General features: G+C 46.8%; 3 protein-coding genes and 1 long non-coding RNA gene across 4 annotated transcripts in view; 2 read left to right on the plus strand and 2 right to left on the minus strand.

Annotated features, from left to right (window-relative positions):
- Positions 1 to 6125: 6125 nt before the first annotated feature.
- On the minus strand, positions 6126 to 13774 carry LOC139287800 (BLOC-2 complex member HPS3-like). The gene is made up of 11 exons (XM_070908975.1): positions 13767 to 13774; positions 13257 to 13365; positions 12402 to 12679; positions 11420 to 11597; positions 10792 to 11025; positions 9334 to 9531; positions 8871 to 9074; positions 8611 to 8715; positions 7392 to 7598; positions 7161 to 7248; positions 6126 to 6267 (listed from the first exon to the last, which is right to left on the minus strand). The coding sequence occupies exons 1-11, from the start codon at positions 13772 to 13774 to the stop codon at positions 6140 to 6142; spliced, it is 1737 nt and encodes a 578-aa protein (XP_070765076.1). The 3' UTR covers positions 6126 to 6139.
- A 1006-nt stretch (positions 13775 to 14780) lies between these two features.
- Positions 14781 to 48120, plus strand: LOC139287801 (putative uncharacterized protein DDB_G0282133). Its single transcript, XM_070908976.1, has 37 exons — positions 14781 to 14812; positions 16703 to 16834; positions 17057 to 17379; positions 17511 to 17514; positions 17810 to 18151; positions 18947 to 19431; positions 20001 to 20064; positions 21044 to 21708; positions 22310 to 22365; positions 22454 to 22485; positions 22577 to 22923; positions 26655 to 26679; positions 26822 to 26965; positions 28154 to 28357; positions 28769 to 29007; positions 29286 to 29349; positions 29399 to 29796; positions 29898 to 29907; positions 29996 to 30220; positions 30491 to 30724; positions 30962 to 31254; positions 31305 to 31308; positions 31493 to 31723; positions 31994 to 32227; positions 32378 to 32796; positions 34267 to 34563; positions 35615 to 35721; positions 36248 to 36264; positions 36515 to 36814; positions 37253 to 37561; positions 37619 to 38196; positions 38879 to 38997; positions 44941 to 45281; positions 45432 to 46544; positions 46791 to 47383; positions 47637 to 47667; positions 48051 to 48120. Exons 1-37 carry the CDS (start codon positions 14781 to 14783, stop codon positions 48118 to 48120), a joined length of 9081 nt encoding a protein of 3026 aa, XP_070765077.1.
- A 2077-nt stretch (positions 48121 to 50197) lies between these two features.
- Positions 50198 to 53240, plus strand: LOC139288077 (uncharacterized). Its single transcript, XR_011597432.1, has 3 exons — positions 50198 to 50462; positions 51684 to 51769; positions 51917 to 53240. It is a non-coding gene; the product is annotated as an uncharacterized lncRNA (long non-coding RNA).
- A 10825-nt stretch (positions 53241 to 64065) lies between these two features.
- Positions 64066 to 72089, minus strand: part of hps3 (HPS3 biogenesis of lysosomal organelles complex 2 subunit 1) — a 15403-nt gene continuing 7379 nt past the window's right edge. The window contains exons 13-23 of the mRNA XM_070908527.1: positions 71338 to 71446; positions 70594 to 70723; positions 70452 to 70551; positions 69702 to 69879; positions 69082 to 69315; positions 68260 to 68457; positions 67734 to 67937; positions 67474 to 67578; positions 66218 to 66424; positions 65987 to 66074; positions 64066 to 65093 (exon numbers count right to left, since the gene is read on the minus strand). Of these exons, the coding sequence (XP_070764628.1) occupies positions 64966 to 65093; positions 65987 to 66074; positions 66218 to 66424; positions 67474 to 67578; positions 67734 to 67937; positions 68260 to 68457; positions 69082 to 69315; positions 69702 to 69879; positions 70452 to 70551; positions 70594 to 70723; positions 71338 to 71446 (1681 nt within the window). The 3' untranslated portion in view covers positions 64066 to 64965. The remainder of the gene's footprint in view (positions 65094 to 65986; positions 66075 to 66217; positions 66425 to 67473; positions 67579 to 67733; positions 67938 to 68259; positions 68458 to 69081; positions 69316 to 69701; positions 69880 to 70451; positions 70552 to 70593; positions 70724 to 71337; positions 71447 to 72089) is intronic.

Below are 72089 nucleotides of genomic sequence, written 5' to 3' on the forward strand. Positions count from 1 at the left end.
GAAGCGCGGAGCACCTGTGGTTTACCTGTGGGTAGTCCTGGTGGCTGAGGATGTACAAAGCACCAAGTCCAGAGATCCTGAACACCTGCTCACCAGTCCAGCCCTGTGCAGGGGTGTCTGGGACAAACAGCACCCTGGACCCCTGTACACACTGGAAACCACACTTGCTGTCAGATATAAATATACCAAAATGTGGAAGACTTGGAAGGACACTTTTCCACCAGATTCACTTTCAGCTTTGATTTACTTTGTGGCAAACTAAACTTAATCCTGAATTTAATCTTAATTTGTAGCCCAAGTCTTAATTCTTAGACCTCCAAAGAACCAGTAAAATATTCACATCCTAAAGTCAAACTAGCTCTCACAGGGGTAGAAATAACACGCACCTGCAGATATGTGAAGGAGAACCTTTGTCCCCCCCGCTTTACAAACCGAGCCCGGAAGAGCGCCGCCAGCCGACTCTCCATGTGATTGGCCGACCAGCCACAATCAAAGGTGATGCGAGCAGTCATTCCCATGGCTGCTAGAGCTGCTCGTTCTTTGCCTCGTGGAACAATGTGTCTGGACAGGACAGGGAGGAACATTTACTTCACTGACATCTTTTTATATGATAATCGAATTCCTAAACATATCAGCAATTTAGAATCGTGTGTGTCACTAGAGACCATTAAATTGCGTGAATATATTGCTGTAATCAGTACTTTTGAAAGAAGGCATAAGCTGCTTAAGTGAGCGTGAATGTGTTTAGCAAATTTGAATTTTGCTATTTGACATCTCTGTGGGCTAAATTGAAATTTCGGCCGAATAGCTCTAGAAAAATGGAGAGGGTTGATCCTCTGAGGAGCATGAACATGCTCAGTAAATTTCATGGCATTCTGACCATTAGATGTTGATTTTTGATGTGGCAAGAGTGGAACATTTGTACTAATTGTGGCACTATAGAGGAAAGGTCCAGGAGTCGTTAAGATCTATCCTCTCACGACTATGAATTTCCAAATTTCAAGAAAACCTGGCTTTTAGTTTCGCCTACAGAGAGACTACAGAGAGTTCTGACTCATGGTGGTGCTGGAGAAAGGGTTAAAGGGGTCACAAAATATTACAAATCATCAAATAGAGACCATGAATATCCACACCAAAATTCATACCAATATAGTTAAAATAGTTTTCTGTGGAAACGTTTTCACAGACTAGTCCCAACAAGCAATAACAACCCACTTATTCCTCACTAAGTTTATAAAAGCTTATAAAAGACAGATGGACGGGACAGATGATCTTACCTCTCCAGCTGTGCCAGGTATTGTCCTCTGGGTAGACAGACCACATCTTTGACCACCAGCCCTGTCTTCTGTGGAGTCAGTCTCTTCCATTTGAGACGACTAACTTTGTTTGGGGACAGCTGAAGCACCCAGTACAACACACACACACACACACACACACACACACACACACACACACAGACGATGAAGTAAATAAAGACAAGTAGATTAGACATATTGATAAATCACATTAACTACGCCCTCACACAGTTTCTCATATTGCACAAGAATCCTAACTTAGCTGCAAACATAGCAGGAAATACCTGGTTCTAGCATGGATCAAAAGATAACATTACCACTGAAATGATTAGATGATTAATTAGTAGATCAACAGACACATTTAAATATTTAATTACTTCGATTGCTGTAAATAATTCAATTTAAAAGAAAATCCCAAAAATGTGAATAGTAGGTCCCAGCTTCTTTGAAAGCTATGAGCTTGTCTCTCTCCCAAATTATTAGAAAATGAATCACTTTGGGTTCAAACTGAGGCTCAGATAAAATAATGACATTTTGTACACTAAAAATGGCAAATGATCTCACTTATATAGCGCTTTTCACGGTTCCCAACGTAGGGTTCAGTGTCTTGCTCAAGGACACTTCGACATGACGGGGGCAGCCAGGGATCGAACCCCCAACCGGCTCTAACCAGCTTTACCTTTCATTCTGACCACTGCGCCACCATGCCCCCCACTAAACGAGTAATCGATTAAAAGATAAATCAATAAAACAGACAACGTAACTTTAAGAAAAAAGGAACAAACAAAAAACACTGTTTTTGGATTCAGTCTCACTTTATGTGCTCAGTATTAGTGCACGACAAAGACTCTGGTTTGACCAATACACTAAACCTGTTAAAATTACATTTCCAATTATATTATATTATCGAGATGCAAAGAGGCTCATTGGTTCCGGCGACCATCTTTCAACCAGATAAAATGGTTTCAGGCTGGAAACTTGCTGATCAGGAAAGAACCAAATAAAGGCGGAGGCGGCGTACCGGGGTCATGATGGAAGGATGGTCTGACTTTATCTCCACCAGCTCACTCTCAGACCGTCTGAGAGGAGGAAACACCTGCATGGAGGGAAGGAGAGCGTGAAATGGGTTATCTTGAAAAATGTCTGCATGCTGAACTGTTTTTTATTCCTAAGCTTTCCACTTCACAGTATTACAATAAGTGTGGGGGGGGTGCATTACTTACATCTTCATATTCACTCACCTCCATTTCTATCTCAATTTCCTCCATGAATCCTGGGACAGGGGCGCAGTGCTTGGCCCCTTCCTTGGCGGGAGGCTCTGTTTTGGGCTTGGCCGGTTGCCTGGGTTGAGTCTGGACTTGCGGCTCTGGTTCCTCCTCACAGTCAGGGACCAGAGGATGCTCCAGGTGTCTCTGGGTTCAAGGAAGAGGAAGATGTTTACTGTGCACGAACACAGTGAAGCTCCATATGGAGGGAGGGCGCTGCAAGAACGGCATGGTCTCTTTACATGGATGTAAACTATTTTGCATGGGACAGTCTCAGTCTTTGTCAAGTGTAATTCTGTACTAAAACATGCTATATAAGTTCTTTATGATTTAAAAAGGGCCAGTTCAACCGCATTTATGGCTAGTGACCCCATGAATAAAAAGGAATGTCTTCATGCGACACCTCGTCACGGGTTGTATGTCTACCAGGAGTGACCCCCCCCATCCGGTGTTTTTGCTGAATATGTTAGGTAACTGTTTTCTTATCGTCAATCATTCACCAAGACTTCCGCTCAAATAACAACATTCTTTCTAGATACAACAGCCGTTCACAGACCTCATTGTAGACAGTTTTCAAGTGCACAACAAACTAAATAGTACAAACACTAGCCTTGTGTTCGAGTGGCAGCATACGTTTCTCAAAAACCTGGGCAAATACAACCAAAAGTATCTCCACGGCTAGATAAGTGAGGAAATGTGTTAATGAGACTTTCAATAGTAGCTTTAAAAGATATCGTTGCTACAGTAACACCAGCTATCTGAGTTTTCCAGTTCCTGCTGTATAGGGGGGGGGGGGGGTTACCTGCAGAACATAGCCGTTTGGATGTTACCAAGCACAAAGGCAGGAAATAGCAGTCTGAGGATCACCACAGATTTCTTTTGTCACATTCAAGCTGCCTGCCCAGCTGCCATGTTACAGAAGACAAACCTTTTCAATGCTGCGTTCTTCCTCCTCCTCCTCCTCCTCCTCCTCCCATGTTGATGTCACCACGCAGGGCTCCTCTGAAAAGAACAGCTCCATCTCAATGTTTTCTTTGATGGCCAGCAACGCCGCCTTCCTCTCGCCCAACTTCATCCTCGCTGATAAAACTTAAACCGTTCAACCTCCTGTAATTCTTTGGTTTTTTTTTACTCTGCTTTGTTGTCCCACAATCTCCTTTTCACTTTTCCTTTACTCAAATCCTCTCTGTCCTTTTAGTGTTTTGTATCAGAATCCTGTCCCTGCTTGAGCCTTAGCTCTCCTCTGCCCTTTCCCTTTACTTTGCCTTAATTTGTTGTTAATCGCCTTGACCTCAGGCTTCTTGTCCCTCATGTTTTCATGCCTGATACTGCTTGCTATTTCCTCTCTAGTCACCCCCTCAAACAGTTGAACCTCCAGATATTCCTTAGGTGATGGTGGCCTCCCAAATGTCTCAGCTGAGCTCTCATTACCTCAAGCTGACATCTATCAGAGTCTAAAGCTCTGATTGGCTCAGAGTCGTGCTCTCGGGGTGTGATTGGCTCTGTGGACTGCTCTGAAGCATGTAGGCCAGGCTATAGACTTTGCTAATGTCATTAATCAGCCCCTCTTCACGCGTCCTTTGTGGATGGTTTCATCATTAACCTGATGATTGAGTCACTTTTAATTGATCACTTAACACTATCCTGAGACAAATTAACTCCAGTTGCAAAATACTAGATTATAAAATGAAAACATGCAGATTATATGAATAACCCCGAACACGATCTGCTTCGGTGTCTTTTCTAGTCAAGTAAAGGAGGACATTTCTTGAACTTTGTATTCAAACAGCTCAAAACAACATACAACATTTACTAATTGCCAAATGACTTGCAGAGTTCAGCAGAGACTACGCCAGTGGCCTGCTATCTAATCACGTTTTTGCTGGGTCAAACGGAAAAGTGTTTGTTTAGAGTTGCACCTCCTTTCTCCGGTGAAAATGGTGAATTGACAAAAGCAGTACACAGTACACAATCCATAATCAATGTCTGTCAACTGAGGCAGCGACACAAGAACCCTTTGCCTATCAGCAACTCAAACACTACCTATCCTTTAAGAACTCACAGTTCCATCCATGTGAAGGCATGGATGAGCGGAAGAACACTTGAATTAAAAAAGTAGTCGTAGGAAGATGCGAGTACGAAAAGCCACAAAACATAGTTCGTTTTTTGGTGGACTGATCGCAGTCTGGATAAAATATATTTTTGATAGAATCAAAAATACTTGCTGCTTGAATGAATTTCCGCCCTCCTGAGAAAAAGTCTCACACTACAAAGGTTTTCACTCAACTTTGAATCCCTCGACAGATCAAAGTCAGCCTTTCTGTTTCTGTTTCATTCATACTGTCAAAGTTGAGTGAAAACCTTTGTGTATATATACATACATATATACATATATACACATACATATGTACACATACATACACAAATATATACATACATACACATATATACATATATATAAACATATATATATACGCTATTTTTTTTAATGAGGTCACTTTACCTTTATTAGTTCAGCTTTGTTCTCTTTGTTCTTAGCTGTTATGCCAATTCCTTGTCTGTGTTCACATAATAATGCCATTCTGATGTGACAGCTGTGAGATTATCACACACTACAGTGAGCTACTAGTATTCATTTAGTGTGAAGTGGAGAACAAAACAACTCTAAAGCTTTCTGTTTATTGTTTTTTCATTTTTTAACAGACCTCTGCATACATTGAATCAAAAAACGTTGAGGACAGAAATCTGGTGATGGACCCCACAGCTCTAAAGTGCTTTACACTGCCTTCCTGCACACTGTAATAAATAAAAACTAAATGAATGCAGTAGCGAAACATTAAAGTTTTTATTCCCCCACATACACTGTGGACCACATATAGAAATGTGTCTCTGCAGCTCTGACAGTGGGAGATAGAAACATATTTTAAAATGTTTCATTGTAAAATTTCATCACATTACGAATGACAAACACAACTCAGAAATGCAAAGCAACCACAAACTTCAAATCCAGTAAAAAAAAAAAACAATTTAAAGTTAAAGTTATAGGCTGGACTGATTAGTTCCCATGGAATCTAAAACCATTTTTGATTCATGACCTGCTTGATATACTGTAGTCTGTTCTAGTGTGTCCTGCATATTTTATTCATTACTAAGTCAGCTGAGAAAAACAGAGGACACATCAACAGAGTGACATGCAGAACCTGCATGATGGTTTCAACTCTCTACTCATTTTCATTTCAAAGAACCAAACCAGCTGGATGAGAATAAACAGGATTGTTTCAGCCTGATAACAGAATGTTAGCCTGAATTAGTTAAGCCACATTTGAAGAACGGGGGCCTGTACCAAACAAAGTCCGGGTCATAGCATGGAGATTATGTTTTGAGTGTTCCCAGGTTGAATCATCCCCAAACACCATTGTTGAGTAAAACCACAGAGACGCCCAACTGCTCCGGTGCTGAAGTTCAAGTGGAAACAGTAGACTGCAGTTGTTCTAAGACAGATTGCCACATTTGTCTTCATCTATTCAAGTATATATATATATATGTATATTTATATGTTTGTGTGTGTGCGTGTGTGTGTCAGGCCAGCAGGTGTCTCTGGGTACATGTCAACAGGTGAGGCAGGAAGTACGAGGCGGTGCCGTCGTCGGGTATCAGCTCCAGGAACTCTGCGGGGCTCGTCTCCATGGCAACCACAACGAGCGTCTCTGTTGGCATAGAAACCAGCAACATTAAACCCAGACATCCAAACAATCAACCTCAGTGATTGACATTTCTACTTTTATTCTATTCTTAATAGAAAATGACAGGGGGTCAGAAAAGCTACACCGACTTCAGGATTTAAAAAATACTCACTATCACTACTATCTTAACAATTTTAACAATTAACATTGTACTTTATCTATGTCTTATTGCTAATGCTGCTCTGCATGGCTAATTTGTGCAAAATATGGTTATTAAAAAGGGCACAATTGAGCATTGCTCTCCCGTAACATTGTTGGACTCACAATGGAAAAAAGTAAATATCATTTCCTAATAAATAATTGATGCCGCAGTCTTTTTTATTCCATGCATTTGTCTTCCTTGTCAAAACCTGGCGCCTATATTACCCACAATGCAACTTGACTGGATTCACTCGACTGTGCAAGCCTGTAAACAGAGTTGCAGTATTGCTCATTTGTGCTCTGTTGCTTTGCATTTCTACATATAATGAATATATTATTATATATCATATTACGATATCGTTTGAATTGATCATATTCAACTAATCAGTTTTATTTTTTTGTAAATACAATACAAATACAATGAATACCATCACGAAGGTCTAAATGTTGTTTCAAACCCTCTCTGTACTACTGTGAGCAGTTCACTTATTCCCACCATGTGTACATTTGTTACACCCCGAGGTTGTTAAAATACAGAGGATACAGTGTCCTCAGTGCTAACAATGTCCAGATTGTTGTCAAACCTGCTCGAGATTTTCGTCTGCAGTCAAAGGAGCCAAATCGTCACTCTGGCCAACGCCAGACAGAACTACGTCAAGTGGTCATCTGGCCTCAAAAGAAAGTACTGGGATACTTTTGACAGACAAAGCTTCTACCTTTGAGGGCAGCCAATAGGATGCTGTTATCCGCGGCAGCTCTCGTCCTGTTACAAAGCTCTGGGAGCAGCTTCTGCCACCACAACGCCTACAGAGATTAGACAAGACAGACGGGGTGATAATCACTGGGTGTAAACAAAATATTCTAAAAATACAGACATGCTACAGAGAGAGAGAGAGAGCCGAGTGAAAAGGTTCACTCCACAGTTCAGGCTACTGCTCAGCACACACCATATTTCTGTCTTGTAACTGGTGGTTGGCGTAGGCTATGATGGCCTGAGGACATCGGTCCAACAGCTTTTCAATGCTGCTTTCATACTGCCCCCTTCTGGTAGCACAGAGGAGGTGCAGGCTGAAGCCCCATAAGGTTTCCTCTGACAGGCGCTCCATCAGAGGCACGACGGAGCACACAGACAGGGACGGACCACACAGGAGGGACTGGAGACAGAGAGTCATGAAAAAGTCACGAAAGAGAGACAATGTAACTTTGAGGAGATGAAATAACACAATCTTTGTCTTACAATTAGAAAAGATGAATATAAGCAAAAAAACAACAACAAAAAAAAACGCTGTCACAGCCTCACCTGGTCTGGTATGACCAGTAGTTTATGGTGGCTAATGTTAGCTAATGTTATCCAACTCTGGATAGATTTTGCTGTGTAACTGTAATTACTGAGTCAGTTCGCTAACCTTTTAACTCTATTTGTGCTACAGTTCAGGTCTAAAGCCACGGTTTTAGAAAAACTGAGGTGCTGTGTCCAAGTAGCCCCACGATCTCAGATTTCCAATTAATTTGTTTGGGTTTTTTTTATGTGTGATTCTTTTAACTATTCTATCATTTATTTTGTAGGATTTTTCATTCATTTAAAAACAGCTGTACGTCCCTGCATTCCTCCACCGATGGTCTAAAAGTTGTGTTCTAAGAGTTTCGTCTACTCTCGTACTACTCTACTTCTATTTATGCAAACAATTTAAAATGTACTTCATGCCCTACATAAAGTTTTAGGAATTACCATTATGCTGTAATTGCCACTTGTGTCCACAGAGGTCGCTGTTCTGCGAGAAAGTTACAGAGATTTGCTCGAAAGCTACATTTGGGTTAGGGTCTTTCCTCACAGGCCTCACAGTCATACCAACAGCTCTCAGTGCCACTCATCCTAGGTTCAAATCTCCATAAATGTATTATTTTATATACATACACATTGAAGTTGTGCTTCTTTTGTACATATTTATAGCTGTATTCTTCCCTACAGCTAAATGTGGCTCTATTGTTGTGATGTAAGTGTTGTATATATGTGTGTGCAAGTGCTCAAAGGAGTGCATTTAATCATTCAATCAGTTCCTTTTTAAGTTTATAACAGCTGATAACACCTGGAAGGCAGATGGTCTTTTAATTAAGGTCACTTGATTCTAGATACTTACTGACTTATTTTGTTCATAGACAAATTACCTGCAGTTTGTGTAGCGCCTCCTGGTGTTGGAAGCTGGTAGTGTGAGCTGGATTGAGAACAGTGAGCCACGGGTGCAGACCACCGTAATGGGAGCACGAATTGATCTGAAACACACCCAAACAAACACGAGACACCATGATTGAGCCGGTCAAATATCACAAAGTCCAACAGAGTCCGACAGAAAATAAAAGATGGCATTTGAATTGAACATCTCTCTACCAAACAAAGAGAGCAGCGGTGTCAGTTTCAGCCACTGTACCAGATCGTCGGCGCTCTTCAGCGACCTGCGTCTTGAAGGTGTGTGTGGAGGGTTGGGGTGTGTATCCCAGTTTGCGTTTGTCAGTCGGTCAATGTAAACTGAAGCCAGTCGGAACAGAAGTTCCTGGATGACAGCTTCCTGTGAGGAGGCCATGAGCATCGCCTCCCAGAAATCCACCTGTAAGCAATTCTCACAGCCCAGCTCCTAGACACACACACACACACACACACACACACACACACACGCTTTTATTGCTATTGTTTACGAGATCTTGAGGATTGATCAAAAGGGACAAAAATTAACACCTTGTATTAAATAAATAATCTTTTAAGATTTTATTTTGCAGCTCAATTTCATTTCTAGCCTCCTAATCTGTGAATTACCAGGTGCCAGTGACACACACACACACACACACACGCACACAGACACAGACACACACACACACAGACACACACACACTCACCTTGAATATGTGATCAGCCTGTTCCAGCTGAACTTTGTTGTTTTCATGTAAAGCCACCATGGCAGCCACCAGCAGCCCTGGTTGGGACTTTGCCATCTGACGAGTCAACGCTGTGGGACGGATGTGTGCGTGCTGGCCTCCGCCTCCGCCATGTAGCAACAGCTTCGGCTCCTCGATGAACCCGTACACCAGCAGCATCTGAACACACGCAGACAGACAGTCGTCTGGATTCACATTCCCAGTTACTGATTCATTTGCCCTTGACTACACCAAGCAAACAAAGAAGCATCAAGTCTAAAAATGTGACAAATGTCTTAAAGCTTTGTAACTTGGCACAATAGTGGAACCCAAGAAATAATGTCAGAATCCCTGAATGAATGTTTGATGATATCAGAAAAAACAGTGGATGTAGAAACACATGTGGGACATGTATTGCGTATTTCTCATTTCCGTTCATTGCGTCCTTTAGGAGTCCACTACCACAACACTGGTAAAAAGCTGTTATTTTACTGGGAAGTGTTTATCACTGTGAGGTTTAAAACAAGGATTTTTCCATAACCAATATCAAAACGTTTCACTAATTTTCCTCTGAGATATTATATTCAATAATTATTTAAAGCAAAACATTAAAGAAAAGTTTAGGCATTTTCACCCCCCAGAAAAAGAAACTGCACAAATAGCACCACACTGGTGTGACATGACGAGAATACTCACCTGTCAATCGCCTTCCATATGCATGTAAAAAAGAACTTTTTGAAAACAATCGACTTAAACTGTAATTATCTGTAAACATGATTTATTGATATAAGCCTATGGTATGTTTCTAGGGAAGCTTATAGTGTGTAAAGATAAAATATCAAGTAGTACAGTACTTGGTCATCTACCTCAGTGGTTCCTAACATGGGGGTCGGGACCCCCACATGTGCTACACCAGATTATATTTAATTTTTCAGACTTTCCTGTCATGTTTGCTTTGTGAATTACAGGATCATTTTACTTTGAATAATTATTCAGTCAAACCAGGGGGAAAAAGTCCCTCTTTGGTTCAACTAGTGACAACCAGTACACACATGCAATCTGTGAAGAGGGGTCTCCAGCAGACATTGCATCGTTTTAGGGGGGTCACAAGTTAAAAAGGTTGGGAACCAGTGCAATCGTGCCTGTTACAGTCGCTCCTGTTTGTTTTCTTATTTTTTCTTACTTTCTTCCCTTATTCCTTTATCATAACTTTCCACCCGGGGACCAATAAAGTATTTCTGAACCATTGAACTCGCTAGAAGGAACTAAATGTTAACGTGATAGCGAGTATGTATTATCAAATTAATGAGATAGATAAGATACATAAGTACAGATATCAATTTCTTCTTCACTTGGTTGCATCCTTCAATACACACACACACACACACACACACACACACACACACACACACACACACACACACACCTGTCCCCTCTAACCTCAGCGTGTCTTTCCATCAGCTGTGTGTGCTGTGGCAGGTCGTCCAAAAGCAACATCATGGTTGCCATGGCGATTGTCAGTGGAACCGACACACCGACTGTGTCCTCCAGATGCTGTAAGATTTGCAGCGTACGGGCGGGACTGTGGTTGATCATGGGCGGGCTGGCACACACGCTGACGAGCTGTGAGGGCTCCGATTGGCTGAAAATGTCTATGACCTCATCAGCTGCTTCCTGTGGAAGGAGAATTCTTTCATTCTACTTTTCATTTTGTTTCCTTGTATATTAATAGTCTTATTTTGGAGAACCGGTGGTACAAGTGATACACTGATAATGATACAGTAGCTATGATATAACCTGTAAATTGTATACAAAACTACAATAGCTACGACATTGACACTGGGCTGTGTTCAGGGAGAACTTAGCCGTTAAGTTAGGATGCAGATAAAGACAGTTTGTGGCGGTTGACTTGCTCCATGTTGTAATGCTGCAGAGTAAATATAATAATGACTTATTCAACATGGTGGGCACCTTCAAAACAGCTCTCGAAATACCCGGTTTCACAACAAGACTAAGCGTGACACAAGCAGCATGCACAGCTTCCTGTCGTTTTTATGTTTGTGTGTACCCGACTGAGGCTCTGCTCCGTCTCTTCTAACAGGTAGTGCGTCAGGTAAAACAGGAAGCCGGGGCCGTAGGAGTGAGGGCTGCTGGGAAGCGGGCGGTTCCGGGCTATGACCTCCGTGACTGATAGACCAGACATCCTGTAGTACGGCAAAGCCAGGTGGCAGTCCTTCTGACGGCCCCTTCCAGAAGAGAAAACACTAGAATTAGTGCTAAAGTTTTTTTTAGTTTATTAGCCACTCAGCTGTAAGGTAAAAAGTTAAGCCACCAAGATTTTTCAAGGGGTGTTAAGCTTCTCTTTAAAAAAGGTATTTAAGAGGTCCATAAATTTGCACATTTGAATTCCAGCAATATAAGGAAACCCAAATTTATATGAAGGGGTGTGTTCATAGATTAAAAAATTATTAAGGGAAGAGAACCGGGGGGGTTACAAATCAACTGACGCTCTTTTACCTGAAGTCTGATCTATATAGGTTGACAAACTCACTCCATCCTTTCCAACATTCATCACATATATCTGTCTTGACTCTCAAAGCAAATGCAAATCTTTCCATTACAAAAATGTCTGCTAGTGTGGGCGGCCCTTCACCTAGCCAATTTTTCATAGTGGCTTTTTTTTTTTTTTACTAGCGACCAGCATTATTTGAAACACATATGCTTTAGAAAAGCAGAGAAGCTGTGGTGGCATCTTACCCAAACACAAGACCTGGAAACAAAAGTCATTCTTCATTTTTAAAACTTTTTCCATGCTATCTCCGATTGTCTTCCAGTAACTGAAGATCCCAGAGCATTCCCAAAACACATGATAATGATTTGCTCTCTCAGTCCCACAGCCTCTCCAGCATGCTGTCTGCCTTCCTGTTGACTGTTTAAGTGCTGGTGTTATAAAGTATCTAACCCTACTTTTCGATTAAGGGATTTCTGAAGCCGTTTTAAGGTATGTTGGTCCTTTAGCGCAAGTGTGTGTGTGTGTGTGTGTGTGTCACCTGCTGAAACAGTCTCCCAGCTGTGCACAGTTCTGCCTGAGTGCCTCCTCCAGTTCTTGACTGTCTGTCTGCGCAGCTGTCTGTTTCTCGGCCGGTCCGTCTGCGTCCGTCTGCGGGGACGCCGCGGGGTCGCCCTCGCTGCTCTGCTGCTGCTGCTGCTGCTGCTGCCCTGATGTTTGGAGTAAGGAGGCGCGGAGGAGGAGGTGAGCTTCACTGAGGAGGTGACGAAGGCTTTCGGCCTGCGGGCTGGTCTCTGCGTAGCGCTGGCTGTATTCAACCTGACGCAGAGAGACGCGCGAGTATACAGACTCATAAACATATAGTGGACATATTCAGTGAGCTTCACATTCAAAAAGGTGATAAATCTGTATCGTGTCGACACTTTTCTGTCTGTAATCCAATCTGAAAACCTCACTTTAAGTTAAAAAAAAAAAAAAACCTTCTGCCGAAACAGTAAGAATTTCATAGTCTGTAAAAAAATAAATAAAGAAAGAATAAAAAGAATACAGCACGTTGTCGCACCAGATTTAGGAAAAATGAAACCGGATTCTAGAAAAGTTAAATCATTTGGAATGGAATGATGTTGAAATAATCTCACTACGTGTACTTTTTTAGAAAATAAAACTTACAAAAAATGTCTTAATACGGCCCTTAATCCTTCTCAAAACAGATGCATGTCACAATGGAGTGTATTTATATATTTAATATAATATTAATGTTTTTCTTGTTCTTCTTTTCTTTCTCTTCTCTTCATGTTCAATGCATGTTTTGGTTCTGGTCTGGTGATGTACAGGCGTTGAGTTTAAGTTTATTCTTTTTGTACAACAGTTAAAAGAGTGAGTACGTCCGCGTTACCATCTCCTGGTAAAGAGTGAGGGGGGAGACGGTGTCGACCACGTAGAGGTTCCATCCGTGTCCTGCTGTGCTGGTTTCTCTGGGAGAAGAGATTGTCCACTTTCTGCTCCTGAGGTCAGAGGTTAAACAGAGAGGGGTAACAAAAAGTATAATCAAACAGAGAGAGAGAGATGAGCTAAATCCCAATGTCTTATCTCACTAGAGTAGTTGTTTAGCTCATCTCAAATGTAAACATGCATTAGGTGCCGTGCATCATTGATTTGGCCCCCAGTCTGGAGTCCAGAAACTGAGATTCAGCCGGAGTATCTCCTATTTAAAGTTATTTCAAAGCTATAGGAAAATAATGGCATGCCATTAACTCCTAGAAATGTTCTTCCCAGCAGTTTCTTCGCCCTCGTTTTTTTTCATTTTGGCTCACCTTGTGGATGCGTCTTCACAGGACACTGATAATACACTGAAGACACACACAACCAGTACACTGAACCTGAACAAAGTTGATTCCACGTGTACCACAACATCGCACATGCATTAGAAACTACCAAACCAGACATGAGGTCGTATACTGTGATCATGGGTACTGCAGTATCTGCATCACACATATGCATCGTGTTCCCAGTAAAAAAAAACAAACAAACAACCTGTCGGATATCGTCACATTAATACATCAACTGCATAATACTACAATGTAGTACTACATGTTATGATCATGATCAGACAAACAGTTAGTGAACTGTTAGTGAACAGGTTAATATGGTCCCTGGACAGAGGATAATGTATTTGTGTGTACGTGTGTGTTTATATTTGGCCGTAGATGACAGGGTTTTTTAATGTTCTTTAAAAAAAGGTGTTGAATCCTTAGATACGACGACAAGCACAGGTTGCCAGGCGTATGAGCACGTAAAAAGAAATACTGAAATGCGTGTGTATGCATGCGTTACGAGAAACCAGGAAAGGGTCTAATAAATTGTTAAGTTGAGTTGTCACTTTTAGACCAAGCTGTGAGAAGGCGCACAGAAATGTATGGAATCACTGGCTGTTTTAGAGCCTCAGAGCTTCATCATTAGCTTCTGTGCTGCTGAGGGTTTGGTGAAGAAATGGGAGGACCTTTTTGCACTTATTTAGAAGGCTGACACAACAAAAATACAAATAAAGTCTCAGGAAATATGAGTGCTTTTCATTTGTCTTAATTATAAAAAAAAGAAAAGATTAGCTGGCGGGAAAACAGTTTCAGTCCAATCTGTCGAATGTAATCTCCGAATGAAAGAGCTTTCGTAAACTGTAGTTTTTCAATATCCGCGTGAAATGTTTATATAGTTTGTTCCTTATATGCAAACTATTCAAATTGCTGGATTAATGTCATCAATGCTAATCCACAATTAGCTTCATAATTACAGAATTGAGGTCTGAAATGATCCAAATTGTTATACAATTAAATGGATATCTAATGGTTTATTTTGATACAGGGAAAGCTCACAGGGGAAATTCTTTTTCTATTTTTGCTGAACCTTCACTTCCCTTACGAACATGGTTAGACTGAGGCAGAGAAACCTTGAGAGGTTGAACTTGTGTCCACTATTTTTTCCACAAGGCATTTGTCATGAAGTAAGAAAAACCTTCAGTACTCAGCTAAGGCTTGCCTTAGTCAGCCATATTTGTTTCAAATGAAAAAAAAAAACTAAACATGGACGATGAGAGACAAAGCCTTTCTTTAAATACCATGTGTTATTAGTACCACATTCTGTGTTAGTAATCTTTTATTTGTGTTGAAATCAAACACATCCTGACTCACTAATTAACTGTAAATAATGTACTCTGACTAAGCATTTCCCATCTTGGCTCTAGCTTAGAATGTGAGAAAAGAGTAATTTATCACTTATGAAAAACATTCAAACACAAATGTGTTAGGACTATCCAACCTGACTCACTAGAAGCTGATCAATAGTAAATATTAATATAATATGTAAATAATAAACTAATTGCTTATCATTCTTAAAGAACTGGATTGTCAACCTAGTGCTGCACGGTATAGGGTTACTGCAGATTTTCTCAATTGTATGATGTGTTTTATGATTTAATTAAGTTTGTAGTGTCTTATATTTTGTAAACATGTGTCAGTCACTTACCTGGTTTCTCAGGTTATAGGAAAGTAGCCTCTGACACCAAAGCCTTGTCACTCCCTCTACATCTCAGGGAGGAGTAATTTAATGCAATGTGCAATCACAGACAAAGTACTTGTCTGTACCTGGAGTGGTGAGAAGTAACACCAGTCATCATGGAGAGAGAAATCTTTTGTTGGATATTTTTGCTTGGATTGTTACATACATCCTCTGAACAAGGTTGGTCACACATTTTTATGACTTTGAGTGTTGTTATGTTACTTTCTAATATGCCCTTTTGTATCAGAGAAGACTGGGAACCATAGTGGTGTTAAGTATTCTAAAAGTTAAGTATTCCATTTGACATTCTACAATATACTGCTGTTAATGCCTGCTATTGATCTCTTCTCAAAAACAACCATTAATTATAGTCTAATCAAATCAACTTGAGTAATTTCAACAGCATAAATTACCACAAGCACAATGAGACAAAAAATGGGCTGAAAATTAGTATAAATGTTACATTGAAATTTCAATACAATGACTAATTATAAACGTGCACACATATATGACTGAATCATCTTAAGATACAATTATCAAAATGAATTTATATACTTTAAATAGGGCTAAATAGGGATTAAATAGGGCTAGTTCATTTGCTTGGGTTAATTTCCAAGGTGGCATTTACTGCCTGAATGGTCTTCTGTCACGGACAACAGACAAAAGCAGAAACGTGAATCCTGGAATCAGGTGCCACTGTCTCACCTTTGAAATATTACAGAAAAAAACAAATAATGAAATAGTTGAAAAGTTTATTATTTGTCCTCTGTAGCAGTATTGGTTTTAAAGCATTGTTAGATATTGAGTTTAAATTTAATATTGCAAAACATTGTCTGATTGTGATTAATACTAAAACCCTAAAAAACATTAATTCCAAATTGAAGGTACATATAAAACAGTGACTCACATATAGAACAGTGAAGCACTCATCAACTTCGGTCATCTAACCATCTCTGAGTTAGACGTTGCTTTTACAGTCAGTATTGAACTAAACAAATAACAATATAGATGACAAAAAAGACTGGTTTGGCTTGATGGTCAGTGCAAGAGAAAAGGTGGGTCACCTGAATCACTAAGGTCTTCCATTTGAAAGCATGGATGTCCACCGCAAAATTCGTGGAAGTCTGGAAAAAACTTGAGATTTAGAGACTGGTATAGAAACTGACAGCCAACAGACAATAGATCCTGCTATTTCCACTCCTTAATGACACACGATTATATACGATGAACATGGCAAGATATATAAAATTAAGTATTTGATTTAACCGTTTTCCTGGAAAACAACTACAGCAACTACAACTCCAGCTCCACCTGCAACAGCTGCAGCCACCACAGCTCCAACTGCAACAGCTGCAACCCCCACAACTTCACCTGTAACCACCACAACTCGGGCTGTAACCACCACACCTGCAGCCACCACAAGTCCGATTATAACTACCACAACTGCAGCCACCACCGCTCCGGCTGCAGCCACCACCGCTCCGGCTGCAGCCACCACAACTCCGGCTCCAACACCTGCAGCCCCCATAACTTCACCTGTAACCACCAGAAGTGCAACCACCACAACTCCGGCTGTAACCACCACAACTGCAGCCACCACCGCTCCGGCTGTAACCACCACAACTACAGTCACCACTACTCCAGCTCCAACTACAACACCTGCAGCCACCACAGCTCCAACTACAACATCTGCAGCCCCCACAACTTCACCTGTAACCGCCCCAACTGCGGCTCCAACTACAACACCTGCAGTCACCACAGCTCCGGCTCCAACTACAACACCTGCAACCACCACAACTCCGGCTGTAGCCACCACACCTGCAGCCACCACAACTCCGATCATAACTACCACACCTTCAGCCACAACAACTCCGATTATAACTACCACAACTGCAACCACCACTGCTCCGGCTGCAGCCACCACCGCTCCGGCTGCAGCCACCACAACTCCGACTCCAACACCTGCAGCCCCCATAACTTCACCTGTAACCACCAGAAGTGCAACCACCACAACTCCGGCTGTAACCACCACACCTGCAGCCACCACAACTCCGGCTCCAACACCTGCAGCCCCCATAACTTCACCTGTAACCACCAGAAGTGCAACCACCACAACTCCGGCTTTAACCACCACACCTGCAGCCACCACAACTGCAGCCACCACCGCTCCGGCTGTAACCACCACAACTACAGTCACCACTACTCCAGCTCCAACTACAACACCTGCAACTACTCCAACTCCGGCTCCAACTACAACACCTGCAGCCCCAACAGCTCCAACTACAACACCAGCAGACCCCACAACATCACCTGTAACCACCACAACTGCAACCACCCCAACTCCAGCTCCAACTACAACACCTGCAGTCACCACAGCTACAACTACAACACCTGCAGCCACCACAACTCCGGCTCCAACTACAACACCTGCAGCCACCACAGCTCCAACTACAACATCTGCAGCCCCCACAACTTCACCTGCAGCCACCACAACTCCGGCTCCAACTACAACACCTGCAGCCACCACAGCTCCAACTACAACACCTGCAGCCACCACAACTCCAGCTCCAACTGCAACATCTGCACCAACCACAGCTCCAACTACAACACCTGCAGCCACCACAGCTCCAACTACAACATCTGCAGCCCCCACAACTTCACCTGTGACCACCACAACTGCAACCGCCCCAACTGCGGCTCCAACTACAACACCTGCAGTCACCACAGCTCCGGCTCCAAGTACAACACCTTTAGCCACCACAACTTCACCTTTAACCACCACAACTTCACCTGTAAACACCCCAACTCCGTTTCCAACTACAACACCTGCAGCCACCACAGCTCCAACTACAACACCTGCAGCCACCACAACTTCACCTTTAACCACCACAACTTCACCTGTAACCACCCCAACTCCGTTTCCAACTACAACACCTGCAGCCACCACAGCTCCAACTACAACACCTGCAGCCACCACAACTCCAGCTCCAACTACAACACCTGCAACCACCCCAACTCCGGCTCCCACTACAACACCTGCAGCCACCACAGCTCCAACTACAACACCTGCAGCCCCCACAACTTCACCTGTAACCACCACAACTGCAACCACCCCAACTCCAGCTCCAACTACAACACCTGCAGTCACCACAGCTCCGGCTCCAACTACAACACCTGCAGCCACCACCGCTCCGGCTGTAATGACCAAAACTACAGTCACCACTACTCCAGCTCCAACTACAACACCTGCAACCACCCCAACTCCAGCTCCAACTACAACACCTGCAGCCACCACAGCTCCAACTACAACACCTGCAGCCACCACAACTCCAGCTCCAAGTACAACACCTTTAGCCACCACTACTTCACCTGTAACCACCCAAACTCCGTTTCCAACTACAACACCTGCAACCACCCCAACTCCGGCTCCAACTACAACACCTGCAGCCACCACAACTCCAGCTCAAAGTACAACACCTGCAGCCACCACAACTTCACCTGTAACCACCACAACTCCGTTTCCAACTACAACAGCTGCAGCCACCACAGCTACAACCACAAAACCTGCAGCCACCACAGCTCCAACTACAACACCTGCAGCCACAACAGCTCCATCTACAACACCTGCAGCCACCACAACTACAACTGTAACAACCACACCTGCGGCCACCACAACTCCAAATACAACACCTGTAGCCACCACAACTCCACCTTTAACCACCACACTCGCAGCCACCACCACTCCGGCTACAACCACAGCAATTACAGCTACCACTACTCCAGGTCTAACTACATCAACTGCAGCCACCACAACTCCAACTATAACCACCACAACTCCAGCTCGAACTACAACACCTGCAGCCACCACAGCTCCAACTGTAACTACCACACCTACAGCCACCACAACTACAACTGTAACAACCACACCTGCAGCCACCACAACTCCAACTATAACTACCACAACTGCAGCCACCGCCGCTCCAGCTGTAACCACCTCAACTATAACCACAACTACTCCAGCTCCAACTACAACACCTGAAGTCACCACAGCTCCGGCTCCAACTGCAACAGCTGCAGACACCCCAACTCTGGCTCCAACTACAACACCTGCAGCCACCACAGCTCCAAGTACAACACCTTTAGCCACCACAACTTCACCTGTAACCACCACAACTGCAACCACCCCAACTCCAGCTCCAACTACAACACCTGCAGCCACCACAGCTCCAACTACAACACCTGCAGCCACCACAACTCCAGCTCCAACTACAACACCTGCAACCACCACCGCTCCAGATGTAACCACCACAACAACAGTCACCACTGCTCCAGCTCAAACTACAACACCTGCAACCACCACAACTCCAGCTCCAACTACAACACCTGCAGCCACCACAGCTCCATCTACAACACCTGCAGCCACCACAACTACAACTGTAACTACCACACCTGCAGCCACCACAACTACAACTGTAACAACCACACCTGCAGCCACCACAACTCCAACTATAACTACCACAACTGCAGCCACGGCCGCTCCAGTTGTAACCACCTCAACTATAACCACAACTACTCCAGCTCCAACTAGAACACCTGAAGTCACCACAGCTCCGGCTACAACTACAACAGCTGCAGCCACCACAACTCCATCTGTAACTACCACACCTGCGGCCACCACAACTCAAATTACAACACCTGCAGCCACTACAGCTGCAACTACAACACCTGCAGCCACCACAACTCCAGCTTTAACCACCACACTCGCAGCCACCACCACTCCGGCTATAACCACAGCAATTACAGCTACCACTACTCCAGGTCTAACTACAACAACTGCAGCTACAACTCCAACTATAAGCACCACAACTCCAGCTCGAACTACAGCACCTGCAGCCACCACAGCTCCAACTGTAACTACCACACCTGCAGCCACCACAACTACAACTGTAACAACCACACCTGCAGCCACCACAACTCCAACTATAACTACAACAACTGCAGCCACCGCCGCTCCAGCTGTAACCACCTCAACTATAAACACCACTTCTCCAGCTCCAACTACAACACCTGCAGCCAACACGGCTCCAACTACAACACCTGCAGCCACCACAACTCCAGCTCCAAGTACAACACCTTTAGCTACCACAACTTCACCTGTAACCACCCCAACTCCGTTTCAAACTACAACACCTGCAACCAGTCCAACTCTTGCTCCAAATACAACACCTGCAGCCACCACAGCTCCAACTACAACACCTGCAATCACCCCAACCCCGGCTCCAACTACAACACCTGCAGCCACCACAGCTCCAACTACAACACCTGCAGCCACTACAACTCCAGCTCCAACTACAACACCTGCAACCACCACCGCTCCCGCTGTAACCACCACAACTACAGTCACCACTACTCCAGCTCCAACTACAACACCTGCAACCACCCCAACTCCGGCTCCAACTACAACACCTGCAGCCACCACGGCTACAACTACAACACCTGCAGCCACCACAACTCCAGCTCCATGTACAACACCTTTAGCCACCACTACTTCACCTGTAACCACCCCAACTCCGTTTCCAACTACAACACCTGCAACCACCCCAACTCCGGCTCCAACTTCAACAACTGCAGCCACCACAACTCCAACTATAACTACCACAACTGCAGCCACGGCCGCTCCAGCTGTAACCACCTCAACTATAACCACCACTTCTCCAGCTCCAACTACAACACCTGCAACCACCACAACTCCAACTATAACCACCACAATTCCAGCTCCAACTACAACACCTGCAGCCACTACAACTTCACCTGTAACCACCAGAACTGCAACCACCACAACTCCGGCTGTAACCACCACACCTGCAGCCACCACAACTCCGATTATAACTACCACAACTGCAGCCACCGCCGCTCCCGCAGTAACCACCTCAACTATAACCACCACTTCTCCAGCTCCAACTACAACACCTGCAACCACCACAACTCCAACTATAACCACCACAATTCCAGCTCCAACTACAACACCTGCAGCCACTACAACTTCACCTGTAACCACCAGAACTGCAACCACCACAACTCCGGCTGTAACCACCACACCTGCAGCCACCACAACTCCGATTATAACTACCACAACTGCAGCCACCACCGCTCTGGCTGCAGCCACCAAAACTCAGGCTCCAACACCTGCAGCCACCACAACTTCACCTGTAACCACCAGAACTGCAACCACCAAAACTCCGGCTGTAACCACCACACCTGCAGCCACCACAACTGCAGCCACCACCGCTCCGGCTGTAACCACCACAACTACAGTCACCACTACTCCATCTCCAACTACAACACCTGCAACTACCCCAACTCCGGCTCCAACTACAACACCTGCAGCCCCAACAGCTCCAACTACAACACCAGCAGACCCCACAACATCACCTGTAACCACCACAACTGCAACCACCCCAACTCCAGCTCCAACTACAACACCTGCATTCACCACAGCTACAACTACAACACCTGCAGCCACCACAACTCCGGCTCCAACTTCAACACCTGCAGCCACCAAAGCTCCAACTACAACACCTGCAGCCACCACAACTCCGGCTCCAACTACAACACCTGCAGCCACCACAGCTCCAACTACAACACCTGCAGCCACCACAGCTCCAACTACAACATCTGCAGCCCCCACAACTTCACCTGTGACCACCACAACTGCAACCGCCCCAACTGCGGCTCCAACTACAACACCTGCAGTCACCACAGCTCCGGCTCCAACTAAAACACCTACAACCACCACAACTCCGGCTGTATCCACCACACCTGCATCCACCACAACTCCAATTATAACTACCACACCTTCAGCCACAACAACTCCGATTATAACTACCACAACTGCAGCCACCACCGCTCTGGCTGCAGCCACCACCGTTCCGGCTGCAGCCACCAAACCTCCGGCTCCAACACCTGCAGCCACCACAGCTTCACCTTTAACCACCAGAACTGCAACCACCAAAACTGTGGCTGTTACCACCACACCTGCAGCCACCACAACTGCAGCCACCACCGCTCCAGCTGTAACCACCACAACTACAGTCACCACTACTCCAGCTCCAACTACAACACCTGCAACTACCCCAACTCCGGCTCCAACTACAACACCTGCAGCCCCAACAGCTCCAACTACAACACCAGCAGACCCCACAACATCACCTGTAACCACCAAAACTGCAACCACCCCAACTCCAGCTCCAACTACAACACCTGCAGTCACCACCGCTCCGGCTGTAACCACCCCAACTACAGTCACCAGTACTCCAGCTCCAACTACAACACCTGCAACCACCCCAACTCCGGCTCCAACTACAACACATGCAGCCACCACTGCTCCAACTACAACACCTGCAGCCACCACAACTCCAGCTCCAAGAACAACACCTTTAGCCAACACAACTTCACCTGTAACCACCCCAACTCCCTTTCCAACTACAACACCTGCAACCACCCCAACTCTGGCTCCAACTACAACACCTGCAGCCACCACAGCTCCAACTACAACACCTGCAGCCACCACAACTCCAGCTCCAACTACAACACCTGCAACCACCACCGCTCCGGATGTAACCACCACAACTACAGTCACCACTTCTCCAGCTCCAACTACAACACCTGCAACCACCACAACTCCAGCTCCAACTACAACACCTGCAACCACCCCAACTCCGGCTCCAACTACAACACCTGCAGCCACCACAACTCCAGCTCCAAGTACAACACCTTTAGCCACCACAACTTCACCTTTAACCACCACAACTTCACCTGTAACCACCCCAACTCCGTTTCCAACTACAACACCTGCAGCCACCACAGCTCCAACTACAACACCTGCAGCCACCACAACTCCAGCTCCAACTACAACACCTGCAACCACCACCGCTCCAGATGTAACCACCACAACAACAGTCACCACTACTCCAGCTCAAACTACAACATCTGCAACCACCACAACTCCAGCTCCAACTACAACACCTGCAACCACCCCAACTCCGGCTCCAACTACAACACCTGCAGCCATCACGGCTCCAACTACAACACCTGCAGCCACCACAAGTCCAGCTCCAAGTACAACACCTTTAGCCACCACAACTTCACCTGTAACCACCACAACTGCAAACACCCCAACTCCAGCTCCAACTACAACACCTGCATCCACCACCGCTCCGGCTGTAACCACCACAACTACAGTCACCACTACTCCAGCTCCAAATACAACACCTGCAACCACCCCAACTCCAGCTCCAACTACAACACCTGCAGCCACCACGGCTCCAACTACAACATCTGCAGCCACCACAACTCCAGCTCCAAATACAACACCTTTAGCCACCACAACTTCACCTGTAACCACCCCAACTCCGTTTCCAACTACAACACCTGCAGCCACCACAGCTCCAACTACAACACCTGCAGCCACCACAACTCCGGCTCCAACTACAACACCTGCAGCCACCACCGCTCCAACTACAACACCTGCAGCCCCCACAACTTCACCTGTAACCAACACAACTGCAACCACCCCAACTCCAGCTCCAACTACAACACCTGCAGTCACCACAGCTCCGGCTCCAACTACAACACCTGCAGCCACCAAAGCTCAGGCTGTAATCACCACAACTACAGTCACCACTACTCCAGCTCCAACTACAACACCTGCAACCACCCCAACTCCGGCTCCAACTACAACACCTGCAGCCACCACAACTCCGGCTTCAACTACAACACCTGCAGCCACCACCGCTCCAACTACAACACCTGCAGCCCCCACAACTTCACCTGTAACCACCACAACTGCAACCACCCCAACTCCAGCTCCAACTACAACACCTGCAGTCACCACAGCTCCGGCTCCAACTACAACACCTGCAGCCACCAAAGCTCAGGCTGTAATCACCACAACTACAGTCACCACTACTCCAGCTCCAACTACAACACCTGCAGTCACCACAGCTCCGGCTCCAACTACAACACCTGCAGCCACCAAAGCTCAGGCTGTAATCACCACAACTACAGTCACCACTACTCCAGCTCCAACTACAACACCTGCAACCACCCCAACTCCCTTTCCAACTACAACACCTGCAACCACCCCAACTCTGGCTCCAACTACAACACCTGCAACCACCCCAACTCCGGCTCCAACTACAACACCTGCAGCCACCACAACTCCAGCTCCAAGTACAACACCTTTAGCCACCACAACTTCACCTTTAACCACCACAACTTCACCTGTAACCACCCCAACTCCGTTTCCAACTACAACACCTGCAGCCACCACAGCTCCAACTACAACACCTGCAGCCACCACAACTCCAGCTCCAACTACAACACCTGCAACCACCACCGCTCCAGATGTAACCACCACAACAACAGTCACCACTACTCCAGCTCAAACTACAACATCTGCAACCACCACAACTCCAGCTCCAACTACAACACCTGCAACCACCCCAACTCCGGCTCCAACTACAACACCTGCAGCCATCACGGCTCCAACTACAACACCTGCAGCCACCACAAGTCCAGCTCCAAGTACAACACCTTTAGCCACCACAACTTCACCTGTAACCACCACAACTGCAAACACCCCAACTCCAGCTCCAACTACAACACCTGCATCCACCACCGCTCCGGCTGTAACCACCACAACTACAGTCACCACTACTCCAGCTCCAAATACAACACCTGCAACCACCCCAACTCCAGCTCCAACTACAACACCTGCAGCCACCACGGCTCCAACTACAACATCTGCAGCCACCACAACTCCAGCTCCAAATACAACACCTTTAGCCACCACAACTTCACCTGTAACCACCCCAACTCCGTTTCCAACTACAACACCTGCAGCCACCACAGCTCCAACTACAACACCTGCAGCCACCACAACTCCGGCTCCAACTACAACACCTGCAGCCACCACCGCTCCAACTACAACACCTGCAGCCCCCACAACTTCACCTGTAACCAACACAACTGCAACCACCCCAACTCCAGCTCCAACTACAACACCTGCAGTCACCACAGCTCCGGCTCCAACTACAACACCTGCAGCCACCAAAGCTCAGGCTGTAATCACCACAACTACAGTCACCACTACTCCAGCTCCAACTACAACACCTGCAACCACCCCAACTCCGGCTCCAACTACAACACCTGCAGCCACCACAACTCCGGCTTCAACTACAACACCTGCAGCCACCACCGCTCCAACTACAACACCTGCAGCCCCCACAACTTCACCTGTAACCACCACAACTGCAACCACCCCAACTCCAGCTCCAACTACAACACCTGCAGTCACCACAGCTCCGGCTCCAACTACAACACCTGCAGCCACCAAAGCTCAGGCTGTAATCACCACAACTACAGTCACCACTACTCCAGCTCCAACTACAACACCTGCAGTCACCACAGCTCCGGCTCCAACTACAACACCTGCAGCCACCAAAGCTCAGGCTGTAATCACCACAACTACAGTCACCACTACTCCAGCTCCAACTACAACACCTGCAACCACCCCAACTCCCTTTCCAACTACAACACCTGCAACCACCCCAACTCTGGCTCCAACTACAACACCTGCAGCCACCACAGCTCCAACTACAACACCTGCAGCCACCACAACTCCAGCTCCAAGTACAACACCTTTAGCCACCACTACTTCACCTGTAACCACCCCAACTCCGTTTCCAACTACAACACCTGCAACCACCCCAACTCCGGCTCCAACTACAACACCTGCAGCCACCACAGCTCCAACTACAACACCTGCAGCCACCACAACTCCAGCTCCAACTGCAACATCTGCAGCCACCACAGCTCCAACTACAACACCTGCAGCCACCACAGCTCCAACTACAACATCTGCAGCCCCCACAACTTCACCTGTGACCACCACAACTGCAACCGCCCCAACTGCGGCTCCAACTACAACACCTGCAGTCACCACAGCTCCGGCTCCAACTAAAACACCTACAACCACCACAACTCCGGCTGTAGCCACCACACCTGCAGCTACCACAACTCCAATTATAACTACCACACCTTCAGCCACAACAACTCCGATTATAACTACCACAACTGCAGCCACCACCGCTCTGGCTGCAGCCACCACCGTTCCGGCTGCAGCCACCAAACCTCCGGCTCCAACACCTGCAGCCACCACAGCTTCACCTGTAACCACCAGAACTGCAACCACCAAAACTCCGGCTGTAACCACCACACCTGCAGCCACCACAGCTGCAGCCACCACCGCTCCGGCTGTAACCACCACAACTACAGTCACCACTACTCCAGCTCCAACTACAACACCTGCAACTACCCCAACTCCGGCTCCAACTACAACACCTGCAGCCCCAACAGCTCCAACTACAACACCAGCAGACCCCACAACATCACCTGTAACCACCAAAACTGCAACCACCCCAACTCCAGCTCCAACTACAACACCTGCAGTCACCACCGCTCCGGCTGTAACCACCCCAACAACAGTCACCAGTACTCCAGCTCCAACTACAACACCTGCAACCACCCCAACTCCGGCTCCAACTACAACACATGCAGCCACCACGGCTCCAACTACAACACCTGCAGCCACCACAACTCCAGCTCCAAGAACAACACCTTTAGCCACCACAACTTCACCTGTAACTACCCCAACTCCCTTTCCAACTTCAACACCTGCAACCACCCCAACTCTGGCTCCAACTACAACACCTGCAGCCACCACAGCTCCAACTACAACACCTGCAGCCACCACAACTCCAGCTCCAACTACAACACCTGCAACCACCACCGCTCCAGATGTAACGACCACAACTACAGTCACCACTACTCCAGCTCCAACTACAACACCTGCAACCACCACAACTCCAGCTCCAACCACAACACCTGCAACCACCCCAACTCCGGCTCCAACTACAACACCTGCAGCCACCACAACTCCAGCTCCAAGTACAACACCTTTAGCCACCACAACTTCACCTTTAACCACCACAACTTCACCTGTAACCACCCCAACTCCGTTTCCAACTACAACACCTGCAGCCACCACAGCTCCAACTACAACACCTGCAGCCACCACAACTCCAGCTCCAACTACAACACCTGCAACCACCCCAACTCCGGCTCCCACTACAACACCTGCAGCCACCACAGCTCCAACTACAACACCTGCAGCCCCCACAACTTCACCTGTAACCACCACAACTGCAACCACCCCAACTCCAGCTCCAACTACAACACCTGCAATCACCACAGCTCCGGCTCCAACTACAACACCTGCAGCCACCACCGCTCCAGCTGTAATGACCAAAACTACAGTCACCACTACTCCAGCTCCAACTACAACACCTGCAACCACCCGAACTCCGGCTCCAACTACAACACCTGCAGCCACCACAGCTCCAACTACAACACCTGCAGCCACCACAACTCCAGCTCCAAGTACAACACCTTTAGCCACCACTACTTCACCTGTAACCACCCAAACTCCGTTTCCAACTACAACACCTGCAACCACCCCAACTCCGGCTCCAACTACAACACCTGCAGCCACCACAACTCCAGCTCAAAGTACAACACCTGCAGCCACCACAACTTCACCTGTAACCACCACAACTCCGTTTCCAACTACAACAGCTGCAGCCACCACAGCTACAACCACAAAACCTGCAGCCACCACAGCTCCAACTACAACACCTGCAGCCACCACAGCTCCATCTACAACACCTGCAGTCACCACAACTACAACTGTAACAACCACACCTGCGGCCACCACAACTCCAAATACAACACCTGTAGCCACCACAACTCCAGCTTTAACCACCACACTCGCAGCCACCACCACTCCGGCTACAACCACAGCAATTACAGCTACCACTACTCCAGGTCTAACTACATCAACTGCAGCCACCACACCTCCAACTATAACCACCACAACTCCAGCTCGAACTACAACACCTGCAGCCACCACAGCTCCAACTGTAACTACCACACCTACAGCCACCACAACTACAACTGTAACAACCACACCTGCAGCCACCACAACTCCAACTATAACTACCACAACTGCAGCCACCGCCGCTCCAGCTGTAACCACCTCAACTATAACCACAACTACTCCAGCTCCAACTACAACACCTGAAGTCACCACAGCTCCGGCTCCAACTGCAACAGCTGCAGACACCCCAACTCTGGCTCCAACTACAACACCTGCAGCCACCACAGCTCCAAGTACAACACCTTTAGCCACCACAACTTCACCTGTAACCACCACAACTGCAACCACCCCAACTCCAGCTCCAACTACAACACCTGCAGCCACCACAGCTCCAACTACAACACCTGCAATCACCCCAACCCCGGCTCCAACTACAACACCTGCAGCCACCACAGCTCCAACTACAACACCTGCAGCCACTACAACTCCAGCTCCAACTACAACACCTGCAACCACCACCGCTCCCGCTGTAACCACCACAACTACAGTCACCACTACTCCAGCTCCAACTACAACACCTGCAACCACCCCAACTCCGGCTCCAACTACAACACCTGCAGCCACCACGGCTACAACTACAACACCTGCAGCCACCACAACTCCAGCTCCATGTACAACACCTTTAGCCACCACTACTTCACCTGTAACCACCCCAACTCCGTTTCCAACTACAACACCTGCAACCACCCCAACTCCGGCTCCAACTTCAACAACTGCAGCCACCACAACTCCAACTATAACTACCACAACTGCAGCCACGGCCGCTCCAGCTGTAACCACCTCAACTATAACCACAACTACTCCAGCTCCAACTAGAACACCTGAAGTCACCACAGCTCCGGCTACAACTACAACAGCTGCAGCCACCACAACTCCATCTGTAACGACCACACCTGCGGCCCCCACAACTCAAATTACAACACCTGCAGCCACTACAGCTGCAACTACAACACCTGCAGCCACCACAACTCCAGCTTTAACCACCACACTCGCAGCCACCACCACTCCGGCTATAACCACAGCAATTACAGCTACCACTACTCCAGGTCTAACTACAACAACTGCAGCTACAACTCCAACTATAAGCACCACAACTCCAGCTCGAACTACAGCACCTGCAGCCACCACAGCTCCAACTGTAACTACCACACCTGCAGCCACCACAACTACAACTGTAACAACCACACCTGCAGCCACCACAACTCCAACTATAACTACAACAACTGCAGCCACCGCCGCTCCAGCTGTAACCACCTCAACTATAACCACCACTACTCCAGCTCCAACTACAACACCTGCAGCCAACACGGCTCCAACTACAACACCTGCAGCCACCACAACTCCAGCTCCAAGTACAACACCTTTAGCTACCACAACTTCACCTGTAACCACCCCAACTCCGTTTCAAACTACAACACCTGCAACCAGTCCAACTCTTGCTCCAAATACAACACCTGCAGCCACCACAGCTCCAACTACAACACCTGCAACCACCCCAACCCCGGCTCCAACTACAACACCTGCAGCCACCACAGCTCCAACTACAACACCTGCAGCCACTACAACTCCAGCTCCAACTACAACACCTGCAACCACCACCGCTCCCGCTGTAACCACCACAACTACAGTCACCACTACTCCAGCTCCAACTACAACACCTGCAACCACCCCAACTCCGACTCCAACTACAACACCTGCAGCCACCACGGCTACAAATACAACACCTGCAGCCACCACAACTCCAGCTCCATGTACAACACCTTTAGCCACCACTACTTCACCTGTAACCACCCCAACTCCGTTTCCAACTACAACACCTGCAACCACCCCAACTCCGGCTCCAACTACAACAACTGCAGCCACCACAGCTCCAACTACAAAACCTGCAGCCACCACAACTCCAGGTCCAAGTACAACAGCTGCAGCCACCACAACTTTACCTGTAACCACCCCAACTCCGTTTCCAACTACAACACCTGCAGCCACCACAGCTACAACCACAATACCTGCAGCCACCACAGCTCCAACTACAACACCTGCAGCCACCACAGCTCGATCTACAACACCTGCAGCCACCACAACTACAACTGTAACAACCACACCTGCGGCCACCACAACTCCAATTACAACACCTGTAGCCACTACAGCTGCAACTACAACACCTGCAGCCACCACAACTCCAGCTTTAACCACCACACTCGCAGCCACCACCACTGCGGCTATAACTACAGCAATTACAGCTACCACTACTCCAGGTCTAACTACATCAACTGCAGCCACCACAACTCCAACTATAACCACCACAACTCCAGCTCGAACTACAACACCTGCAGCCACCACAGCTCCAACTGTAACTACCAAACCTGAAGCCACCACAACTACAACTGTAACAACCACACCTGCAGCCACCACAACACCAACTATAACTAAAACAACTGCAGCCACCGCCACTCCCGCAGTAACCACCTCAACTATAACCACCACTTCTCCAGCTCCAACTACAACACCTGCAACCACCACAACTCCAACTATAACCACCACAATTCCAGCTCCAACTACAACACCTGCAGCCACTACAGCTTCACCTGTAACCACCAGAACTGCAACCACCACAACTCCGGCTGTAACCACCACACCTGCAGCCACCACAACTCCGATTATAACTACCACAACTGCAGCCACCGCCGCTCCCGCAGTAACCACCTCAACTATAACCACCACTTCTCCAGCTCCAACTACAACACCTGCAACCACCACAACTCCAACTATAACCACCACAATTCCAGCTCCAACTACAACACCTGCAGCCACTACAACTTCACCTGTAACCACCAGAACTGCAACCACCACAACTCCGGCTGTAACCACCACACCTGCAGCCACCACAACTCCGATTATAACTACCACAACTGCAGCCACCACCGCTCCGGCTGTAACCACCACAACTACAGTCACCACTACTCCAGCTCCAACTACAACACCTGCAACCACCCCAACTCCGGCTCCAACTACAACACCTGCAGCCCCCACAGCTCCAACTACAACACCTGCAGCCCCCACAACATCACCTTTAACCACCACAACTGCAACCACCCCAACTACAACTCCAACTACAACACCTGCAGTCACCACCGCTCCGGCTGTAACCACCACAACTACAGTCACCACTACTCCAGCTCCAACTACAACACCTGCAACCACCTCAACCCCGGCTCCAACTACAACACCTGCAGCCACCACAACTCCAGCTCCATGTACAACACCTTTAGCCACCACTACTTCACCTGTAACCACCCCAACTCCGTTTCCAACTACAACACCTGCAACCACCCCAACTCCGGCTCCAACTACAACAACTGCAGCCACCACAGCTCCAACTACAAAACCTGCAGCCACCACAACTCCAGGTCCAAGTACAACAGCTGCAGCCACCACAACTTCACCTGTAACCACCCCAACTCCGTTTCCAACTACAACACCTGCAGCCACCACAGCTACAACCACAATACCTGCAGCCACCACAGCTCCAACTACAACACCTGCAGCCACCACAGCTCCATCTACAACACCTGCAGCCACCACAACTACAACTGTAACAACCACACCTGCGGCCACCACAACTCCAATTACAACACCTGTAGCCACTACAGCTGCAACTACAACACCTGCAGCCACCACAACTCCAGCTTTAACCACCACACTCGCAGCCACCACCACTGCGGCTATAACTACAGCAATTACAGCTACCACTACTCCAGGTCTAACTACATCAACTGCAGCCACCACAACTCCAACTATAACCACCACAACTCCAGCTCGAACTACAACACCTGCAGCCACCACAGCTCCAACTGTAACTACCAAACCTGAAGCCACCACAACTACAACTGTAACAACCACACCTGCAGCCACCACAACACCAACTATAACTACCACAACTGCAGCCACCGCCGCTCCCGCAGTAACCACCTCAACTATAACCACCACTTCTCCAGCTCCAACTACAACACCTGCAACCACCACAACTCCAACTATAACCACCACAATTCCAGCTCCAACTACAACACCTGCAGCCACTACAACTTCACCTGTAACCACCAGAACTGCAACCACCACAACTCCGGCTGTAACCACCACACCTGCAGCCACCACAACTCCGATTATAACTACCACAACTGCAGCCACCGCCGCTCCCGCAGTAACCACCTCAACTATAACCACCACTTCTCCAGCTCCAACTACAACACCTGCAACCACCACAACTCCAACTATAACCACCACAATTCCAGCTCCAACTACAACACCTGCAGCCACTACAACTTCACCTGTAACCACCAGAACTGCAACCACCACAACTCCGGCTGTAACCACCACACCTGCAGCCACCACAACTCCGATTATAACTACCACAACTGCAGCCACCACCGCTCCGGCTGTAACCACCACAACTACAGTCACCACTACTCCAGCTCCAACTACAACACCTGCAACCACCCCAACTCCGGCTCCAACTACAACACCTGCAGCCCCCACAGCTCCAACTACAACACCTGCAGCCCCCACAACATCACCTTTAACCACCACAACTGCAACCACCCCAACTACAACTCCAACTACAACACCTGCAGTCACCACCGCTCCGGCTGTAACCACCACAACTACAGTCACCACTACTCCAGCTCCAACTACAACACCTGCAACCACCCCAACCCCGGCTCCAACTACAACACCTGCAGCCACCACGTCTCCAACTACAACACCTGCTACCACACCTCCAGCTCCAAGTACAACACCTTTAGCTACCACAACTTCACCTGTAACCACCCCAACTCCGTTTCCAACTACAACACCTGCAACCAGCCCAACTCTGGCTCCAACTACAACACCTGCAGACACCACAGCTCCAACTACAACACCTGCAGCCACCACAACTCCAGCTCCAACTACAACACCTGCAACCACCACCGCTCCGGCTGTAACCACCCCAACTACAGTCACCACAACTCCAGCTCCAACTACAACACCTGCAACCACCCCAACTCCGGCTCCAACTACAACACCTGCAGCCACCACGGCTCCAACTACAACACCTGCAGCCACCACAACTCCAGCTCCAAGAACAACACCTTTAGCCACCACAACTTCACCTGTAACCACCCCAACTCCCTTTCCAACTACAACACCTGCAACCACCCCAACTCTGGCTCCAACTACAACACCTGCAGCCACCACAGCTCCAACTACAACACCTGCAGCCACCACAACTCCAGCTCCAACTACAACACCTGCAACCACCACCGCTCCGGATGTAACCACCACAACAACAGTCACCACTACTCCAGCTCAAACTACAACACCTGCAACCACCACAACTCCAGCTCCAACTACGACACCTGCAACCACCCCAACTCCGGCTCCAACTACAACACCTGCAGCCACCACGGCTCCAACTACAACACCTGCAGCCACCACAACTCCAGCTCCAAGTACAACACCTTTAGACACCACAACTTCACCTGTAACCACCACAACTGTAACCACCCCAACTCCAGCTCCAACTACAACACCTGCAGCCACCACCGCTCCGGCTGTAACCACCACAACTACAGTCACCACTACTCCAGCTCCAACTACAACACCTGCAACCACCCCAACTCCGGCTCCAACTACAACACCTGCAGCCACCACGGCTCCAACTACAACACCTGCAGCCACCACAACTCCAGCTCCAAATACAACACCTTTAGCCACCACAACTTCACCTGTAACCACCCCAACTCCGTTTCCAACTACAAAGCCTGCAGCCACCACTGCTCCAACTACAACACCTGCAGACACCACAACTCCGGCTCCAACTACAACACCTGCAGCCACCACCGCTCTAACTACAACACCTGCAGCCCCCACAACTTCACCTGTAACCACCACAACTGCAACCACCGCAAAACCAGCTCCAACTACAACACCTGCAGTCACCACAGCTCCGGCTCCAACTACAACACCTGCAGCCACCAAAGCTCAGGCTGTAATCACCACAACTACAGTCACCACTGCTCCAGCTCCAACTACAACACCTGCAACCACCCCAACACCGGCTCCAACTACAACACCTGCAGCCACCACAGCTCCAACTACAATACCTGCAGCCACCACAACTCCAGCTCCAAGTACAACACCTTTAGCCACCACTACTTCACCTGTAACCACCCCAACTCTGTTTCCAACTACAACACCGGCAACCACCCCAACTCCGGCTCCAACTACAACACCTGCAGCCACCACAACTCCAGCTCAAAGTACAACACCTGCAGCCACCACAACTTCACCTGTAACCACCACAACTCCGTTTCCAACTACAACACCTGCAGCCACCACAGCTACAACCACAATACCTGCAGCCACCACAGCTCCAACTACAACACCTGCAGCCACCACAGCTCCATCTACAACACCTGCAGCCACCACAACTACAACTGTAACAACCACACCTGCAGCCACCACAACTACAACTGTAACAACCACACCTGCAGCCACCACAACTCCAATTGCAACACCTGTAGCCACCACAACTCCAGCTTTAACCACCACACTCGCAGCCACCACCACTCGGGCTAAAACCACAGCAATTACAGCTACCACTACTCCAGGTCTAACTACATTAACTGCAGCCACCACAACTCCAACTATAACCACCACAACTCCAGCTCAAACTACAACACCTGCAGCCACCACAGCTCCAACTGTAACTACCACACCTGCAGCCACCACAACTACAACTGTAACAACCACACCTGCAGCCACCACAACTCCAACTATAACTACCACAACTGCAGCCACGGCCGCTCCAGCTGTAACCACCTCAACTATAACCACAACTACTCCAGCTCCAACTAGAACACCTGAAGTCACCACAGCTCCGGCTACAACTACAACAGCTGCAGCCACCACAACTCCATCTGTAACTACCACACCTGCGGCCACCACAACTCAAATTACAACACCTGCAGCCACTACAGCTGCAACTACAACACCTGCAGCCACCACAACTCCAGCTTTAACCACCACACTCGCAGCCACCACCACTCCGGCTATAACCACAGCAATTACAGCTACCACTACTCCAGGTCTAACTTCAACAACTGCAGCTACAACTCCAACTATAAGCACCACAACTCCAGCTCGAACTACAGCACCTGCAGCCACCACAGCTCCAACTGTAACTACCACAACTGCAACCACCAATACTACAACTGTAACAACCACACCTGCAGCCACCACAACTCCAACTATAACTACCACAACTGCAGCCACCGCCGCTCCAGCTGTAACCACCTCAACTATAACCACCACTACTCCAGCTCCAACTACAACACCTGCAGCCAACACAGCTCCAACTACAACACCTGCAGCCACCAAAACTTCAGCTCCAAGTACATCACCTTTAGCTACCACAACTTCACCTGTAACCACCCCAACTCCGTTTCAAACTACAACACCTGCAGCCACCACAGCTCCAACTACAACACCTGCAACCACCCCAACCCCGGCTCCAACTACAACACCTGCAGCCACCACAGCTCCAACTACAACACCTGCAGCCACTACAACTACAGCTCCAACTACAACACCTGCAACCACCACCGCTCCCGCTGTAACCACCACAACTACAGTCACCACTACTCCAGCTCCAACTATGACACCTGCAGCCACCACCGCTCCGGCTGTAACCACTACAACTACAGTCACCACTACTCCAGCTCCAACTATGACACCTGCAGCCACCACCGCTCCGGCTGTAACCACCACAACTACAGTCACCACTATTCCAACTCCAACTACAACACCTGCAACCACCCCAACTCCGGCTCCAACTACAACACCTGCAGCCACCACGGCTCCAACTACAACACCTGCAGCCACCACAACTCCAGCTCCAAGTACAACACCTTTAGCCACCACAACTTCACCTGTAACCACCCCAACTCCGTTTCCAACTACAACACCTGCAACCACCCCAACTCTGGCTCCAACTACAACACCTGCAGCCACCACAACTCCAGCTGCAACTACCACACCTGCGGCCACCACAACTCCAATTACAACACCTGTAGCCACTACAGCTGCAACTTCAACACCTGCAGCCACCACAACTCCAGCTTTAACCACCACGCTCGCAGCCATCACCACTCCGGCTATAACCACAGCAATTACAGCTACCACTACTCCAGGTCTAACTACAACCCCTGCAGCCACCACAACTCCAGGTCCAAGTACAACACCTTTAGCTACCACAACTTCACCTGTAACCACCCCAACTCCGTTTCCAACTACAACACCTGCAACCAGCCCAACTCTGGCTCCAACTACAACACCTGCAGCCACCACAGCTCCAACTACAACACCTGCAGCCACCACAACTCCAGCTCCAACTACAACACCTGCAACCACCACCGCTCCGGCTGTAACCACTACAACTACAGTCACCACTACTCCAGCTCCAACTATGACACCTGCAGCCACCACCGCTCCGGCTGTAACCACCACAACTACAGTCACCACTATTCCAACTCCAACTACAACACCTGCAACCACCCCAACTCCGGCTCCAACTACAACACCTGCAGCCACCACGGCTCCAACTACAACACCTGCAGCCACCACAACTCCAGCTCCAAGTACAACACCTTTAGCCACCACAACTTCACCTGTAACCACCCCAACTCCGTTTCCAACTACAACACCTGCAACCACCCCAACTCTGGCTCCAACTACAACACCTGCAGCCACCACAACTCCAGCTGCAACTACAACACCTGCAGCCACCACAGCTACAACCACAATACCTGCAACCACCACAGCTCCACCTACAACACCTGCAGCCACCACAGCTCCATCTACAACACCTGCAGCCACCACAACTACAACTGTAACAACCACACCTGCGGCCACCACAACTCCAATTACAACACCTGTAGCCACTACAGCTGCAACTACAACACCTGCAGCCACCACAACTCCAGCTTTAACCACCACAATCACAGCCACCACCACTCCGGCTATAACCACAGCAATTACAGCTACCACTACTCCAGGTCTAACTAAATCAACTGCAGCCACCACAACTCCAACTATAACCACCACAACTCCAGCTCGAACTACAACACCTGCAGCCACCACAGCTCCAACTGTAACTACCACGCCTGCAGCCACCACAACTACAACTGTAAAAACCACACCTGCAGCCACCACAACTCCAACTATAACTACCACAACTGCAGCCACGGCCGCTCCAGCTGTAACCACCTCAACTATAACCACCACTACTCCAGCTCCAACTACAACACCTGCTGTCACCACAGCTCCGGCTCCTACTACAACACCTGCAGCCACCGCAACTCCATCTGTAACTACCACACCTGCGGTCACCACAACTCCAATTACAACACCTGTAGCCACTACAGTTGCAACTTCAACACCCGCAGCCATCACCACTCCGGCTATAACCACAGCAATTATAGCTACCACTACTCCAGGTCTAACTACAACACCTGCAGCCACCACAACTCCAGCTCCAAGTACAACACCTTTAGCTACCACAACTTCACCTGTAACCACCCCAACTCCGTTTCCAACTACAACACGTGCAACCAGCCCAACTCTGGCTCCAACTACAACACCTGCAGCCACCACAGCTCCAACTACAACACCTGCAGCCACCACAACTCCAGCTCCAACTACAACACCTGCAACCACCACCGCTCCGGCTGTAACCACCACAACTACAGTCACCACTACTCCAGCTCCAACTACAACACCTGCAACCACCCCAACTCAGGCTCCAACTACAACACCTGCAGCCACCATGGCTCCAACTACAACACCTGCAGCCACCATGGCTCCAACTACAACAACTGCAGCCACCACAACTCCAGCTCCAAGTACAACACCTTTAGCCACCACAACTTCACCTGTAACCACCACAACTGCAACCACCCCAACTCCAGCTCCAACTACAACACCTGCAGTCACCACCGCTCCCGCTGTAACCACCACAACTACAGTCACCACTACTCCAGCTCCAACTACAACACCTGCAACCACCCCAACCCCGGCTCCAACTACAACACCTGCAGCCACCACGGCTCCAACTACAACACCTGCAGCCACCACAACTCCAGCTCCAACTACAACACCTGCAACCACAACCGCTCCGGCTGTAACCACCACAACTACAGTCACCACAACTCCAGCTCCAACTACAACACCTGCAACCACCCCAACTCCGGCTCCAACTACAACACCTTTAGCCACCACAACTTCACCTGTAACCACCCCAACTCCGTTTCCAACTACAACACCTGCAGCCACCACAGCTCCAACTACAACACCTGCAGCCACCACAACTCCAGCTCCAACTACAACACCTGCAACCACCCCAACTCCGGCTCCAACTACAACATCTGCAGCCTCCACAGCTCCAACTACAACACCTGCTGCCCCCACAACTTCACCTGTAACCACCACAACTGCAACCACCCCAACTCCAGCTCCAACTACAACACCTGCAGTCACCACTACTCCAGCTCCAACTACAACACCTGCAGCCACCACAACTCCAACTTTAACCACCACAACTCCAGCTCCAACTACAACACCTGCAGCCACTACAAATCCAACTCTAACTACCACACCTGCAGCCACCACAGCTCCGACTATAACTACCACAACTCCAGCTCTAACTATCACAGCTGCAGCCACCACAACTACAACTGTAACTACCAAACCTGCAGCCACCACAACTACAACTGTAACAACCACACCTGCAGCCACCACAACTCCAACTATAACTACCACAACTGCAGCCACCACCGCTCCAACTGTAACCACCTCAACTATAACCACCACTACTCCAGCTCCAACTACAACACCTGCAACCACCACAACTCCAACTATAACCACAACAATTCCAGCTCCAACTACAACACCTGCAGCCACTACAACTTCACCTGTAACCACCAGAACTGCAACCACCACAACTCCGGCTGTAACCACCACACCTGCAGCCACCACAACTCCGATTATAACTACCACAACTGCAGCCACCACCGCTCCGGCTATAACCACCACAACTACAGTCACCACTACTCCAGCTCCAACTACAACACCTGCAACCACCCCAACTCCGGCTACAACTACAACACCTGCAACCCCCACAGCTCCAACTACAACACCTGCAGCCCCCACAACATCACCTGTAACCACCACAACTCCAGCTCCAACTACAACACCTGCAGCCACCACCGCTCCGGCTGTAACCACCACAACTGCAGTCACCACTACTCCAGCTCCAACTACAACACCTGCAACCACCCCAACCCCGGCTCCAACTACAACACCTGCAGCCAACACGGCTCCAACTACAACACCTGCAGCCACCACAACTCCATCTCCAACTACAACACCTGCAACCACCACCGCTCCCGCTGTAACCACCACAACTACAGACACCACTACTCCAGCTCCAACTACAACACCTGCAGCCACCACGGCTACAACTACAACACCTGCAGCCACCACAACTCCAGCTCCAAGTACAACACCTTTAGCCACCACAACTTCACCTGTAACCACCCCAACTCCGTTTCCAACTACAACACCTGCAACCCCCCCAACTCTGGCTCCAACTACAACACCTGCAGCCACCACAGCTCCAACTACAACACCTGCAGCCACCACCGCTCAGGCTGTAACCACCACATCTACAGCCCCCACAACTTCACCTGTTACCACCACAACTGCAACCACCCCAACTCCATCTCCAACTACAACATCTGCAGTCACCACAGCTCCGGCTCCAACTACAACACCTGCAGCCACCACGGCTACAACTACAACACCTGCAGCCACCACAACTCCAACTCCAAGTACAACACCTTTAGCCACCACTACTTCACCTGTATCAGAATCAGAATCAGAATCAGAAATACTTTATTGATCCCCGGGGGGAAATTGTACAGTACCGGTGCTCCCATTCAAGAGTAGAAAGTAGCATAATTTAGAACTAAAAGTTTGTACAAAATATAAAAATAAGAAATACAAAATACAAAATATACACATTTACAGTATTTAAGTGAAATGAGGTGAAATGAAAAATGAAATGAAAATACAAAATATACACATTTACAGTATTTAAGTGAAATGAGGTGAAATGAAAAATGAAATGAAAATACAAAATATACACATTTACAGTATTTAAGTGAAATGAGGTAAAAATATATACAATAACAATGTATATGTATGTATGTGTTGCACTAAAGTGTGTGACTATATATGTATTGCACTTAAACATTTTGCATAAATAGTGAGGTGGTGTATGAACAGGTGAGGTAGATACAGATACGGATTCCAGTCTCTTCCTGAGTGTCTGACATTCAGAGAGAGGAGTTAAACAGTCTGATGGCCACAGGCAGGAATGATTTCCTGTGTCGCTCAGTTGTGCATTTGGGAGCAATGAGTCTCCCACTGAAGGTGCTCTTGTGTCCGACCAGTACGTCATGGAGAGGATGTGAAACATTGTTCAAGATGCCCCGCAGCTTAGACAGCATCCTCCTCTCTGACACCACCGTCAGAGAGTCCAGCTGCACCCCCACAACGTCACTGGCCTTGCGGATCAGTTTGTTTAGTCTGTTGGAGTCCGCCACCCTCAGCCTGCTGCCCCAGCATGCAACAGCATAGAGGATAGCACTGGCCACCACAGACTCATAAAACATCCTCAGCATAGTCCGGCAGATGTTGAAGGACCTCAGCCGCCTCAGAAAGTAGAGACGGCTCTGGCCCTTCCTGTAGAGGGCATTAGTGTTCTTTACCCAGTCCAGTTTATTGTCTATGTGAACTCCCAGATACTTGTAATCCTCTACAATGTCCACACTGGCCCCCTGGATGGAAACAGGGGTCATCGGCGCCTTGGTCCTCCTCAGATCCACAGTCAGTTCCTTTGTCTTTGTCACGTTGAGCTGTAGATGGTTCTGCTCGCACCATGTGACAAAGTTGTCCACAGCAGCCCTGTACTCCTCTTCATCACCCTTACTGATACATCCAACTATTGCTGAGTCGTCAGAAAACTTCTGAAGATGGCAGGTCTCAGTGCAGTAGCTGAAGTCCGTGGTGTAGACGGTGAAGAGGAAGGGAGAGAGGACAGTTCCCTGCGGGGCCCCGGTGTTGCTGACCACTCTGTCTGACACACAGTGTTGTAAGCGCACATACTGTGGTCTGCCAGTCAGGTAGTTGACAATCCAGGACACAAGGGGGGCATCCACCTGCATCTCCGTCAGCTTCTCACCCAGTAGAGCCGGACGGATGGTGTTGAACGCACTGGAGAAGTCAAAGAACATGACTCTCACAGTGCTCGCCGGCTTGTCCAGGTGGGCGTAGACGCGGTTGAGCAGGTAGATGATGGCATCCTCCACTCCAAGTCGGGGCTGATAGGCGAACTGAAGGGGGTCCAAGTGTGTCTTGACCAAGGGCCGGAGCTGCTCTAGGACGAGTCTCTCCAGGGTCTTCATGATGTGGGAGGTCAGTGCCACGGGTCTGTAGTCCTTGGAGCCACTGGGTCGCGGCGTCTTTGGAACAGGAACGAGGCAGGATGTCTTCCACAGCACGGGGACCCTCTGAAGACTCAGGCTCATGTTGAAGACGTGGTGAAGTACTCCACATAGCTGGGGGGCACAGGCTTTAAGCACCCTGGGGCTGACACCATCGGGGCCTGCAGCCTTGCTGGAGTGGAGTCTCCTCAGCTGTCTTCTAACATGGTCGGCAGTGAAGCACACTGTAGAGGTGACCGGTGGGGGAGGGGTGGTGTCGTCAGGTTGAAGAGTGCCGTCAGCCTGGGGACTGGGGGACGAGGTGTGAGGAAAGCTCTCACAGGGGGGTGGGGGGCTGTGAGGAGCAGGAGGGGGAGGGGGGAGTGGAATAGGTGAAGGTTGGAGGCAGACAGCAGAAGAGTCATGGGGGGGTTGAGCAGGGCCCACAGAGTCAAATCTGTTGAAAAACAGATTAAGTTCGTTGGCCCGGTCCACACTGCCTTCAGCTCCTCTGTTGTTGCTCGGCCTGTAACCCGTGATGGTCCTCATTCCACTCCAGACCTCTCTGGTGTTGTTCTGCTGGAGTTTCCACTCCAGCTTCCTCCTGTACTTCTCCTTGGCCTCCCTGATCTTTACCTTCAGTTCCCCCTGGATCGTTCTCACCTCGTCTCTGTTGCCAGCTCTGAAGGCCCTCTTCTTTTTGTTCAGTATGGCCTTGATGTCCTTTGTCACCCATGGCTTGTTGTTAGAATAACAATGGACAGTCCTTGCTGGTACAGTGGAGTCCACACAGAAGTTGATGTAGTCTGTGATGCACTCTGTGAGCCCATCAATGTCCTCTCCATGCGGCTCACAGAGCGCCTGCCAGTCAGTCACCTCAAAACATCCCTGAAGTGTCTCATAAGCCTCCTCTGACCATCTCCTCACTGTCCTCGTGGTTGCAGGCTGGCTCTTGACTAGAGGCACATAACAGGGGTTGAGGTGCACTAGGTTGTGGTCTGACCTACCCAGAGGGGGGAGGGGAGAGGAGCTGTATGCATCCTTAACGTTAGCATACAGCAAGTCCAGGGTCCTCTCCTCTCTAGTGGGACAGCTCACATACTGTGTGAAGGTGGGAAGTGTCCTAGCCATGGTGACGTGGTTGAAGTCACCCGAAATAGCAATGAGTGCATTCGGGTGTTGAGTCTGTAAACGGGCTATGGCGGAGTGAATGACGTCACACGCCGACTTCGGGTTGGCAGAGGGGGGGATGTAAACAGTCACAACAATGGCATGTGAGAATTCCCTGGGCAAATAATACGGCCTGAGTCCAACAGCCAACAGTTCAATGTCCGGGCAACATACACTATCCTTGATGGTGATGTGGGAAGGATTGCACCACCGGTTGTTAACTAGAACGGCAAGTCCCCCTCCTTTACGCTTACCGCTCCCGGTGCAATCCCTGTCGGCCCGGACGGTCTGAAAGCCGTCGATGGAAACGTTGTCGTCGGGAATGTCCTGGTGCAGCCATGTCTCCGTAAAGCACATTAAACTACACTCCCGGTACTCCCTCTGACTCCTGGCCAGCGCCGTCAGCTCGTCCATCTTGTTTGCCAGCGATCTCACGTTGCCCATGACGAGAGAGGGGAGACACGGTTTATATCTCCTTTTCTCCATAAACCTCTGCTGTCTCGACCCACCTCTCTTCCCTCGTCGCTTCGTTCCCCCTCTGCATCCTCTGCGTGTTTTTCTCCAGATTTCAGCGGGGATCTCCGATGATCTGGTCTCCAAGCCGGCCGGCTTCAGAGCGATCAGCTGATCTCCGGAGTAAACAAAGCGGCCCAGAAGTTGCTGCGCGACCGTCCGATGTTTGAATGAAAGTAATTCCAGAGTGAAAAAAAGTACCAGAACTCTCTCCACCAGCATGTTTGAAGAGGGCACAACTTCAAAAGTCAGTACTTAAAAAAGTTCTGAGTTAAATAAAGAAATAAAAGGAGAAAAAGTAAGAGAAAGACGAAAACAAACAGGAGCGACTGTAACAGGCTGCATGCACGTCGGCGCATGCGCACAAAAACGACCCCAACTCCGTTTCCAACTACAACACTTGCAACCACCCCAACTCTGGCTCCAACTACAACACCTGCAGCCACCACAGCTCCAACTACAACACCTGAAGCCACCACAACTCCAGCTCCAACTACAACACCTGCAGCCACCACAACTCCAGCTCCAACTACAACACCTGCAACCACCCCAACTCCAACTACAACATCTGCAGCCCCCACAACTTCACCTGTTACCACCACAACTGCAACCACCCCAACTCCAGCTCCAACTACAACACCTTCAGTCACCACAGCTCCGGCTCCAACTACAACACCTGCAGTCACCACAGCTCCGGCTCCAACTACAACACCTGCAACCACCCCAAGTCCGGCTCCAACTACAACACCTGCAGCCACCACAGCTCCAACTACAACACCTGCAGCCAACACAACTCCAGCTCCAAGTACAACACCTGCTGCCACCACAACTTCACCTGTAACCACCCCAACTCCGTTTCCAACTACAACACCTGCAGCCACCACAGCTACAACCACAATACCTGCAGCCACCACAACTCCAGCTTTAACCACCACACTCGCAGCCACCACCACTGCGGCTATAACCACAGCAATTACAGTTACCACTACTCCAGGTCTAACTACATCAACTGCAGCCACCACAACTCCAACTATAACTACCACAACTGCAGCCACCGCCGCTCCAGCTGTAACCACCTCAACTATAACCACCACTACTCCAGCTCCAACTACAACACCTGCAACCACCACAACTCCAACTATAACCACCACAACTCCAGCTCCAACTACAACACCTGCAGCCACTACAACTTCACCTGTAACCACCAGAACTGCAACCACCACAACTCCGGCTGTAACCACCACACCTGCAGCCACCACATCTCCGATTATAACTACCACAACTGCAGCCACCACCGCTCCGGCTGTAACCACCACAACTACATTCACCGCTACTCCAGCTCCAACTACAACACCTGCAACCACCCCAACTCCGGCTCCAACTACAACACCTGCAGCCCCCACAACATCACCTTTAACTATCACAACTGCAACCACCCCAACTCCAGCTCCAACTACAACACCTGCAGTCACCACCGCTCCGGCTGTAACCACCACAACTACAGTCACCACAGCTCCGGCTCCAACTACAACACCTGCAATCACCCCAAGTCCGGCTCCAACTACAACACCTGCAGCCACCACAGCTCCAACTACAACACCTGCAGCCAACACAACTCCAGCTCCAAGTACAACACCTGCTGCCACCACAACTTCACCTGTAACCACCCCAGCTCCGTTTCCAACTACAACACCTGCAGCCACCACAGCTACAACCACAATACCTGCAGCCACCACAACTCCAGCTTTAACCACCACACTCGCAGCCACCACCACTGCTGCTATAACCACAGCAATTACAGCTACCACTACTCCAGGTCTAACTACATCAACTTCAGCCACCACAACTCCAACTATAACTACCACAACTGCAGCCACCGCCGCTCCAGCTGTAACCACCTCAACTATAACCACCACTACTCCAGCTCCAACTACAACACCTGCAACCACCACAACTCCAACTATAACCACCACAACTCCAGCTCCAACTACAACACCTGCAGCCACCACAGCTCCAACTGTAACTACCAAACCTGCAGCCACCACAACTACAACTGTAACAACCACACCTGCAGCCACCACAACTCCAACTACAACACCTGCAGCCCCCTCAACATCACCTGTAACCACCACAACTGCAACCACCCCAACTCCAGCTCCAACTACAACACCTGCAGTCACCACCGCTCGGGCTGTAACCACCACAACTGCAGTCACCACTACTCCAGCTCCAACTACAACACCTGCAACCACCCCAACCCCGGCTCCAACTACAACTCCTGCAGCCACCACGGCTCCAACTACAACACCTGCAGCCACCACAACTCCAGCTCCAAGTACAACACCTTTAGCTACCACAACTTCACCTGTAACCACCCCAACTCCGTTTCCAACTACAACACCTGTAACCAGCCCAACTCTGGCTCCAACTACAACACCTGCAGCCACCACAGCTCCAACTACAACACCTGCAGCCACTACAACTCCAGCTCCAACTACAACACCTGCAACCACCACCGCTCCCGCTGTAACCACCACAACAACAGTCACCACTACTCCAGCTCCAACTACAACACCTGCAACCACCCCAACTCCGTTTCCAACTACAACACCTGCAACCAGCCCAACTCTGGCTCCAACTACAACACCTGCAGCCACCACAGCTCCAACTACAACACCTGCAGCCACCACAACTCCAGCTCCAACTACAACACCTGCAACCACCACCGCTCCCGCTGTAATTACCACAACTACAGACACCACTACTCCAGCTCCAACTACAACACCTGCAGCCACCACAACTCCAGCTCCAAGTACAACACCTTTAGCCACCACAACTTCACCTGTAACCACCCCAACTCCGTTTCCAACTACAACACCTGCAACCACCCCAACTCTGGCTCCAACTACAACACCTGCAGCCACCACAGCTCCAACTACAACACCTGCAGCCACCACCGCTCAGGCTGTAACCACCACAACTACAGTCACCACTACTCCAGCTCCAAATACAACACCTGTAACCACCCCAACTCCGGCTCCAACTACAACACCTGCAGCCACCACAACTCCAGCTCCAAGTACAACACCGTTAGCCACCACAACTTCACCTGTAACCAATCCAACTCCGTTTCCCACTACAACAACTGCAGCCACCACAGCTCCAACTACAACACCTGGAGCCACATCAACTCCAGCTCCAACTACAAGACCTGCAACCACCCCAACTCCTGCACCAACTACAACACCTGCAGCCAGCCCAACTCTGGCTCCAACTACAACACCTGCAGCCACCACAGCTCCAACTACAACACCTGCAGCCACTACAACTCCAGCTCCAACTACAACACCTGCAACCACCACCGCTCCCGCTGTAACCACCACAACAACAGTCACCACTACTCCAGCTCCAACTACAACACCTGCAACCACCCCAACTCCGTTTCCAACTACAACACCTGCAACCAGCCCAACTCTGGCTCCAACTACAACACCTGCAGCCACCACAGCTCCAACTACAACACCTGCAGCCACCACAACTCCAGCTCCAACTACAACACCTGCAACCACCACCGCTCCCGCTGTAACCACCACAACTACAGACACCACTACTCCAGCTCCAACTACAACACCTGCAGCCACCACAACTCCAGCTCCAAGTACAACACCTTTAGCCACCACAACTTCACCTGTAACCACCCCAACTCCGTTTCCAACTACAACACCTGCAACCACCCCAACTCTGGCTCCAACTACAACACCTGCAGCCACCACAGCTCCAACTACAACACCTGCAGCCACCACCGCTCAGGCTGTAACCACCACAACTACAGTCACCACTACTCCAGCTCCAACTACAACACCTGTAACCACCCCAACTCCGGCTCCAACTACAACACCTGCAGCCACCACAACTCCAGCTCCAAGTACAACACCGTTAGCCACCACAACTTCACCTGTAACCAATCCAACTCCGTTTCCCACTACAACAACTGCAGCAACCACAGCTCCAACTACAACACCTGGAGCCACATCAACTCCAGCTCCAACTACAAGACCTGCAACCACCCCAACTCCTGCTCCAACTACAACACCTGCAGCCACCACAGCTCCAACTACAACACCTGCAGCCACCACGGCTACAACTACAACACCTGCAGCCACCACAACTCCAACTCCAAGTACAACACCTTTAGCCACCACTACTTCACCTGTAACCACCCCAACTCCGTTTCCAACTACAACACCTGCAACCACCCCAACTCTGGCTCCAACTACAAAACCTGCAGCCACCACAGCTCCAACTACAACACCTGCAGCCACCACAACTCCAGCTCCAACTACAACACCTGCAGCCACCACAACTCCAGCTCCAACTACAACACCTGAAACCACCCCAACTCCAACTACAACATCTGCAGCCCCCTCAACTTCACCTGTTACCACCACAACTGCAACCACCCCAACTCCAGCTCCAACTACAACACCTGCAGTCACCACAGCTCCGGCTCCAACTACAACACCTGCAACCACCCCAAGTCCGGCTCCAACTACAACACCTGCAGCCACCACAGCTCCAACTACAACACCTGCAGCCAACACAACTCCAGCTCCAAGTACAACACCTGCAGCCACCACAACTTCACCTGTAACCACCCCAGCTCCGTTTCCAACTACAACACCTGCAGCCACCACAGCTACAACCACAATACCTGCAGCCACCACAGCTCCAACTACAACACCTGCAGCCACCACAACTCCAACTATAACTACCACAACTGCAGCCACCGCCGCTCCAGCTGTAACCACCTCAGCTATAACTACCACTACTCCAGCTCCAACTACAACACCCGTTACCACCACAACTCCAACTATAACCACCACAACTCCAGCTCCAACTACAACACCTGCAACCACCACCGCTCAGGCTGTAACCACCACAACTACAGTCACCACTACTCCAGCTCCAACTACAACACCTGTAACCACCCCAACTCCGGCTCGAACTACAACACCTGCAGCCACCACAACTCCAGCTCCAAGTACAACACCTTTTGCCACCACAACTCCAGATCCAACTACAACACCTGCAACCACCCCAAGTCCGGCTCCAACTACAACACCTGCAGCCACCACAGCTCCAACTACAACACCTGCAGCCACCACAGCTACAACTACAACACCTGCAGCCACCACAACTCCAACTCCAAGTACAACACCTTTAGCCACCACTACTTCACCTGTAACCACCCCAACTCCGTTTCCAACTACAACACCTGCAACCACCCCAACTCTCGCTCCAACTACAACACCTGCAGCCACCACACCTCCAACTACAACACCTGCAGCCACCACAACTCCAGCTCCAACTACAACACCTGCAGCCACCACAACTCCAGCTCCAACTACAACACCTGCAACCACCCCAACTCCAACTACAACATCTGCTGCCCCCACAATTTCACCTGTTACCACCACAACTGCAACCACCCGAACTCCAGCTCCAACTACAACACCTGCAGTCACCACAGCTCCGGCTCCAACTACAACAACTGCAGTCACCACAGCTCCGGCTCCAACTACAACACCTGCAACCACCCCAAGTCTGGCTCCAACTACAACACCTGCAGCCACCAAGGCTCCAACTACAACACCTGCAGCCAACACAACTCCAGCTCCAACTACAACACCTGCAGCCACCACAGCTCCAACTACAACACCTGCAGCCACCCCAACTCCAGCTCCAACTACAACACCTGCAGCCACCACCGCTCCAGCTGTAACCACCACAACTACAGTCACCACTATTCCAGCTCCAACTACAACACCTGCAACCACCCCAACTCCGGCTCCAACTACAACACCTGCAGCCACCACGGCTCCAACTACAACACCTGCAGCCACCACAACTCCAGCTCCAAGTACAACACCTTTAGCCACCACAACTTCACCTGTAACCACCCCAACTCCGTTTCCAACTACAACACCTGCAGCCACCACAGCTCCAACTACAACACCTGCAACCACCCCAACTCCGGCTCCAACTACAACATCTGCAGCCTCCACAGCTCCAACTACAACACCTGCAGCCCCCACAACTTCACCTGTAACCACCCCAACTCCGTTTCCAACTACAACACCTGCAGCCACCACAACTCCAGCTCCAAGTACAACACCTTTAGCCACCACAACTTCACCTGTAACCACCACAACTGCAACCACCCCAACTCCAGCTCCAACTACAACACCTGCAGTCACCACTACTCCAGCTCCTACTACAACACCTGCAGCCACCACAACTCCAACTTTAACCACCACAACTCCAGCTCCAACTACAACACCTGCAGCCACTACAAATCCAACTCTAACTACCACACCTGCAGCCACCACAGCTACAACTGTAACAACCACACCTGCAGCCACCACAGCTCCGACTATAACTACCACAACTCCAGCTGTAACTATCACAGCTGCAGCCACCACAACTACAACTGTAATTACCACACCTCCGACTATAACTACCACAACTGCAGCCGCCACAACCCCAGCTCCAACCACAACAACTGCGGCCACCACAACTCCAACTATAACTACTACGACTGTAGCCACCACAACTCCGGCTGTAACCACCAAAACTACAGCCACCGCTACTCTAGCTCCAAGTACAACTGTGGCTCCCACATCTGCCACACCCCCAATGATCACAACTACACAAGAAACAACAAGTCAAGGTATGTGATTTTTTTCTCTTTTTTTTGCCTTTTTATTCCCTTCTTTTAGTTGTAATGCAGGGGTTTTCTTTAGTACGTTTCAACTATACGTAGCTGAAAACAATAAGTCAAGGGTTAAGGTCACTCAAACCAAGAACCTTCACACAATACATTTTGACCCCAAGTGTAGCTTTACCCTTTTGATAGGTCACAAATTTACACTGGAACTAATGTCAATTGATGTGAGAAATTAGATTCAAAACATTCAAATGTATAATAGCCATAAGCATTCATTTTAGGGAGTTCAAATACATTTATATAGCCTGGCATCGCCAGACCCATTTGTAAATGCAAATTAGTTTGGAACCTCTCAGCTCATTTTCGATTTCCATTATCAACGGGTGCAGACCAAAATGCCTCTGGACGCTACAACCAATCAGAGCAACAAAACGTGTGACATAGCAGTTGGCTGCTAGGCTAGGTTCCAACATCCAATTCATATGGCTTCTAGTTCAACATAACACATGGCCTGACACGATTTAGAAGCCAACATTTATCATTTGTACGTAACGTGAACTACCGTCCGCTTTGTTTAATACTGACGCGATAGCAGATTCAGAATGTTCCACATCAGCTACAGCCACCTTAGTTGTTTACAAAAATGCCTCAACGACAATTAAACCTGCCCCATATATGATAAACGGTTGTGATTGGCCCAACCTGAAACAGGCTGGATGGAAATCTGTCTGAAGAGGAGGTGGGCCAGAACGGGAATGGGCCGGATGCATCTGCCAGAGCAAATAAAGCATGAGCTTGCAGATTCGTCTGGTTCTCAGGCTAACATTTATATTGTTTGGTTCAACACTGTAAAATATGTATGAGGAAAATTTTCCTCCAAGTGTATTAAATAGCCAAAGACTAAAGCACACAATTCTGGTTATACATAGACAGATATCTATGTAGGTAGGAGATGCTATAAAAAAAGGTACTTTAGGCTTTACGACACTGGAATTCTCGAGGTCATAGAAAAGTGAATCTCGATGAATTGTTCTGGGCTCCTGAATCATCCTAAATGTTGTTTACAATTAACTGACCCCAAGTCTAGCCAAAAGAGATGATCAATGATTCACAGCATATAGCCTTAAAGGCTAACCTAAAAGCAAATATTTCTCATTTGTCTTCTTTCTTATTATTTTTTTTTAATTCATTTCCACATGTAATGTTTTCTTTGAATCCCTACAGGCTTGGTATCACTGGCACATCTACAGATGAAGATTACTTCCTATGGAGAGGTTAGCAATGGAACCATCATTGAAGAAGTTAAACAGGTATGTAAAACACAGTGTGTAAAACAGTTTTGTGAGGCTCTTCTAGCTAACGCTATGTATGATAATGCATACACCGATATAAAGGGTGGGTTGAAGGGAATGAGATGACCTTCTGATGTTTATTCTCTGTGTTTTCTCTCCATTTAGTTTTTAGAAGGGCAGCTCCCGAATGGAACAGTCCAAGCCGTCACCGTGACAAAAATTCAAAGGGTTAGAGTTGCCCCATAGAAGCTTCATGTGGACAGAAATAGTCAAAAGTGAATGTATACAGACAGCAATTCAACGTTGTGCTGGTGGTGACACAATGTGAAGGGACAGTTCACCTCCATCGTTTCATCATATCTGGAAAGAGATGTTTCTTTTGAGTTTCTGACAGTTGGAGCACAACACATCAAATGGCATTGTACTCGACTGTGGTGATCTACAACCAATAGCTCATTTTGCCAAATTAAATGTAAAACAAACCTCTTTACAAGTCAACATTAAGACCATTTTTGCGTTCTATAATCCCTGAACAATATATTCATTACTACACTGTTGGCTGTATTTCCCAGGGATGTGAATAGAGGAGATGTGCATTTGGCTCAAGTGTCAAATTATTTGCAGAGTACCAAGAAATCTGATCCGTCAAAGAGGTTTTTAAGAGGCGTCCGTAATTCCCATGCTTTGTAACTGGAGGAGCAGCTGCCATGCTGACGAGCCTGGTAACCAGACAACTATTTAAGTGTTTCTTGCGCACTCCTCCCTTTCATTGTACGTAAATGAGGAAACGTTTCACTCAAAACACTTGCAACGATAACCTCAGTGAGAGCTTCATACCAAGTGTATGACAATTGTATCCCAAATCAGGGGAATGTCAAGTATTACTGACAAAATGCACAGTAATGTCCGCTGGATGTGAATCTGTTTTGTCTTGTGCCGTCAAGAATTGATTTATTAAGCTTATAGAATGTGTCTGTCCAATGAATTGAAAAACCAGAATATGGAAGCACTGCTTGTTTGTTGCGTGGGTGGTGCTGTGCTATAAACAACACCTTGAAATATTTCAGCACGGACAAGGACATTCTGTGTGAAGGTTAACTTTTTTTGTTAAATAGTTTCTATCACATGGGCTTGAGGTATGTTTGTGTTTAGTTTTGGCTGTTTGCCCTCTGTTTCAGTCTCAAGGTAAACTTGCCTCTCCTGGTATTGAGTTTACTAGGTGTGGAATAGAGTGATTTCTTATTCTACTCTAAGTGTTTCATTTTTTTTGTACTGAACAAAAAACAGTTATGTGTGACATTTTGTTTGCAGCCACAATCACTTTCACTTACTATATGACCATTTCTGCACTGTCATGGCCAAACCACTATAGACCTTCTGGTTTTGCTTAGATTTAACAATAGATTTATAACACAAGATTTGCAGTTATGTTATTTTATGTTGTATTATGCCCATTTGAAAGATGAATAAAGAGACATATGTAGTTGAAGTGCCCTTCTTTGTCTTTTTTTTATTTTCTTTAATTAATCCTTTGAAAGAAACTTTATTCAACATTAATTTGAAAGCAAATAGAATTATATTAATACATTCATTGTTGTGATCTGCTTTAAAACACTATGTGAAAATACAAAAAAAGGTTAATATCAAGTGAAAATTAATTGTGTAAAACATTTCTTCGATATATCAAATTATAAATATCAAATATCAAATTTGATCGATTGATTGAAGATTTCAAAAAGAGGCAGTCTGAAAGTGAATGTGTGCTGGAGGTGCATGGAAGCTGTATCTACAGTATATTGGAATCATTATTAAAATATTAAAACAAAACATGAATGACAATCTTAACTTGAGGAATTCATCTACAGAATGTCAACACAGTTCATCATATCTGATCTACGAACTCCTAACATTTGTTATGGTCACAATCACAAGTACCATTACTTCCCGCTCTTCTAAAAGACATTCTCGTTCCCATGACGTGAACAATAATCATACACAGTAATCACAGTATGTGCACAGCTGCTATGATACACCCGACTCTGAATGAATGAAGCTTTAAACAATACAAACATTGGTCTAGGCTCCCTCATCAGTTCACATGCGTTTTAGTGACTAATGCAACAAACTGCTCACAGACCAGCACCGATACCTTTGGATTTCTTCTCAGTCACATTGTTCATATCCAGCCGAAACATCTGAGCTCCACAAAGTCGGCTTCAGCAGGACGTCAAGCATCCCCTTCGTGAACTTGTCTGCAGTTGTCCACTCCATCTGCCTCAGTCTGCAAACGCGTGAAGCCGAGGGCCTCATGCACGGCTCTGCTCAGCAGCGCCAACAGGGGTGTAGACAGGTCTGCAGACAGGCCTGCAGCCGCTGCCACTCCCCTCGGCAGGAAGAGCTCCAGAGCGCAGGTGGAGGCGTAGGGCAGACGAACACCTGACATGCTCGCATCCTGGAAGATGAATTCAAGTTGAGTGAAATGTGACATGAAGATTTATCTCAAGACAGAAGGAAACATATGGAAGTAATAGTGTTCTAAGCAACTGAATGCATAATTGTAAACCCAAAAACACTTCCTGTTTAATAATTCCATTGAATTTATAGCATTAAGAACATTTTACTTTTAAAAAAACATATCTGAATTCATGTGGTTTGAATTCACCTCTTTGAAATTCCAGTCGGTCGGTTTCAAAAACTTCTCGCAAGGATCTCTCACTTGGATCATTGACTAACAAAGCGTAACCTGATTGGAAAGAGGTCTGACTCCAATCATGTTCAACTGCTTAATTGGTAGCCCCGATGTTCAAGTTGGAATTCTTAATCTTGAATTTTGCTCTCTGAATTTAACCATTTTAAACTATCTGATGTTTTTTTTTTTATATTAAACACTTAAATGATTGAACCTGAAAAAAAATAAAGTAACCCAAAATGACCTAATAAATGACAGATAGATGGCTTTCAGCAAAACAATGCTATAAATTCAAAGTTATTATTAAATACCGAGTCATGTGAACAGTTGTGATTTTCAGAATCCCCTTAGCACTGGTCTCCACCGAGATTTCTGTGTAACATGAAGAGGGAATTATTTTCATATCACCTGGATCTGATAGACAGATACTAACCTGGGAGTAAAAACGCAGCGAGATCAATCTGGGGAACCCGAGAGGAGGCAGATGATCAGCTCCTGTGATGAAGGCAAGGAGGTCCTCAAAGGAAAAATCGGCTTGACCATCTGATTGCGCACAAGGACAAAGTTTAGTTTAACTGGTCTCATAGTGAACCCTGAAACACTTCAAAACTTCTTCTATCAGTCCCTGGTACAAGAACCACAAGACTCTTTATATTCCCTTCTTACCGCTGACCAAGGTGAGGACTGTGTCCCAGTGTCCAGCCGTTGCCTCCTCTGCTGCCCTCGGCTGGGTGTCTGGAGGGCTGTAGCAGACGGTGAAAAGGTGTTTGAACTCTTCCAGGGTCAGAGGCTGCCGCTGTGCGCCCGTCATCACTGGCACAAACACCTCCCAGTGGGACTGTACCGTATCCCACAATCCACCACAGCTGTTCAGCCCCTCTGTGAACTGAGAGATCATACTGGCCACCCTGAAGGACAGCAGAGGGACGGCGTGATTATATATATATATATATATATATATATATATATATGAGTGTTTTGTGTGGAAACAGGGCTTAAGAATGAGATAGCACTGATTGTGACTTTCACTTTTCATTAAGATACAACAGTTGATTTTCATATAGTACATGAATATGAATACTGCACATACGGTGGAAATAAAAGAACTCGAGACAGAAGATCAGAGGGCAGCAAGTTGTCAAATAAAATAAGTTAAAAACAACAAACCCAACAAGTGTGTGAATGCATGCGTCTGTGGGAACGCGTGTGTGTCCTACCTGTGGTAGATGTAATGTTTAACAAGGCGGATATAGACGGCTGGCATTTCATCAGAATGGGCTGAATAGATTCCAGGGATCCCACAGCTGGATACCCAGTCACACAGACTGGGAGACAGCAGCTTCACATCAGTACAACTATGCAGCTACAAGAGGAGCAGAGGAGCCTTATTTGTGTGTGTGTTCGTGTGTGTTCATGTGTGTTCGTGTGTGTGTGTGTGTGCATGCTTAATGGTGTGTATGTGCATTGCACTGCACAGGTGCATCTTTGCCCATTTGATAGCCGACAGTTGAGAAGCGACAGAAATTGTATGAGGGAGCTTTCTGCCAGAAAGCATATGGTTGAAGTTGTGAAAGAGTTTGGTTAGGTAGTAGTTCAACATTGACTTTTTATTTTAACCCAAGTCATGATCTTTTCCTAAACCTAACCAAGTAGTTTTTTTTGTCTAAACCAAACCAAACTGCAACTGCAAACTTAAAATAATAAAAAATAATAAGAACTGAGTCTAAAAATAATAAGGCACAATTGTCATAATTGACCTCACAAAGGAATTGAATCTTAATCTCCTGGATGAGACTCCTCTGCTTGACCCATTTCTCCACCACGACCTTCTCCCTTCATAGACTTTGTTGCTTTTTATGCTACGTCACCTGGCCGCTTAAGCACTTTCTGGCAGAAAGGCTTCCTTAAGGCTTTCTGGCAGGAAACTGCAAGGGCAAACTTCTCCCATGTACACAGAAAACAAGGGCGAGTGAGAGCAAAATGACATGCAACAAAAGGTCAGCAGCCGGAGGCAAACCGGTTTAGCAAATCCATTTGTGGTCAGTTTCTCTCTACTGAGGTGGAACAGTATAAATTATGCATCACTGACGCATACACATAAACACTGGACTGATTGATTCACCATTTAAAAAAAAAAAGGCACAGAGAAAAAGAAAATCTTATTCACGTTGCATCCTAGAAATTTGGGAACATAACCATGTTGTTGAGTAATTTTGTTTCCTGTATGTGGGATTGTATTGTGTGGAAGTTTTTATTTGATAGCTTAAAGTTGTGTTTTATAGTATACTAGAATCACTAACTATCTTTAATGATACACAGCAGAGTGCAGCACATCACGATTGGTCATAGCAATCTAAAGTCGTTATTTTCAATGCCATCAGTTTGAAGTGCAGGTGTGTGAGGTTTCTGTGTGTGTGTGTGTGTGTGTGTGTGTGTGTGTGTGTGTGTGTGTGTGTGTGTGTGTGTGTGTGCGTGCTACCTGTTGCAGTCGGATCTGTGCTTCAGCATCAACAATGTCACTCCAGCTGAAGTCCTCCAGAGACGAATTCTGGCCACACATCAACTGTGACCATAAAATACAATGATGAAATGTGCAAATACACAGCTGTTTGGCAAAATATACAATATGTTTCATTTAAGGCTTTCACACACACACACAATAGAACCAGCAGTGATCTACTGTCACATTATTAGTGTTTAACCGTGCTTTCAAAACAAGATGTTAAACTCACATTAATATTTTATTGTCCACTTTGAGGCAGTGCAACAAGTTTAAACACTACACTGACATATTATCTCCATGTAAAGTATATATACTGTAGAGACACACAACCTGGTAGAGTGCAGGGTGTAGGCAACGAGGTCCCGGCCCTCCCTGAGCCAGAGACCAGCCAATCAGAACGCCTGCTTCGTAATACTTCCTGTCGTCGAGAGCTGTGAGGTCGTAAGTCAAGAACAGACGCCCCGGAGGACCCTCAAACACAGAACTTTGCTGCAGCTCCAGCAAAGTCAATCTGTGTGAAGAAGAAGAAATGAAATGATTCACATGTTCTTCACAAAGATGACGCTTTAATGAGCTGGTGTAAAGTACTATTATAAAGATTAAATCCTCTCCAAAACAACATATCAGTACTGAAACGATTTGTCGATTAATCAATTCGTCAATCAACAGAAGATTATTTGCCATTATTTTATCATTTATCAAACATATATGCTGAACATTTCCTGCTGCGGTCCTTTGCAAGTAATATTCTGGGTTTTGGGTTTTGGACATTTGAATACGTCACCTTGGCCTCTGATGGGCACTTTTCACAATTTCCGGGAATCTTATTTTATTCTAAATTGTATTTTTTGTGATGATAACCATTTTGCAAGCTGTTTCTCCCTCAAATGATATAAATGTCAGTTTGAAACACATTTATTCATATTCGATCTCAAGCTAGAAACTAATCAAGCTAAGATATTGTTTTGTTTTTATTACACTAAAACTGCATTCAGTCTTAAAGCCTACAAACCAAACCTCCAAAAACGTGGCCATAAACAACATAAACATAAACAAAAATGCAGCAGGAGTGTAGAAAACCTGAGAATATTGACAGCTGTTTGTATTTTACAGTCAAGGTAAAACAGGAGGTAAATAATCCTAACCTGAAGAACTCCCTGAGAGGTCCCTCGTGGCCGTCAGTCTGCTCTCCCCTGAAGGAGATGATGGGTGTCATCCTGAAACAGAAGCCCGGCCTCCTCACCACCTTCAGAGCGCCGTGGAGCAGGTCTCTCCTCCTCACCTGGATGCGGGTTTGTGCCTCTCGATCCATGTTCTCCTGTCTGAACAATCTCAGGACAGAGTCCAGGTCCGGTTTGAACTGCGCACCACAGAGACGGGTTTGACAGTTTCGACAGGGAAATTCTGCCCTCTAACAATCACAGAATTTCTTGGACTGATCAAATACTGTTAAGATTTAGTCAAAAAGTTGTTGTATTCATACTTTTTCTGCGGTGAGTGAAATAAAACTCACCTCCTCTGTGGCACGGCCAACAGGATGCTGGGTCTGTCTCCCCAGCTCTTCATCCGGGCAGCTCTCTGTGCTGGCCTCCAAACAAAAGTCCTTCCTTACAAGAGACAACACACACACTTCAGACACATTCAGGTAATTCAGTGACATGGTTCACCTTGTATCATTTTTAAATGTTTCTTTGCAGGAACAGCTGATGCTTTCTTACCTGTTCACCACAGCTGTCTCGCTTGCTGACCTTTCAGATTCTGCCTGTTGAGAGAAGTATATCAACTTTTGGGGGTAACATGACAATGGTGACATCAAATTGCTCTTTTAGGAATCATAATTGCTGAAAGACCTCCGCAAACACGGCAACAACGAAGTCAAGCTTAAAAGAGAAGCGCGGAGCACCTGTGGTTTACCTGTGGGTAGTCCTGGTGGCTGAGGATGTACAAAGCACCAAGTCCAGAGATCCTGAACACCTGCTCACCAGTCCAGCCCTGTGCGGGGGTGTCTGGGACAAACAGCACCCTGGAGCCCTGTACACACTGGAAACCACACTTACTGTCAGATATAAATATACCAAAATGTGGAAGAATTGGAAGGACACTTGTCATTTTCCACCAGATTCACTTTCAGCTTTGATTTACTTTGTGGCAAACTAAACTTAATCCTGAATTTAATCTTAATTTGTAGCCCAAGTCTTAATTCTTAGACCTCCAAAGAACCAGTAAAATATTCACATCCTAAAGTCAAACTAGCTCTCACAGGGGTAGAAATAACACGCACCTGCAGATATGTGAAGGAGAACCTTTGTCCCCCCCGCTTTACAAACCGAGCCCGGAAGAGCGCCGCCAGCCGACTCTCCATGTGATTGGCCGACCAGCCACAATCAAAGGTGATGCGAGCAGTCATTCCCATGGCTGCTAGAGCTGCTCGTTCTTTGCCTCGTGGAACAATGTGTCTGGACAGGACAGGGAGGAACATTTACTTCACTGACATGTTTTTATATGATAATCGAATTCCTAAACATATCAGCAATTTAGAATCGTGTGTGTCACTAGAGACCATTAAATTGCGTGAATATATTGCTGTAATCAGTACTTTTGAAAGAAGGCATAAGCTGCTTAAGTGAGCGTGAATGTGTTAAGCAAATTTGAATTTTGCTATTTGATATCTCTGTGGGCCGAATAGCTCTAGAAAAATGGAGAGGGTTGATCCTCTGAGGAGCATGAACATGCTCAGTAAATTTCATGGCATTCTGACCCTTAGATGTTGATTTTTGATGTGGCAAGAGTGGAACATTTGTACTAATTGTGGCACTATAGAGGAAAGGTCCAGGAGTCGTTAAGATCTATCCTCTCACGACTATGAATTTCCAAATTTCAAGAAAACCTGGCTTTTAGTTTCGCCTACAGAGAGACTACAGAGAGTTCTGACTCATGGTGGTGCTGGAGAAAGGGTTAAAGGGGTCACAAAATATTACAAATCATCAAATAGAGACCATGAATATCCACACCAAAATTCATACCAATATAGTTAAAATAGTTTTCTGTGGAAACGTTTTCACAGACTAGTCCCAACAAGCAATAACAACCCACTTATTCCTCACTAAGTTTATAAAAGCTTATAAAAGACAGATGGACGGGACAGATGGTCTTACCTCTCCAGCTGTGCCAGGTATTGTCCTCTGGGTAGACAGACCACATCTTTGACCACCAGCCCTGTCTTCTGTGGAGTCAGTCTCTTCCATTTGAGACGACTAACTTTGTTTGGGGACAGCTGAAGCACCCAGTACAACACACACACACACACAGACGATGAAGTAAATAAAGACAAGTAGATTAGACATATTGATAAATCACATTAACTACGCCCTCACACAGTTTCTCATATTGCACAAGAATCCTAACTTAGCTGCAAACATAGCAGGAAATACCTGGTTCTAGCATGGATCAAAAGATAACATTACCACTGAAATGATTAGATGATTAATTAGTAGATCAACAGACACATTTAAATATTTAATTACTTCGATTGCTGTAAATAATTCAATTTAAAAGAAAATCCCAAAAATGTGAATAGTAGGTCCCAGCTTCTTTGAAAGCTATGAGCTTGTCTCTCTCCCAAATTATTAGAAAATGAATCACTTTGGGTTCAAACTGAGGCTCAGATAAAATAATGACATTTTGTACACTAAAAATGGCAAATGATCTCACTTATATAGCGCTTTTCACGGTTCCCAACGTAGGGTTCAGTGTCTTGCTCAAGGACACTTCGACATGACGGGGGCAGCCAGGGATCGAACCCCCAACCGGCTCTAACCAGCTTTACCTTTCGTTCTGACCACTGCGCCACCATGCCCCCCACTAAACGAGTAATCGATTAAAAGATAAATCAATAAAACAGACAACGTAACTTTAAAAAAAAAAGGAACAAACAAAAAACACTGTTTTTGGATTCAGTCTCACTTTATGTGCTCAGTATTAGTGCACGACAAAGACTCTGGTTTGACCAATACACTAAACCTGTTAAAATTACATTTCCAATTATATTATATTATCGAGATGCAAAGAGGCTCATTGGTTCCGGCGACCCTCTTCCAACCAGATAAAATGGTTTCAGGCTGGAAACTTGCTGATCAGGAAAGAACCAAATAAAGGCGGAGGCGGCGTACCGGGGTCATGATGGAAGGATGGTCTGACTTTATCTCCACCAGCTCACTCTCAGACCGTCTGAGAGGAGGAAACACCTGCATGGAGGGAAGGAGAGCGTGAAATGTGTTATCTTGAAAAATGTCTGCATGCTGAACTGTTTTTCATTCCTAAGCTTTCCACTTCACAGTATTACAATAAGTGTGGGGGGGGGGGGGGGGGGGGGGGGGGGTGCATTACTTACATCTTCATAGTCACTCACCTCCATTTCTATCTCAATTTCCTCCATGAATCCTGGGACAGGGGCGCAGTGCTTGGCCCCTTCCTTGGCGGGAGGCTCTGTTTTGGGCTTGGCCGGTTGCCTGGGTTGAGTCTGGACTTGCGGCTCTGGTTCCTCCTCACAGCCAGGGACCAGAGGATGCTCCAGGTGTCTCTGGGTTCAAGGAAGAGGAAGATGTTTACTGTGCATGAACACAGTGAAGCTCCATATGGAGGGAGGGCGCTGCAAGAACGGCATGGTCTCTTTACATGGATGTAAACTATTTTGCATGGGACAGTCTCAGTCTTTGTCAAGTGTAATTCTGTACTAAAACATGCTATAGAAGTTCTTTATGATTTAAAAAGGGCCAGTTCAACCGCATTTATGGCTAGTGACCCCATGAATAAAAAGGAATGTCTTCATGCGACACCTCGTCACAGGTTGTATGTGTCCCCCCCCCCCCCCGGTGTTTTAGCTGAATATGTTAGGTAACTGTTTTCTTATCGTCAATCATTCACCAAGACTTCCGCTCAAATAACAACATTCTTTCTAGATACAACAGCCGTTCACAGACCTCATTGTAGACAGTTTTCAAGTGCACAACAAACTAAATAGTACAAACACTAGCATTGTGTTCGAGTGGCAGCATACGTTTCTCAAAAACCTGGGGAAATGTGTTAATGAGACTTTCAATAGCAGCTTTAAAAGATATCGTTGCTACAGTAACACCAGCTATCTGAGTTTTCCAGTTCCTACTGTATAGGGGGGGGGGTTTACCTGCAGAACATAGCCGTTTGGATGTTACCAAGCACAAAGGCAGTATATAGCAGTCTGAGGATCACCACAGATTTCTTTTGTCACATTCAAGCTGCCTGCCCAGCTGCCATGTTACAGAAGACAAACCTTTTCAATGCTGCGTTCTTCCTCCTCCTCCTCCTCCTCCTCCCATGTTGATGTCACCACGCAGGGCTCCTCTGAAGAGAACAGCTCCATCTCAATGTTTTCTTTGATGGCCAGCAACGCCGCCTTCCTCTCGCCCAACTTCATCCTCGCTGATAAAACTTAAACCGTTCAACCTCCTGTAATTCTTTGGGTTTTTTTTACTCTGCTTTGTTGTCCCACAATCTCCTTTTCACTTTTCCTTTACTCAAATCCTCTCTGTCCTTTTAGTGTTTTGTATTAGAATCCTGTCCCTGCTTGAGCCTTAGCTCTCCTCTGCCCTTTCCCTTTACTTTGCCTTAATTTGTTGTTAATCGCCTTGACCTCAGGCTTCTTGTCCCTCATGTTTTCATGCCTGATACTGCTTGCTATTTCCTCTCTAGTCACCCCCTCAAACAGTTGAACCTCCAGATATTCCTTAGGTGATGGTGGCCTCCCAAATGTCTCAGCTGAGCTCTCATTACCTCAAGCTGACATCTATCAGAGTCTAAAGCTCTGATTGGCTCAGAGTCGTGCTCTCGGGGTGTGATTGGCTCTGTGGACTGCTCTGAAGCATGTAGGCCAGGCTATAGACTTTGCTAATGTCATTAATCAGCCCCTCTTCACGCGTCCTTTGTGGCTGGTTTCATCATTAACCTGATGATTGAGTCACTTTTAATTGATCACTTAACACTATCCCGAGACAAATTAACTCCAGTTACAAAATACTAGATTATAAAATGAAAACATGCAGATTATATGAATAACCCCGAACACGATCTGCTTCAGTGTCTTTTCTAGTCAAGTAAAGGAGGACATTTCTTGAACTTTGTATTCAAACAGCTCAAAACAACATACAACATTTACTAATTGCCAAATGACTGCAGTTTGCAGAGTTCAGCAGAGACTACGCCAGTGGCCTGCTATCTAATCACGTTTTTGCTGGGTCAAACGGAAAAGTGTTTGTTTAGAGTTGCACCTCCTTTCTCCGGTGAAAATGGTGAATTGACAAAAGCAGTACACAGTACACAATCCATAATCAATGTCAGTCAACTGAGGCAGCGACACAAGAACCCTTTGCCTATCAGCAACTCAAACACTACCTATCCTTTAAGAACTCACAGTTCCATCCATGTGAAGGCATGGATGAGCGGAAGAACACTTGAATTAAAAAAGTAGTCGTAGGAAGATGCGAGTACGAAAAGCCACAAAACATAGTTCGTTTTTTGGTGGACTGATCGCAGTCTGGATAAAATATATTTTTGATAGAATCAAAAATACTTGCTGCTTGAATGAATTTCCGCCCTCCTGAGAAAAAGTCTCACACTACAAAGGTTTTCACTCAGCTTTGAATCCCTCGACAGATCAAAGTCAGCCTTTCTGTTTCTGTTTCATTCATACTGTCAAAGTTGAGTGAAAACCTTTGTGTATATATACATACATATATACATATATACACATACATATGTACACATACATACACAAATATATACATACATACACATATATGCACACATATATAAACATATATATATATATACATATATACACATACATATGTACACATACATACACAAATATATACATATATATAAACATATATATACGCTATTTTTTTTAATGAGGTCACTTTACCTTTATTAGTTCAGCTTTGTTCTCTTTGTTCTTAGCTGTTATGCCAATTCCTTGTCTGTGTTCACATAATAATGCCATTCTGATGTGACAGCTGTGAGATTATCACACACTACAGTGAGCTACTAGTATTCATTTAGTGTGAAGTGGAGAACAAAACAACTCTAAAGCTTTCTGTTTATTGTTTTTTCATTTTTTAACAGACCTCTGCATACATTGAATCAAAAAACGTTGAGGACAGAAATCTGGTGATGGACCCCACAGCTCTAAAGTGCTTTAAACTGCCTTCCTGCACACTGTAATAAATAAAAACTAAATGAATGCAGTAGCGAAACATTAAAGTTTTTATTCCCCCACATACACTGTGGACCACATATAGAAATGTGTCTCTGCAGCTCTGACAGTGGGAGATAGAAACATATTTTAAAATGTTTCATTGTAAAATTTCATCACATTACGAATGACAAACACAACTCAGAAATGCAAAGCAACCACAAACTTCAAATCCAGTAAAAAAAAACAACAATTTAAAGTTAAAGTTATAGGCTGGACTGATTAGTTCCCATGGAATCTAAAACCATTTTTGATTCATGACCTGCTTGATATACTGTAGTCTGTTCTGCATATTTTATTCATTACTAAGTCAGCTGAGAAAAACAGAGGACACATCAACAGAGTGACATGCAGAACCTGCATGATGGTTTCAACTCTCTACTCATTTTCATTTCAAAGAACCAAACCAGCTGGATGAGAATAAACAGGATTGTTTTAGCCTGATAACAGAATGTTAGCCTGAATTAGTTAAGCCGCATTTGAAGAACGGGGGCCTGTACCAAACAAAGTCCGGGTCATGGCATGGAGATTATGTTTTGAGTGTTCCCAGGTTGAATCATCCCCAAACACCATTGTTGAGTAAAACCACAGAGACGCCCAACTGCTCCGGTGCTGCAGTTCAAGTGGAAACAGTAGACTGCAGTTGTTCTAAGACAGATTGCCACATTTGTCTTCATCTATTCAAGTATATATATATATATATATTTATATGTTTGTGTGTGTGCGTGTGTGTGTCAGGCCAGCAGGTGTCTCTGGGTACATGTCAACAGGTGAGGCAGGAAGTATGAGGCGGTGCCGTCGTCGGGTATCAGGTCCAGGAACTCTGCGGGGCTCGTCTCCATGGCAACCACAACGAGCGTCTCTGTTGGCATAGAAACCAGCAACATTAAACCCAGACATCCAAACAATCAACCTCCGTGATTGACATTTCTACTTTTATTCTATTCTTAATAGAAAATGACAGGGGGTCAGAAAAGCTACACCGACTTCAGGATTTAAAAAATACTCACTATCACTACTATCTTAACAATTTTAACAATTAACATTGTACTTTATCTATGTCTTATTGCTAATGCTGCTCTGCATGGCTAATTTGTGCAAAATATGGTTATTAAAAAGGGCACAATTGAGCATTGCACTCCCGTAACATTGTTGGACTCACAATGGAAAAAAGTAAATATCATTTCCTAATAAATAATTGATGCAGCAGTCTTTTTTATTCCATGCATTTGTCTTCCTTGTCAAAACCTGGCGCCTATATTACCCACGATGCAACTTGACTGGATTCCCTCGACTGTGCAAGCCTGTAAACAGAGTTGCAGTATTGCTCATTTGTGCTCTGTTGCTTTGCATTTCTACATATAATGAATATATTATTATATATCATATTACGATATCGTTTGAATTGATCATATTCAACTAATCAGTTTTATTTTTTTGTAAATACAATACAAATACAATGAATACCATCACGAAGGTCTAAATGTTGTTTCAAGCCCTCTCTGTACTACTGTGAGCAGTTCACTTATTCCCACCATGTGTACATTTGTTACACCCCGAGGTTGTTAAAATACAGAGGATACAGTGTCCTCAGTGCTAACGATGTCCAGATTGTTGTCAAACCTGCTCGAGATTTTCGTCTGCAGTCAAAGGAGCCAAATCGTCACTCTGGCCAACGCCAGACAGAACTACGTCAAGTGGTCATCTGGCCTCAAAAGAAAGTACTGGGATACTTTTGACAGACAAAGCTTCTACCTTTGAGGGCAGCCAATAGGATGCTGTTATCCGCGGCAGCTCTCGTCCTGTTACAAAGCTCTGGGAGCAGCTTCTGCCACCACAGCGCCTACAGAGATTAGACAAGACAGACGGGGTGATAATCACTGGGTGTAAACAAAATATTCTAAAAATACAGACATGCTACAGAGAGAGAGAGAGAGCCGAGTGAAAAGGTTCACTCCACAGTTCAGGCTACTGCTCAGTACACACCATATTTCTGTCTTGTAACTGGTGGTTGGCGTAGGCTATGATGGCCTGAGGACATCGGTCCAACAGCTTTTCAATGCTGCTTTCATACTGCCCCCTTCTGGTAGCACAGAGGAGGTGCAGGCTGAAGCCCCATAAGGTTTCCTCTGACAGGCGCTCCATCAGAGGCACGACGGAGCCCACAGACAGGGACGGACCACACAGGAGGGACTGGAGACAGAGAGTCATGAAAAAGTCACGAAAGAGAGACAATGTAACTTTGAGGAGATGAAATAACACAATCTTTGTCTTACAATTAGAAAAGATGAATATAAGCAAAAAAACAACAACAACAAAAAAAACACACCTTTGCTCAATTCAATACCTTCAGGGGTTTTGCTGTCACAGCCTCACCTGGTCTGGTATGACCAGTAGTTTATGGTGGCTAATGTTAGCTAATGTTATCCAACTCTGGATAGATTTTGCTGTGTAACTGTAATTACTGAGTCAGTTCGCTAACCTTTTAACTCTATTTGTGCTACAGTTCAGGTCTAAAGCCACGGTTTCAGAAAAACTGAGGTGCTGTGTCCAAGTAGCCCCACGATCTCAGATTTCAGATTAATTTGTTTGGTTTTTTTTTATGTGTGATTCTTTTAACTATTCTATTATTTATTTTGTAGGATTTTTCATTCATTTAAAAACAGCTGTACGTCCCTGCATTTCTCCACCGATGGTCTAAAAGTTGTTTTCTAAGAGTTTCGTCTACTCTCGTACTACTCTACTTCTATTTATGCAAACAATTTAAAATGTACTTCATGCCCTACATAAAGTTTTAGGAATTACCATTATGCTGTAATTGCCACTTGTGTCCACAGAGGTCGCTGTTCTGCGAGAAAGTTACAGAGATTTGCTCGAAAGCTACATTTGGGTTAGGGTCTTTCCTCACAGGCCTCACAGTCATACCAACAGCTCTCAGTGCCACTCATCCTAGGTTCAAATCTCCATAAATGTATTATTTTATATACATACACATTGAAGTTGTGCTTCTTTTGTACATATTTATAGCTGTATTCTTCCCTACAGCTAAATGTGGCTCTATTGTTGTGATGTAAGTGTTGTATATATGTGTGTGCAAGTGCTCAAAGGAGTGCATTTAATCATTCAATCAGTTCCTTTTTAAGTTTATAACAGCTGATAACACCTGGAAGGCAGATGGTCTTTTAATTAAGGTCACTTGATTCTAGATACTTACTGACTTATTTTGTTCATAGACAAATTACCTGCAGTTTGTGTAGCGCCTCCTGGTGTTGGAAGCTGGTAGTGTGAGCTGGATTGAGAACAGTGAGCCACGGGTGCAGACCACCGTAATGGGAGCACGAATTGATCTGAAACACACCCAAACAAACACGAGACACCATGATTGAGCCGGTCAAATATCACAAAGTCCAACAGAGTCCGACAGAAAATAAAAGATGGCATTTGAATTGAACATCTCTCTACCAAACAAAGAGAGCAGCGGTGTCAGTTTCAGCCACTGTACCAGATCGTCGGCGCTCTTCAGCGACCTGCGTCTTGAAGGTGTGTGTGGAGGGTTGGGGTGTGTATCCCAGTTTGCGTTTGTCAGTCGGTCAATGTAAACTGAAGCCAGTCGGAACAGAAGTTCCTGGATGACAGCTTCCTGTGAGGAGGCCATGAGCATCGCCTCCCAGAAATCCACCTGTAAGCAATTCTCACAGCCCAGCTCCTAGACACACACACACACACACACACACACACACACACACACACACACACACACACACACACACACACACACACACACACACACACACACACACACACACACACACACACACGCTTTTATTGCTATTGTTTACGAGATCTTGAGGATTGATCAAAAGGGACAAAATTAACACCTTGTATTAAATCATCTTTTACGATTTTATTTTGCAGCTCAATTTCATTTCTAGCCTCCTAATCTGTGAATTACCAGGTGCCAGTGACACACACACACACACACACACACACACACACACACACACACACACACACACACACACACTCACCTTGAATATGTGATCAGCCTGTTCCAGCTGAACTTTGTTGTTTTCATGTAAAGCCACCATGGCAGCCACCAGCAGCCCTGGTTGGGACTTTGCCATCTGACGAGTCAACGCTGTGGGACGGATGTGTGCGTGCTGGCCTCCGCCTCCGCCATGTAGCAACAGCTTCGGCTCCTCGATGAACCCGTACACCAGCAGCATCTGAACACACGCAGACAGACAGTCGTCTGGATTCACATTCCCAGTTACTGATTCATTTGCCCTTGACTACACCAAGCAAACAAAGAAGCATCAAGTCTAAAAATGTGACAAATGTCTTAAAGCTTTATAACTTGGCACAATAGTGGAACCCAAGAAATAATGTCAGAATCCCTGAATGCATTTTACTTTGAATAATTATTCAGTCAAACCAGGGGGAAAAAGTCCCTCTTTGGTTCAACTAGTGACAACCAGTACACACATGCAATCTGTGAAGAGGGGTCTCCAGCAGACATTGCATCGTTTTAGGGGGTCACAAGTTAAAAAGGTTGGGAACCAGTGCAATCGTGCCTGTTACAGTCGCTCCTGTTTGTTTTCTTATTTTTTCTTACTTTCTTCCCTTATTCCTTTATCATAACTTTCCACCCGGGGACCAATAAAGTATTTCTGAACCATTGAACTCGCTAGAAGGAACTAAATGTTAACGTGATAGCGAGTATGTATTATCAAATTAATGAGATAGATAAGATACATAAGTACAGATATCAATTTCTTCTTCACTTGGTTGCATCCTTCAATACACACACACACACACACACACACACACACACACCTGTCCCCTCTAACCTCAGCGTGTCTTTCCATCAGCTGTGTGTGCTGTGGCAGGTCGTCCAAAAGCAACATCATGGTTGCCATGGCGATTGTCAGTGGAACCGACACACCGACTGTGTCCTCCAGATGCTGTAAGATTTGCAGCGTACGGGCGGGACTGTGGTTGATCATGGGCGGGCTGGCACACACGCTGACGAGCTGTGAGGGCTCCGATTGGCTGAAAATGTCTATGACCTCATCAGCTGCTTCCTGTGGAAGGAGAATTCTTTCATTCTACTTTTCATTTTGTATATTAATAGTCTTATTTTGGAGAACCGGTGGTACAAGTGATACACTGATAATGATACAGTGGCTATGATATAACCTGTAAATTGTATACAAAACTACAATAGCTAAGACATTGACACTGGGCTGTGTTCAGGGAGAACTTAGCCGTTAAGTTAGGATGCAGATAAAGACAGTTTGTGGCGGTTGACTTGCTCCATGTTGTAATGCTGCAGAGTAAATATAATAATGACTTATTCAATACGGTGGGCATCTTCAAAACAGCTCTCGAAATACCCGGTTTCACAACAAGACTAAGCGTGACACAAGCAGCATGCACAGCTTCCTGTCGTGTTTATGTTTGTGTGTACCCGACTGAGGCTCTGCTCCGTCTCTTCTAACAGGTAGTGCGTCAGGTAAAACAGGAAGCCGGGGCCGTAGGAGTGAGGGCTGCTGGGAAGCGGGCGGTTCCGGGCTATGACCTCCGTGACTGATAGACCAGACATCCTGTAGTACGGCAAAGCCAGGTGGCAGTCCTTCTGACGGCCCCTTCCAGAAGAGAAAACACTAGAATTAGTGCTGAAGTTTTCAGGTAAAAAGTTAAGCCACCAAGATTTTTCAAGGGGTGTTAAGCTTCTCTTTAAAAAAGGTACTTAAGAGGTCCATAAATTTGCACATTTGAATTCCAGCAATATAAGGAAACCCAAATTTATATGAAGGGGTGTGTCCATAGATTAAAAAATTATTACTTGAAGAGAACCAGGGGGGTTACAAATCAACTGACGCTCTTTTACCTGAAGTCTGATCTATATAGGTTGACAAACTCACCCAAACACAAGACCTGGAAACAAAAGTCAATCTTCATTATTAAAACTTTTTCCATGCTATCTCCGATTGTCTTCCAGTAACTGAAGATCCCAGAGCATTCCCAAAACACATGATAATGATTTGCTCTCTCAGTCCCACAGCCTCTCCGGCATGCTGTCTGCCTTCCTGTTGACTGTTTAAGTGCTGGTGTTATAAAGTATCTAACCCTACTTTTCGATTAAGGGATTTCTGAAGCCGTTTTAAGGTATGTTGGTCCTTTAGCGCAAGTGTGTGTGTGTGTGTGTGTGTGTCACCTGCTGAAACAGTCTCCCAGCTGTGCACAGTTCTGCCTGAGTGCCTCCTCCAGTTCTTGACTGTCTGTCTGCGCAGCTGTCTGTTTCTCGGCCGGTCCGTCTGCGTCCGTCTGCGGGGACGCCGCGGGGTCGCCCTCGCTGCTCTGCTGCTGCTGCTGCTGCCCTGATGTTTGGAGTAAGGAGGCGCGGAGGAGGAGGTGAGCTTCGCTGAGGAGGTGACGAAGGCTTTCGGCCTGCGGGCTGGTCTCTGCGTAGCGCTGGCTGTATTCAACCTGACGCAGAGAGACGCGCGAGTATACAGACTCATGAACATATAGTGGACATATTCAGTGAGCTTCACATTCAAAAAGGTGATAAATCTGTATCGTGTCGACACTTTTCTGTCTGTAATCCAATCTGAAAACCTCACTTTAAGTTAAAAAAAAAAAAAAACCTTCTGCCGAAACAGTAAGAATTTCATAGTCTGTAAAAAAATAAATAAAGAAAGAATAAAAAGAATACAGCACGTTGTCGCACCAGATTTAGGAAAAATGAAACCGGATTCTAGAAAAGTTAAATCATTTGGAATGGAATGATGTTGAAATAATCTCACTACGTGTACTTTTTTAGAAAATAAAACTAACAAAAAATGTCTTAATACGGCCCTTAATCCTTCTCAAAACAGATGCATGTCACAATGGAGTGTATTTATATATTTAATATAATATTAATGTTTTTCTTGTTCTTCTTTTCTTTCTCTTCTCTGCATGTTCAATGCATGTTTTGCTTCTGGTCTTGGATTTTTTTCATGATCATCATTAATAATTATGCATATAAATGTACAGGCGTTGAGTTTAAGTTTATTCTTTTTGTACAACAGTTAAAAGAGTGAGTACGTCCGCGTTACCATCTCCTGGTAAAGAGTGAGGGGGGAGACGGTGTCGACCACGTAGAGGTTCCATCCGTGTCCTGCTGTGCTGGTTTCTCTGGGAGAAGAGATTGTCCACTTTCTGCTCCTGAGGTCAGAGGTTAAACAGAGAGGGGTAACAAAAAGTAAAATCAAACAGAGAGAGAGAGATGAGCTAAATCCCAATGTCTTATCTCACTAGAGTAGTTGTTTAGCTCATCTCAAATGTAAACATGCATTAGGTGCCGTGCATCACTGATTTGGCCCCCAGTCTGGAGTCCAGAAACTGAGATTCAGCCGGAGTATCTCCTATTTAAAGTTATTTCAAAGCTATAGGAAAATAATGGCATGCCATTAACTCCTAGAAATGTTCTTCCCAGCAGTTTCTTCGCCCTCGTTTTTTTTTCATTTTGGCTCACCTTGTGGATGCGTCTTCACAGGACACTGATAATACACTGAAGACACACACAACCAGTACACTGAACCTGAACAAAGTTGATTCCACGTGTACCACGACATCGCACATGCATTAGAAACTACCAAACCAGACATGAGGTCGTATACTGTGATCATGGGTACTGCAGTATCTGCATCAAACATATTCCCAGTAAAAATAAAAAAAATAAAAACCTGTCGGATATCGTCACATTAATACATCAACTGCATAATACTACAATGTAGTACTACATGTTATGATCATGATCAAACAAACAGTTAGTGAACTGTTAGTGAACAGGTTAATATGGTCCCTG

This window comes from Enoplosus armatus, chromosome 7 (assembly GCF_043641665.1).
Source record: "Enoplosus armatus isolate fEnoArm2 chromosome 7, fEnoArm2.hap1, whole genome shotgun sequence".
Taxonomy (NCBI): Eukaryota; Metazoa; Chordata; class Actinopteri; order Centrarchiformes; family Enoplosidae; genus Enoplosus; species Enoplosus armatus.

Bases quoted from the DNA above. Each gene is read 5' to 3' on its own strand.
- LOC139287801 (XM_070908976.1), top strand. From the start codon at position 14,781: ATGGTTAGACTGAGGCAGAGAAACCTTGAGAG. The intron at 21,709-22,309 runs GTAACCACCACA...CCACAACTGCAG, and splicing joins CAGCCACCACCGCTCCGGCT to CCACCACCGCTCTGGCTGCA. The intron at 47,668-48,050 runs GTTAGCCACCAC...CAACACCTGCAG, and splicing joins CCAGCTCCAAGTACAACACC to CCACCACAACTCCAGCTCCA.
- LOC139287800 (XM_070908975.1), bottom strand. The intron at 7,599-8,610 runs GTAATTTGTCTA...CTCTGTCTCCAG, and splicing joins AGGCGCTACACAAACTGCAG to TCCCTCCTGTGTGGTCCGTC. The intron at 7,249-7,391 runs GTGTGTGCTGAG...TAATCTCTGTAG, and splicing joins AGTTACAAGACAGAAATATG to GCGTTGTGGTGGCAGAAGCT.